The following is a 72,089-nucleotide window of genomic DNA, read 5'->3' on the forward strand; positions in this document are numbered from 1 at the left end:
ATGGCGGAACATTGAGAGCACCTTTCAAGTCGGCTAACAAAGAAAGAAAATAGGGTTTCGTCATCTTTTTTCCTCTTTCACCTGCAATTCCGAGGGGATTTGAGGCCGGTTTTCAATATCTTCCTCATTTCTATTTCCTTTCTTACTTTTTTTCACTTGTCTCTTGCCACATGGATTCCACTTCCACATTAAATTAAGAAATTAATTCCCTAAAAACACAAATTTTATTATTCCACATATCTAAACTACCTATTAATAAGCAAGTGTCCCTTTACCACGGCGGTGGAAATGGATTCGAACTCTGTCGATGACTACTCTAAAATCTAATCTAACAAAATCTATTGTTTGGGAAAGAAAAAAAAAACCACCTATTAATAAAACTCTTTGTCAACTAAAAGAGAGTAAAAAGACTATTTAGTTTTCTATCACAAAAAGGGCAATAATGTAATTTTACAAAATCAAATTTTGCTGTTTTTATTGAAACCTCACCTATGTGTGATTTTAGCTTATATTTAATATTAAAAAATGTCACTTAGTACTACGGTTTAATGGTATTCCTCTTCACTTATAAGTAAAAGGTCTTAGGCTTGAATCTCGCCAAACGCGAATTTGAACTACATTATTGCTAGCCCATTGGGAAGCTTAGCCCACTCCCCCAACCTCCTTAGTGTAGATAATATCGCTTGTTTAAAAAAAATGAAAATATAAAAATAAAAATAAAAAACCTCTTTTTTCACTTCCGCTCCACATTCTCTCCCTCTCTCTCCTCCCCATTTTAAAAACAAAATTAAAATATGTTCACACACTAAGTGTGTAGGCATATGATAGTATCCTTAGTTACAACTCTACGTCCTAGGCCCCACAACCCATCTCTTTTACTGTTTCTCAACCCTAACATCTTTTGCACTCCCTCGATGAACAGTAGAAAGGGAATTTCGAAAGTATAGCCATTTTAGAGACAACTTATTGAAGTATGGCCTACTTTTTTCAACTCTTATAAAACTAACCAAAATTGATGTTCAAAAGACTAAATTGCCCTAAGACCAAAACTTTCTCTTCTCCTCCGGTGTTTCTCCTCTCTAAACCCCTCATCTCCATTTTTATTGAATTTTACTCCTTGAGGTCTCGAATACCTCTCCTAGACTTGCATACCACTCAATGACTACTCTATTACGACTTGGGTAGCAATCATGAAACTCGTCGTGTAGTGGAGGGCATTAACTACATGGTTTGTTGTAAGAAAAAAGTGGAACTTGGTGGTGTGTTGATCTCTTGGTTTAATTAATTTTGAGTAAATATACCAAAGTAGTGTGGTGGTGCCTGAATCCTAGTGATTCAACAATGGGGATGAGGTTCAGAGTAAAAAAATCACAATGTTGGGAGGAAGAGAGAGAGTTTTAATCTAAGGGTAATTAAGTCTTCTAAACATCAATTTTGGTTAGTCTTATCAGATTTGGAAAAACTAGGCTGTGTCATCATATATGTTTTACAAAAAGGATAAGTTTGTCAAGATATAAGGGAACTTGATTCTCCTCATCAGTTTCAGAAGATATATTACAATTTGTAAGTCTTTTTTTATTTTTATTTTTTGAACCAAACGATAATATCTATACTAAAAGGGTGGGAGATTTGGCCAAGCCTTACAATGGGTTTGCCATAATAATGTGGTTCAACTTCGTCTTTGGTAAGAATCAAACCTAAAACCTCTCACTTACAAATAAAGAGGAATACCACTAGATCGTAGTACTAAGTGGCTACAATTCGTAAGTTTGTAATAGGAAATGTCAGAAAACTTAAGCCATTATTGGGCTAAACTCATGTTAATGACAGAAAGCTCCGTTAGGCCCAAATATGGATGGACCTTCATGGTCTTGGGTTTGCCAGCGAACTGCCAAGTCCCCAACAAGTGTAAATTGCACTTTAACCCTTTTGGGCTCACAATTCACGAAAGTAGAAAAATAAAGACGGAGAATAGGTGGAAAAAAACATATGAATCTCACCATCTAATTTTTCTTATAGAAGCGATTTTTTTTTTTGTTTTTATTAACAAACGATGTCATTTATGTTAAGGGAGAGATGATGGGCTTAGCTTAAAGGATAGGTGGTGAACTTAGCCCCAAATCTAAAATCCTTTTTAATATTCTCTATATAAAAAAAGCTGGGAAATAATTTATAGATGTTTTCATATAGGCCATGTGCGGGGTAACTATTTTGGGATTTTTGAGCTACATTATCTTTTCTATTTTTAAATATTTGTAGTTTAATTTCTTTTATCATACAAGATAATTTTGTCAATAAATTTGTAGTTAGGAATATCATAATAAATTAAAATTCTTAAATCTGATATAATCTTTAAAAGTCCCCATTCCTTATATGATATCATTTAATAGAATACATTTCATAATTAGAATCATTTATTCTTTTGGTCACTGTTTAAAAGTCATCTATTTTTCATTCCATTTGAAGACTATTGAGTAATCCATATCAAAAAGAAAATTATAGTACAACTACACCTATATTGTTAGATTAAGTTGGTTTAATTGTTTAGGACATGAATCTCAAAATTTTAATTAATCTAATGACAATCAACGGGAGAGGGGGAGTGAGAATCATCCTCACTTTAGGGCGTGATGAAAAATGCAATGAAAAAGGTTTATTATAAGATGCTACTAATATCATAACTAGTGATTTGTTTAACACATAAATTTTTCTTGAGATTAACTCTAGATGATAAGAAAAGCATGAATGGTTTTGATTATGGTATTTGTACGATGATATGATAGGTACATAGTTATATCACCATGATTTTTGTATTTAAAAAGCATGGAGATTAACTCAAAACATAGAGAATGCAGATAGGTACATGACTACCACACTATGCTTCATTTTTCTTTATTTATTTATTTATTTATTTTATTTTGCATTATATCAATTTACACCCAATAAAAAATAAAAAAATATAAAAGAAAATATAGCAACCAAAAGTTTAGACCATGCAAAAGCCTCTTTTTGAGGCTCACACAGGGCCTTCAAAATCTCAGGACCGGTCATGTTTAACCTTACAATGGACTAACAATAATGTAGTTTAAATTAACCTTTGACGAAAATCGAATCTAAGACATCTCACTTATAAGTGAAGAAGCATATTACTAAATCATAGTTCCTAATGATGATATTGAGGAAAGGTGAAATCAAACTATAATACTTCGTGCATGAATTGTAAATCTCCTGAAGAAATGTGGCTCTCGTCCATATTCTGACATATGATCACTTTATTTTGTTTTCTTTCTTGTTTTTTCGAGCAAAAAGGTAATTTAACTCCCAATAGACTCAATTCTGGTGGTCTTAGGACAATTTTCTTTCTCGTGGGTGAACCACCAAGGAAATTAAAGATAGATCTCACATATGGGTACTTTTTTTAATATTTTTCATTAAGTGATAATGTTAGGGAGATTGTCTATTAAATTATATTATGTAAACCATATGACGTAGTTGTTTGATGATTGTATTATTCCTTTACACTAAGGGGTGGTGGGAATAAATTTGTAGCAAACTCGTCATTTCTGATATTCGAAATTAAGACATCTCAGTTACAAGTAAAGATAAATATAACTATTGATTGTGTAAGAATGTACAATATATTGGTACAATAAGCTTTTGTACTTTGGTTTCTTTCTGTAAAATATATATGTTCTTGCAATACTCAGAGCTAGTGCTCTTTAGACAATGACTCCTCTTGTCAGCTGGCCACTAAAATAAACTTCACCCAAAACATGAATTAAGCCTAATAATCCCAAAATTAAACACCTAATAGTGATTAAGCTAATCACTCAATTATAGTAGATAGTTGATATCATTCAGTCAACAGCAGCAGGTCCGGATATACGCAGATTTATGGGTTCTGGGTTTCAGTCGAATCTGAAAAGTAACATGTGGCGGCTTGGCTCAGTATAGTGTCGGAGTGGCATGGCTCCAGCTTTAATTTCAGCAATTTTTTTTCCTTTTTTTTTTTAATTTTTTTTAATTTTTAATATTATTTTTTATACTGACTCTTTTTTTTTTTTTTTTCAAAACCGACGACAACTAAACGAGAGATCCAAACTGGAAAAAACATATAACAGAGAAGTGGAAAGACAAGAAGCGAGAAACAAACATATACCAAATCCTGAAGGATCAACTTGCTTTGATATCAAGTTGAAAATAAACGAATGAGCACACAAAATAAAATATACAATTATGTGTTGTAGGCCTCAGCTATTCTAAGGGAATAGAGAGGGGGAGGCGGGCGGCAGTGAAAGAGAGAAGAGAGAGATTTAATTGTGAAAAGTGTGTTGTATCACCCATTGTACTTTTATTTATAATAGTAGGATATATTAAATCCTTACCATTTTAGGATTACAACTCTTAATAGGAATTAAACTACTAAAGGGAATATAAAAGATATCCTTAGATACACTAAGATTTACACAATCACATTCATATTCCAAATATGATTGCAACATTATGAATATTATTTTAAAAATGAAAAACAAATAAACGAGATTACCGATACGACTACAAATTGAAGGCTACATTTTGATGACTTGTTGTCTACTGAATAACAAAGCACTTTATTTATAATAAACGAACCCTAATCCTTAATAAGCAAGAAAACGCAAAACTAATTATAACGGGTGGACCTAAAATTCAAATAATAAAATAGTTCTAAATATTAACATTTTTGGGTAAATTACAAAAAAACTACCCCAACTATTGATCGAACTGCAATCTTATATCTCAAGTTTTAAATATTCTAATGTCATACCTCAACTTATGAATTCATTGTAATATCAGATCTTCGTTAAGTTTTCTGTTAATTTTACTGTTAAGTGATGGCCTTTCATATGCGGGTCTACTCCTCACCCAACTGAAACTAAAAATTAATTAAATAATAATAAGCTAAGATTTTTTAATCAAAAAAGAAAAACATTAAAAAACCCTCCTCTCTCCTCACATCCTCCCTCTTCTTTCTCATTTCTCCCTTGTCTACTCCGCGGTCAAGGCTTGAAAGATCAACGAGGGAGCTCTGGAATGCGCCGTGTGCTTGAGCGAGTTCGACGACTTCGAAATGTTGCATTTGCTTCCCAAATCCAACCACGTCTTCCATCTAGATTGCATCTAACACCTGGCTCGCACTTTACAGGCCACTCGTTGATCCAACCCAGATTGGAGACAAAGCGATACATGTTGAGACTGCTGAAGGAGGGGAGGAGGCTATTGGTTTTGGCGGCAGCAAAAGGAACCCATGCCTGTTGGACCACCTCTGGGAGCCATACGATTTCTACAAGCCAATCCACCACCACAACCCAGCGAGGCAGCAGCAGGGCCATCCCTGAGATTTCAGGACCATGTGTGAAAGTGAATTGGAGCCTTAAGAAGTGCTAAGAATTTAATTTATTTTTTTGTCCAAAAAAATAAATTTAGTTTTCAATTGAACTTCTATAAATTCTAAAAACACAAACAAATTTAACAAATCAACAAGTGGAAAGATAACGTATTGTTTTACTTTAATTATTTAGAGGGTTAGGATTTGAATATTTATGTTATTATGTGGAATTTTTATATTATTTTGTGGAAACTTATGCATTTAATAAAAATAAAGTTAAAAAAATGATGGAGACGAGGTTCAAACCCATCATCTAGGCCAATGTAAAGAAGCAATAATACCACTTGCACTAAGGTTCAAGTTTGTAATATTCTACACATACTACTATATATACGTATATGCATGCAAAATTGAAAAATCGGAAACCCTTGCGATTTGAAAGCCCTGTACGGTGGCACCACTTGCACCCTCTCAACGCCAGCTCTGAGCAGCAGAGTTTCAATTCTTGTCGCTGTTGACGTAAAAAAAAAAAAAGGAAAAAAAGGAAAAAAAAGGGAAAAAGAAGCGGTTCCTCCATTTCCCTGGACGTTCAAAAGAAGTTGGTGAAAAACTACCCACTTTCTCACCCCATCTCCCTGTCACCCTAATTCTATAAAAGGGGGATTGACTGCAAAAGCAAGGGAAAAATCGACAAAAAGAGGACAAGGAGAAGGGAGCAAAAAGCAAATAGGAAGCAATTGTCAGGAAGCAGAGACAGACGGCAAGCAAGAGAATTGAAAGAGTCCAGAAGATAAGAATCTTCACTTAAAGTTATTTAATTCTTTCTTCGGAACTTGGCAGGTGGATATTTTATATTTCTCTTCCCCAAAATAAGAAGAGAAAAGGTTGGGCTCTGCAAATCCTTCTCGGCAACTCCTCCTTCCTCGTCAAACTTCCAAGGACTCTGCTTCCCTCTCTTTTCTCAACAAAAAATGGAGCAAGACTGAAGGAAGGCTTCCTCGCTTCTCCCATCACAACACCATCATTTGCGATTTCAAACCAAAGTATAAAGCCGTAGGCCTCTGGATGTTCGCAATTGAAGGAAGGTTGAAACCTCCCCACTTTCCCTAATCGTTGCGTCATCGGTCACAAGCAGCGGAAGACAGCCGCCGAAGACCTCTGCCCACCTTCTTTTCTACCGACAGCAGCAAAGGGATCATCACCGTCAACCACCGCAGCTACAAAGCTTCGTGGGATTCCGATGCCCACCTCTCTCTGCCCTGCAAGAGCGCCGCAGAGATTTATTGCAAACCCAATTGCCCCGTTGGTGAAGGCCTACGAGGAGTGTTTTGTGCCTATTAACATGGTATCCGACTTCTCCACCGATGAAGATATTTGCAGCACCGTCACCGACACCCAAACCGACTTCCCACCTCTTGGGTGTCCAAAGATGTTTTTGACATCTCTCTCTCTCTCTTCAGAGATGCAACGGAGAAGAAACCATCACCCTTCACATTTGAACAAGTGGAGAAGAAGAACCCACCGTGCCCAGCTATGGTCCTGAAGCTCGCCGATCGACAATACAAGGATGGTTTCGAACAATGGCAACAAGCAGCATGTCTCTGCAGCCAAGTACAGGACTGCACTAATGCGCAAAGTCCACCTGAAATGGTGCCTCTACTCTACGGAGAAGAAGAAGACCATTGGTTACTGATGAAGGAGGCGCATCTGCTTTTCGAGATATCGACGGAGAAGAAAATTAATTGTAGAAATTACGGAAGGATCCCAGGGCCGGACAAACAAACTATGAGTCGATGCTATCTCAAAAACTATTGAAGACCCAACAGGTAGCCGTGCACCAAGCCACTTCAGCACTCTCAGTCCGGCATAAATCTTGCACCAGTAACAAGAAAAGAAGGCCTCCAGTTCAGTCGACTGGTCGTGGTCGTCTTCAAAAGCCCTTGTGTTCTGTCCTCTGCGTCAAAATATGCAGATAGGTACCAAAGCATGGGGCTGCCGTGTACGGTTCTCCCGCCTAGAGGAAAATGATATGTTTGGAAAGACTTAAACAAGAGGCCAATGTTCTCAAAATCGTATTTCAATTAAGATTAAAATCCTACAAAATCCGAAGGCAACAGGAAAGGAAGAAAATAAAAGCTCCTCCAAAACTTGGAATGCCATTCACGTAGGCATTATGAACTTGGGCCCCATTAATTGAATATGGTGCATGAAACAAGCATGGCAAAATGGCAAGGGTTTCAAGACAAAGGAAAAGAAAGAAAGGGTGCTTGTCGATGCAAATTTCCGCCGTCTTCAGTCTTGACGAAAATGCACCTGCAAAACAATCAACACATTTGATCAAAGACTTAAGCCTCACGCGCCCATGAGGTGAGGGGGGTTGAGCCAATGGATCTTCGATGCCTAAGTCAGTTTCTCTGAGAAGGTAGAGTGTTTAGGGCTTTTTATGGGTAGCAAAAGTTCTGAATATTTGGTAGAATATAGGGTATTTATAGGGATAAGGACGTCCATAGTGTTAGGGTTTTACCCTACACATGGCAACATCTTATTGGCCAAGGTGTTTATGGAGAAATATTCTCAAGATATTAAATAGGAAATAATATCTTGAGATAATGGTGCAATTATCCTTAATTTATTTAAATTGGGATTACTTACTTGATTGAAGTCAATCTTCAATTGGGAATGTACTAAAAATAGGATTTGAATAATTAATCCTTATCTTTAATGCTTTGACTTTTCCTTGCCAATGGCAGGTTAGCCGTGGGCAGTTGTATTCAGTTGCTAGGACCTTCAGGGGTGTGAGCTGCACGTGGGAGCAGCTGAGAAGCCTGCCTATATATTGAGGACAATCTTGTCTTTCTTGAGAAAAAGTCCATGTGTCGCCTCTAGAATTTTTGGGATTATTTTAGGCTCCACAAATGCCCCCACACCTACTGGACTGCACGTAGGAAAAGGATAGTAGGTGTAGGAATCCCAAGCTGCTTAGGCTTGTAGAATTGTTTCCCAATTTGAACTTGATCTTCTTTCTTGATTTGGAGATAGACTTCTTCTAGGAAAAGGAAACCAATTGCCCCCAATACCTATTTAATTCTACCTTAGACAGAGGATTAAATAAATTTGGAGAGCAATCATTATTCCAACAAGGAAGGGAAGCCAGAGGAAATTTTTTCTTCCCCTTCCCCTAGCGTTAGCCTTCTCTTGCCCTTGCAAAGATTCGTCTCTCATTGTTGTTCTTCTTCTCCGTGCCACACCAAGGTAAGAAAAATTTAAATTTTCTTCTGTTTGAATTTTTTGGGAGTCTTGGGACTTGAAAAATTGGCTCGGCGAGGGTCGAGGAGGTGAAAAAAGCGTGGCAGGGATGTCACGGTGCAATTAATGGTAGGCCAGGGCGAGCCGTAAGGCTCTAGCTTATTTAGGTGACCTCGGCACGGGTCAATCATGGTGGAGCAGACTTAGGTCTGCTATGGTAGGCGAAAGAGAGGAATACTGGGCCGAGAGGCCTTAGGCCTCGTTGGGTGTAGCGGAGAGGGTGAGAGGCGTGGCCACTCATCCCTCTCTCTGTTGGACTGAGCAGTGGGCCACGAGGCCTATTGGGCATGGGCTTGTGAAATTATAAGGTAAGAGAATAGAAGAGACCGACTCGAGCCACCTATCGAGCCTTGGTGGCTTGGTTGTAAGGCATTGGCCTGTTTCTTGGGGCGCTTGGCACGCAAAAGAGAAGGGGAGAAGAGGTGTAGGCCTCCCCCCGAGTTGGGCTGAGCTGCTTGCAAGGAAATGTAAAGGCTGTGAGGCCTAGTACAAGGGGGTTGGGCTTGTGGTCTTTATATATATATATATATATATATAATTTTTTTTTATTCTTTTCTCGCGAGCTACATTCTAAATATTTTTCCTTGTGCTTTTTGCAGAGACTTTGAGATTTTTTCCTTCAACCGTAAAAGTGACGAATATCCTCTACCTTTGTACTGTCAAGGTGGTTTTTCCGGCAAAGTGGGCTATTTCAAGGCTGCGCATGTCAAGATCAATTCCAACGACTTGTTTCAGGATTTTTTTTAGGCATACAAGCATGCAATTCCGTTGGGGGTTCACGTCAAACAGGTGAAAGATGATAAGGCCATAAACCATGCGGTGAGGGCGCCACTGCTAGGAAAGGGGCCATCAAATTCCATTCTTATTACTTCGTGTTAAGATTTTCTTTTCCCATGCCGCATCTTTTCCAAGAGGTGACCTGCTCCTTGAAATACACACATGCTCAGTGTTCCCCAAATGTAGTTCATGCAATGGTAGGATGCTTAAACTTGAGTACGTTCTTTGATCTTGGCTTGACCATAAATGAGTTCTAGTACTTTTTCAAGATTGGCCACAAGGAAGGTGTAGGGCAGCTGAGGTCTCGCCATAACCTGCTTGATGGTTCTTGCAAATGTGATCATGAGTGGGCAAGAAACACCTTGGAGGTGAGCGAGGAGTGGGAGTCTGACTATTCTCCTGAGCTGCGTGTCCTGACTACCTTTATTAGTGGTAAGTGAACTACTTCATTCTTGTCCTGCTTGAATTGTTGTCGAGTTGCTCCATGACTTCAATTTATTAATCGTCTTTCTCACTTTGTGTAGATTAAGAGTTTGGCTCAACCCCAAAGACTTCGGCAAATATGAAGAAAGTGCACAATGCCTTGGGCATTTTTACTGAGTACAGTGAGTGGCGCTAACTGCTCAACCATTTTCGTCAGGAAAAAGATGGGCCGCCTCCAAAGGAAGAGATAAAACGGATAAAGGACAAGGTGTTGTTGTAGAGTTTACTGCCAATGAAGGTGGAAAGAAGAGATCTTTCTCACCTGCTTACAAGCCTTCAACCGAGAAGAAGCCAATGACTTATTATGCTACTCGTGGAAGCTCGTCTACTACTGAGAAGCTTGCCATTGATCTAACTTCCCCCAAAGGGGAGAAGAAAACTGTGGAGCCTGAGTCTGTAAAACCTGCTACTTCAAAGATGACCACATCCATTACTGAGAGGCTTACCCAGCAGAAAGGTTTGGTGGTACCCCTGGTGTCCATGTTTGTATCAAAGCGTCTGTCGGGAGCTAAGTCTGGTTTGACTTCTGAAAGGCTTGCTGTTATAAAGAATGAAAATGTGGATTCTGCTGCTAAGGTGGCACCTAAGCCTGTTTTTCTTTCTGCTGTGATTGAATCATTTACTAAGAAAGGGAAATCTGCTCGCACAGACAGTTGTGAGATATTCACCGAGTCTGGAGCCAGTGAGTTTCTTGAGGTTTGTGCACTGTTGAAGGCTGACCTGCTTGAGGACGTTGATGCATGTGCTAAGTTTGTTGACAGTGTCAGGAAAGTTGTCATCCGCTCAGATTCTATACGTGTTGATCAGGATGTTGTCAAATGTGCTAAGGATGCTGAAGTGGGGTTGATTGCTCAACTTTGCTTAGCTGTTGAAAAATTGAAAAGCTCGAATCTGAACTCGCCATTTTGAAAGGGTTTGATGTATTTGCCCCTACTTCTGTGTAGTTAGAGATCGCTCATCAAGAGGTCGTCGACTTGAAGACTAGGCTTAATACGACTCAGGTAATGCTGGAAGCTGCAGAGAATGAAGTTAGTCGTGTTTCTCCAATGGTCAATGACCTTGAGCTTGTTAATTCGGAGGTACAATCTGCTTATTTTGCCAAGGACAAGGAGCTTATCTTCATGCATACTAAAGTGTCTCATCTGAAGGAGGTTGCCAGTAAGCTTAAGTCCAAGGAAGTGGATCTGCAAGGTACGCTGTCTGCTAGCGAGAACCTGAGAAAGGAACTAGATGAGTTGCAGGGTGCTTACACTGGGCTTATTGAGGAGAATGTGCAGCTGAAGAATGAGAAAGCTGGTCACGAAGTGGCGCTTGCTTCTTGTTAGGCCGATTTCTACAAGCTTGGCTATGTAGATCATCTTCAGGTCAGGGTGTCAGATTATGATTTTTCCGAGAAGGACTTCGAGACTTTTGCCATTTCCCTAGTTGATCTGCTTGATTTCTCATCTAAGGCTGCCTTTGGTGAAGCAACTAAGGGTCAGGCAGTCCAGGTAGGGGAGCTGAGGATGAGCTGATGAAAACTTTGGTTGCTAGAAGTGGTGCAGCTGCTGAAGGCGTGGTAGTCGAGGAACCAATGGTTGCGCAGGCTACCAATGAGTAGTCTTTTTGCTTAGACTTAGGAATCTTTTTCTTTTCCCTTCTGTTCTACTTTATTTAAACTTTGTTGGCCTTGAAGCTGGTTTACCAATTTGTTAGAAGTTTAATAAACAGCTTTCCTTGTTTTGCCTCATCCTTCTGTTTCACCATGTTTTTATTTGTTTTTTTTTTTTTTTTTTGCAAAACTTTATCCTATGATAATGGGCCAGGTGAGCTACCTCAATGAAGCAACTGATCCCATGTAATCACTTACGTTTTAGCTTTGTCTTTGGGGCTTCTAAAGCTTTACCTGTAAGAGGAAAAAGTGCGAGATTTCTAACTTATAGAGTCGGCGGCCGAACTCGTTGCCTTCGTAGGAAGCAGGCGAGTTCGCATAGCTACTATAGTTATGAATCTCAACTTTGGATGGCTTCACAAGCTTTAGCCCTCCTGGGGCGTATTTCAAAATTTTTAACCTATAGGGCTGGTGGCTGGACATGAGCTTCTCGTTGAAAGCAAAGGAGTCCACGTAACCATTATGGTTGTATTTCGGCTTTGAGTGGCTTCTTAAGCCTTGGCCCTCCCAAGGCATATTGCAAAATTTTTAACCTATAGGGCTGACGGCTGGACATGTGCTTCTTGTAAAAAGCAGAGGAATCCACGTAGCCACTATGTTTGTATTTCAGCTTTGTCCCAACAAAACTTAAACCGTAGACCATCGACCGAAATTGCTGCTTTTAAGTAATCAAATGAGTTTGTATAGTCAAATCAGGTGTAAGTCTCGGCTTTCGAATTGCCTTGGGCTGCCAGCCGTCGAATCATCAGCCGCGCGTCTTACTTACAGAAGTAGATGACCTGCGTAACCAATTCAAGCGTCATCCCTGGCTTTTGGAGGCATTTTAGGCGTGACGTGTAGACAGAATCGCGCCTCAGAAGTCACATGCTTCTGAGTTGTAACTTGATTCCGCAAGTCGTTTAACTAGTATAGCAACACTTTAAAACCAAGCCACTTTCATGAAGACTTGCACGTCGAGGACGGACAAACTTGTCACACGTACTCTTCCATGAGCAAGTGTACTGCACTTAGCGTCTGTTCCGGTTAGAGACCCGGGATCATGTGAAATTGAATCCTTCAATTGGCTGAGTCTATTCTTGGGGAAGAACAATCTTAGCCAATTATGGGAATCGTCCAGCTCAGGTAGTCGCTGCATTCAGGGGAAATTGAGCAGTCGTACCAATCATCCACGTCTGGATATTCCGAATTAGTTTACCCTCTCCTTATTGGAAAGCACACGCCATGTCTGTAAGGCAAATGGCGTCTTCTGCTTGTCACAATGGTGGTCAAGGAATTAGTTTACCCTTTCGCTTTGAAGAGCTTACCCAAATGAGTGTCAGGGGAATTAGTTTACCCTACCGCGCTGAAGAGCTTACCCAAATGGGTGTCGGGAGAATTAGTTTACCTTGTCGCGTTGGAAAGCTCACACTATGTTTGTAGAGCAGAGGGCGTTTTCTGTTTATCACAGGGTTTGTCAGTTTGTTTATGCATTCGATCCATGCTTGTGAATAATTCCTTCATTGAGAATAAAGGCTTTTATTAACTTTGCTAGTAGGCAGTAATGGCATAACAGCTGATAATCCTCAGCATGCGAGGTTTTGTTCATTAAGCTGCTTGAGTCTTTGAACTTTTTTCATCCTGAAGGGGGTCCAAGGAATGGTGGAAGGTCACATGTAGTACTTCCTCAAGTTGTAGGCATTCTACTGCTTGTTGATTTCTTTGTTGCTCATGGTAGTGAAGGTATAGCTGCATTTTCCGCCTACTTGGCTGATTTTGTACGAACCTTCCCAAATGAGAGCCATCTTTTGGAGCCTTCCCGTCAGGTAGTGATGAAAGCCCTTCTGAGGACTAAGTACTGGTTTGGTAATGAGATGATTTTAAAAAATGTGGGTATAAAAAAAGCTAAGCTTAAAAAAATGTTTGGTAAACACTTAAAAATAACTTATTTTCATTGTTTTGGGTGAAAAAAAAAGCTGAAAATGTGAAGCAGCAAAAATGAGTTTATTCTCACAACACATTAGAAGCATTTTTCTTTAAAAGTATAGCAATACCAAACCAGCCATAAGTCTTCTAGCTAGAATTGCCAGATTTTCACCCTCTTGTTGTAACTGGAAAGAAACTGTTGCTGATAGGCCGCAGTGTGGGTGATAACCTTCTCGCGCTCTTCCTCTGCCAGGTCTAAGTTTATGGCCATCTCCTTTTCATTCTGCTTGAAATTCGGCAGTATAGTGCTAATGCTTGGCACTACGACATTGGGAAGAATGATCGCCTTAGAACCATATGCCAGGGAGAATGGAGTTTCGCCGATTGCTCATCTTTTGGTGGTGCGATATGCCCATAAAACACCAGGGGAGCTTGTCTGGCCACTTGCTTTTCTTGCATGAGAAGGTTTTCTTAAGGTAGTCAATGATGGTCTTGTTAGATGCCTCGGCCTGCTCGTTGCCCTGCGGGTACCGGTAGACCTAGCATTGGTGTTGTATTTCTTGTGTTCGTGTTGTTTTCATGTCATACCTGATATCTTAACGGGTCGTGTCGTGTAACACTCATTAAAATAAACGGGTAAAATAACCCAACCCGAAATCGACCCGATAATATTAACAAGTAATATGACCCGACCCATTACCCGTTAAGGAAAATATATTTTAAACCAATAAATAATCAAATGAAAGATATAATACTAAATAAGTATATACATACCATATTATCACATTGAAAATATAAAAATGCATTTGCCTTTCGAGTATTACATATTTAGATACCCAAAATAAGAGTATAATAAAAAAATAAAAAAAAACATTAGAACATTACAAAATATCAAATGTTCAAAAAATTTGCAAAATTAAGGGAGTTATGTTTCAAGGTTTGGAACCTTGCACATTTTCTTACTATCAAACTCTTCAATTTTCATCAATCATCATGAGAAACGGTATTAGAATTTTGGCTTGATATATTGTCTTCAAGAGTTATATTGATGATATTTTCAGTGAGGCTTTCTACATTAGCACTCTTTTCTCATTTATCCTATGGTTATTGTTTAAGTAAAGTCTTTAATAGTTTTTTAATTAATGTAGAAGTGTGAAAAATATAGAAAAAAATATATAAACGCTCGTGATGACAAACTTTACAACTTTCGTGTAGGGCTTAACTTTGAAATGTGCCACTATAATCATATAAATCATATATCAAAATTTAACTGTCGATTGTTGTTTACATTTATGCTTCATTTTTCTCACCAAATTTTGTTTTTTCAGATTTTGTTTTTTGAAAACATGATCTATTAGAGGATACAGGAAAAGGAACGGTTTGGATCGTTGATATTATGTTCAGAGTTTTACCGTTAGTGAAAATATTGCTTGGTATTTATAAAGTCTCTACAAACTATATAACATTTACTCATATTTCAATTAACCGTAAATATCGGGAAGTGATATCAAAGATCCAAACCGTTCATCTTCCTACATCCCCCAGAAGATCATGTTTTCAAAAAAGAAAATTTTAAAAATGAAATTCAATATAAAGATAAAGCCTAAACGATAATCGACGGTTAAATACAAATTTAAGGTTTATGGATTATAGTGTCGGATTTTGAAGTTGACCCCTTCATGAAAGTTGTAAAGTTTGTCACTATGAGTGATTGTGTGTGTGTGTGTATATATATATATTACATTTCTTACACTTCTACAGTAATTATTATTAATTTTATTACTTTTACACTCAAATAAAAAAAATACTATTCATGATGGTTTGCAGGGTTTTAAAAATCTAAACGATAATGTAAATGTAACCATTGTCTACTCGTGGAGGAATGATGAATCACGAGTGTTTATATATTCTTTCACATTTTTCGTACTTGTAGGGATGTCTTATTGCCTATACTAATACTATACTTGATTTTAATTTTGGACAACATGTTAAGTAAAATTTATCCTATTAATGATAATAAGAAACTTTCATAATAAAAATAAATAAATGAATAAAATCTTAATTTTTTTTTTACTTATATAGAATAATAATACAAAAATATATATTTAATATAGAATATACCAATATATACTATATGGCTATTGTATTTTATAATAAATTTTTTAGTAATTAAACTTTAAAATTATAATTTATTTTTCTTAATGGGTTGAAACGGGTTACCCATGTGTTACCTGCGTGTATACCCGTTAAGAACCTGTTATTAACGAGTCACTCGATAATGACACGATTAGTTATCGTATTGGCCCGAAACCCGTTATTTTCGTGTTGTGTCACCGTGTCGTGTAAGAAACTGTCGAGTCTAGGTACCGGGGCGTGGACATGTGTTGCTTGATGCCATATTTTTCGAAGAACTTCGCTAAGTCTTTGCCCACGAACTGCGGACCATTGTCAGTGATGATGGAGTGTGGGATGCCGAAGTGGCAGATGATGTTCTTCCATATGAAGCGCTCTATATTCGTCTAGGTAGTTGTAGTCATGGGTTCGGCTTCGACCCATTTTGTGAAGTAATCGGTCGCCACGATCATCATGCATATGCCTTTAGTAGTAGGCGGCATTGGTCCTACTAGTTCAATTGCCCAGTGCATGAATGGCCAAGGGCTCGTCTACGGGTAGAGTTCGCCGGCAGGTAGTGTGGGCACAGGCTTGAAGCGCTGGCAGCTGTGGTACCTTTGTACATACTCCTTGGCATCTTAATGCATGGTTGGCCAGTAATAGCCATCGTTAAGAGCTTTTTACGCCAGGGAACGGCCTTTTGAGTGGTTTCCGCATACGTCTTCGTGGATTGAGCTAAGAACCTTCAGGTCATCAGGATGCGATAGGCAACAGAGATGTAATCCTGAAAATGATCTTCAAACGAGCATGCCGTTCCACATGTAGTAGCGTGCTGTCTTCATTTGAAGCTTCCTGGACTCTAGTCTGTCTACAAGGAGTGTTCCATTAACTATGTAGTCGATGAGGGGATCTTGCCGACTCGAGGTTATGCTGATATGTGCCACCTCAACTACTGGTTCCTCATTTATGCTTGCCTTTTCCAAATACTCGACTAGGATAGAGCGCCTAGGCTGATGGTCTAGTGCGGAGCCTAGGCTTGCTAGTGCGTCTGCATGGGCATTTTCTGCTCTTGGAACATGAGTGAGTGTGTACACCTGGAACGTCGCTAGCTGCTTTCGTACCTTTTCGAGGTATCGGGGCATCCTTGGATGCTTCGCTACATACTTTCCTGAGGTTTGGTTGGTGATCAGCTGGGAATCGGAATAGATTACGAGCTTCTGCATCGCTAAGTCTTTTGCCAATTGGAGACCTGCTAGTAGGGCTTCACACTTTGCCTCATTGTTTGAAGCCTTGAAGCTCAAAATGATTGCCTGCTCGAACATCGAACCGTCTAGGGCTGTAAGAACTAGGCTTGCCTTCGATCCTTGGTAATTGGACTATCCATCGACGTGCAAACACCATAAATCTCCTGCAGGTAGGGCTAGTGCGGCTACGGAGTGCTTAGCTGCCTCCGGGCAGCCTTCAGGCTGAGTTGCTACATTCTTCAAGCTTGGGGTGAATTCTGGTACGAAGTCTGCCAATGTATGGGCCTTTATTGTCGTTTGGGGTTGGTATGTTAGGTCGTATTGGTCGAGTTCCAATACCACTTCATCATTCGTTAAGAAGCGTCTGGACTATGCAAAACCGATCGCAGTGGGTACTGGGTCATGACGATGACCGAATACCCTTGAAAGTAATGTCTAAGCTTCTGAGCTAAAACAACTAGCGCCAAAATTAGTTTTTCAATCTTCGGATATCTGGTTTTCGCATCAAGGATAGCATTGGATGTATAAAATACAGGCTTTTGGACCCCCAGCTACTTCTAATATGAGAGCAGAGCTTACTGCTACTTCTGATACCATTAGATAGATGTATAGGTTCTCCACTGCTTCCGGCTTGGATAGTAATGGAGGTGATGTTAGGTACTACTTCAGGTCCTAAAATGTTTTATCGCACTCATCGTCCTATTTGTCCTTGTGCACTTTTTTGATTGCCTTGAAATAGGCCTTGCATTGGTCGGTAGATCACGAGCGGAAACGAGTGGTGATCCGACTTCACGGCGGTGGGGCTTTTCCTGCCGTACCATTGAGCCTTGAGGACCGTCATCGTGGGGCTACGCCCTCATCTCCACTCTGTGGTCCAAATCCTTGTACGTATAGGTTCCGTTCGTCGTAGTTTCTGAATTTCCTACCATTGTATCCTTTCTCCAGGAATTGATCAAGAAAATTTTCTAAGAAAAATTAATTGATACGACGTGTGAGAAATTCAACGTAATAGAAAATTCACAAAACAAATGCAAGAGGCTTTTTCAAGTATTTGAATCAATTCTTAATGAAAGCACCAATTTGTTGATGCAAATTTCTGCCGTCTTCAGTCTTGATGAAAATGCATTTGCAAAACAATCAACACATTTGATCAAAGACCTAAGCCTCACGCGCCCACGAGGTTGCCACCTGGGGGGGGGGGGTTAGGCCAATAAATCTCCGATGCCTAAGTCAATTTTTCTGAGATAGTAGAGTCTTTAAGGCTTTTTAGGGGTAGCAAAAGTTCTGAAAATTTGGTGGAATATGGGGTATTTATAGGGATAGGGCCAACCATAGTGTTAGGGTTTTACCCTACACATGCTGGCATCCTATTGGCCAAGGTATTTATGAAGAAATATTCTCAAGATGTTAAATAGGAAATAATATCTTGAGATAATGGTGTAATTATCCTTAATTGATTTAAATTGGGATTACTTACTTGATTGGAGTCAATCTTCAATTGCAAATGTATTAAAGATAGGATTTGGGTAATTAATCCTTATCTTTAATGCTTTGACTTTTCCTTGCCAAGGGCAGGTGAGCCGTAAGCAGTCGTATTCAGCTGATGAGACCTTTAAGGGTGTGAGCTACGCGTGGGAACATTTGAGAAGTCTGCCTATTTATTGAGGGCAATCTTGTCTTTCTTGAGAAAAAAATCCATGTATCGCCTCTAGGATTTTTGGGATTATTTTAGGCTCCACATTGCTCATCATGCGGGATTCTAAATCCCATAGAAAGCTATCCAAGAAACACTCGAGGCTCTTGCCGGCTCTCGCCTCTGTCGAGGATTGTCTCTATCACAGATGCAAGTAACAAGTAGCATCAAGACTATGGCTTTTATATCAATCTCACTTGTAGCAAAAAACCAGCAGGCATTATTCTCATGGATAAAATTAACATGAGAGCTGCTTCTTAAGAGTTCCACCAAAAGCCTTTTATGCTAGGACTTTGACACCATGTGAAGTCTTATCTGGACTTGGAAAATTCAAGTCTACAAGGGGAAAAAATGAGAAGTTTGCTGTAAACAGAGTTCTCAAATTAATTAGGATATCGCTCGAGTGGGACCCTTAAAGAAAATGCATCATAAGAAGTTGTGTAGATCAACCTTTTCCAAACTGTGTGAGATGAGTCTCATCACATGAAACATGCTTGAAACTTGCCCGTCACTAAATCAACAAGCATGATCACTCACTTGTGCCCAATTACAAGTATACCAGAGGAAGGAAGGTGTAGACAAAAAAGTATGGTGAATTAAATCCAACCATGGAAAACGGCTCAACAAAAAGAGAGGCTTAATGCACTAATCCAAATTCACTCTTCAAGTTTGATTGGTTATTTATCAAAAATACCCACCATATTTTATTTAATGGCACGAAGCCACGTCAAGATTCAAAAGGTATGAAGCTGTATCAAAAATCAATGGCATGAAGCCGCGTCAAATTTCAAATGGCACGAAGCCACTCCAAATGGCACAAAGCTGCTACAAATGGCATGAAGCCACAACAAATCCCAATGGCACGAAGCCGTATCAAATATTAAATGGCACAAGGCTGTAATAAGTCTCAAATGGCACAAAGCCACATTTTGCTCCAATGACTCAAAGTCCTCACCCACATGAGCTAAAACTGTACAAGGCATCAAATTCTCCTTGCATGCACGAGCTGAAATTGCACAAGACATCAAACCCCAACAAATACATAAAGAATTAAGAGTGAATTGATCCCTCAACGAGGGTACGTAGGCAATCCAGGGCTCGACCTAGGTGCAGTCGCAAATATCAAACACAAATCCCCAAGTTACGATTTATTCATATTGGAATTAAAGGGTTTTTCCTTTTAATGAAGGATTGTGATTAACAGATGCATAGTCTAGAATGGGTCGAACTCAAATTAATAAAACCCTTTTTGGAAAAATGAACGAGGGTGAAATTCTATCAAGTGAATTATTTGTTTACATAGTGATTTCGTGAAATTCTATCAGGTGAAATTCTATCAAGTGAAATTCTATCAAGTACATAATTTTTACTTAACAGTTGTTAGGCTTGAACACAAGATTCTCGAGTTGCACAGGTACAAACTCGCAGGAAATTAGAAACAAGAGACACCCAATTGGGCAACTGCGAAACCAATGGAAAAATGAAACAAATTGGTGATGGTTGAAACGGGGGGAGGTTGGATTGGTGATGGCTGAAATGGAGGGAGGCTGCAAAATCAAGACACCCAAGATCTAATGTATACATGTTCCTCCAAACTGAACTTGCAAATCATTGTGAATTTGGGAATGTTGCTACAAAATCAAGGATAGTTTTTTTTTTATTCCAATTATTTTAATTTTTTCTGACCAAAAAAATAAATCCTTAATTTTTTTATTTTTTCAGACCAAAGTCAATGGAGTAGACGAGGGAGGGACAAGGGAGAGATGAACAAGAGAAGAGGGAAAGTGAAGTGAGGAGAGAGGATGGTTTTTAATAAATTTTAGTATTTTGAGATTATAAAATATTAATTTATTAATATTTAATTAATTTTTAAATTCAGTTGGATGAAGAGTGGACTCCACACCTGCTGCGTCATCACTTAAAAATAAAGTTGAAAATTTAATAGAGATCTAACACTTCAACGGATTCATAAGTTGAGGCATGACATTGCAATGTTTAAAACATGAGGTACGTGATCAATGCAAGAGGACATAAAGATGTATACGGAAATCTATTCACCAAATAAACAAGAAGAATTTCGACAAAAAAAAAAAAAAAATCAAATAAAATAAAATAAACAAGAAGGATAAGATGAAAAAGCATATCACATGGAATTGGATATGCTCCAGACCTTAGTGTACGGAGCTTAAGGATCAACTAATCTGGACTGCACAAATTGAATTCAACGGTCTCCATTATTCATTTTCCTAACCCATCACACACAAACCAACAACTCTGATTTCTTTTACACACCAATAAGTGGCCCAAATAAATATATCCTTAGGTTCTGAACTCTAAGGTCTGAAGCGGATCCAATTTCATATCACATTTGGGTTTAAGTTCAACTGCAAGTCTCAATGTGCCCCCATTCGATGTAGGCTTGTCCTCTACCCAACCCAACTTATTATCATTGCATCCCATCATTCCATCAGTATACCTTTGTACTTTAATTGGGATAATTAAACAACTGCCTTTTGAAATCTCATCATATAGCTAATTAGGGATTATGATCCTCTTCAAATTCTCTTTATGAAGATCCTAAGGATTCTTATATTTTATTCGTTCATCATACATTGTGTGATTAAAAATTAAGGAAAACTAACCAAAAGAGCTTCAAAATTTTGAATTTTAACCAAAAACCATATACAAACTTTATTTAATGATAAGGACAAAAAATAAAAAATAATCCAACCCAACAGCACGTAAGCACGCGCCAACCAATTCAAATATCAAATCAAGTTGTAACTGTGAGCAGATAGAACTGATAAGAAGACTAACATGCAGTGCAAAATAAGTAGTGGGAGTAGTACAATGAATGATGAGATGGAATGGATGGATGAAATAAATTATTTTTAAAACACTTCATTGGGAAGGAAAACGTGAGAGTGAAGCTGCAATGACTCTTTTTTTCTTTTAGAGAGGGAGATAGAGAAATCTGTTTACGTACAGAAAGAAGGAAAAGAAAAGCAGTAATTTTCAACAGAAAATCAACGGTGCAAAAGCAGCACCCAAATTACTTTTTAAATATTTCATCAGGAAGGAAGGGAGAAAGTGTGTAAGGAAAAGAGATTGTGAGGGTAGAGCCAACCAAATCCTTTCAAACTGACATCAACAAACTCCAAAAAATTTTAAAAAGAGAGAGAAATTTGAGATTAAAAAATACATTGCTGACATCAATACATGACGGTAATTTGTAAGGAAATAGTTTATAAATAGTGATAGTGCTAGTGTTCGATTTTAAGAAATAGTCAGTATTTAGTTTACGAAATAGTTAGCTTTTTGTTTAAGAAATAGTCAGTGCTTAGTTTACGAAATAGTGACAGTACTAGTTTACAAAATAGTGATAATACTAGTGTTTGGCTTGAAAAATAGTCAGTGCTTAGTTTACGAAAATAGTGATAGTACTATTACTTGGTTTTAAAATATATAGTCTATTTTATTCGGCTTAAGAAATAGTCAGTGTTTAGTTTACGTATGACATCCCATATCGCCCAGGGGAGTGATCCTTATATGTATATTCCTATCTCTACCTAGCACGAGGCCTTTTGGGAGCTCACTGGCTTCGGGTTCCATGGGAACTTCGAAGTTAAGCGAGTAGCACGCAAGAGCATTCCTAGGATGGGTGACCCACCGGGAAGTTCTCGTGTGAGTTCCCAGAAACAAAACCATGAGGGCGTGGTCGGGGCCCAAAACGGACAATATCGTGCTATGGTGGTGGAATGAGCCCGGGAAATGATCCGCCCCGGGCCGGGATGTGACAATTTGCTCTGATACCAAATTGTCACATCCCGATCCAAGCGGGACCACTTAATGGGTCCGACTCCACTACCGTAGCACGATATTGTCTGCTTTGGGCTTACCATTCCCTCACGGTTTTATTTTTAGGAACTCACGAGTAACTTCCCAGTGGGTCACCCATCATAGGATTGCTCTAGCCCCCTTCTCGCTTAACTTCGGAGTTCCAACGGAACCCGAAGCTAGTGAGCTCCCAAAAAGCCTTGTGCTAGGTAGGGATGAGAATATACATTTAAGGATCACTCCCCTGGGCGATGTGGGATGTCACAATCCACCCCCCTTAAGGGCCCGACGTCCTCATTGGCACACCACGACTAGGGTTAGGCTTTGATACCAAATGTCACATCCCGGCCTGGGGCGGATCACTTCCTCGACCCGCTCCACCACCATAGCACGATATTGTCCGCTTTGGGCCCCGACCACGCCCTCATGGTTTTGTTTTTGGGAACTCACGAGCAATTTCCCAGTGGGTCACCCATCATGGGATTGCTCTAGCCCCTTTCTCGCTTAACTTCGGAGTTCCTAGGATGAAAATATACATATAAGGATCACTCCCCTAGGCGATGTGGGATGTCACACAATCCACCCATCTTAGGAATGCTCTCGCGCGCTACTCACTTAACTTCAAAGTCCCCATGGAACCCGAAGCCAGTGAGCTCCCAAAAGGCCTCGTGCTAGGTAGAGATTGGAATATACATATAAGGATCACTCCCCTGGGCGATGTGGGATGTCACATTATGAAATAGTAATAGTACTAGCGTTTAGTTTAAGAAATAGTCAGTATTCAGTTTACGAAATAGTCAGTGTTTAGTTTAAGAAGTAATGATAGTATTAGTGTTCCGTTTAAGATATAGTTAGTGTTTAGTTTAAGAAATACTATTCAGTTTAAGAAGTAGTCAATATTTAGTTTACAAAATAATGTTTGGTTTAAGAAGTAGTCAATATTCAGTTTAAGAAATAATGTTCAGTTTAAGAAGTAGTCAATGTTCTGTTTAAGAAATAGTCACAGTATTAATGTTCATAAAACAAAATAATGAAAATTTTCTTTATTTTTGATTTTGTAATATTATTACTTAGTTTGTTCTAAAACAATTGAAAGAATAATCAAATAAACAAATAATAAAATAAAAATAAAATGTTTATGGAGAGAGGTGAAAGGAGAGATAAGAGTGGGGAGAGGTGAAAAAAAAGAAAAAACAAAAAAAAAAAAAGGAGAAAAAATTGATGTGGATGGGTGAGGTGAAAGGAGAGAAAAAAAATGCGTGAACACACGAAAGAGGGAGAGAGAGAAAGAGGTTGCACAGTTAAGTGAGGAAGAGAGTGTGATCGCGCGTTAGTACATATATATATATATATATTTTTTTTTTTTCCTGTTTTGTTGTTATGTAAAACTTTTGTCATTTTTATTAAAATTTGAGTCATTTTTATTAAAGTTTAAGCCTTTTTTATTAAATAAAGTTAGTATATGGTTTTTGGTTAATTAAAAGTTTTGAGAAGCCATTTTCATTAAAGTTCTCTAAAAATTAAACACAAACAGTACCTAATGAAAGCTAACAGCACGATATACGATGAACGGATAAAATGTAAGGATCCGAAAAGAATCCTCATTTGCTAATTAGCTCATTCATTTCTAATCTAGCTTTTTTGGTGTTGAGTTTTTCCTTTGAAGATCAATGCATGACATTCCGTCAAGTTACGTTAAAGAACACACACGAAGGTTAAAACAAAAATAAAAAATATATTTTTTTTTCATTAAAAGGGGATCAGCTGATGGTTTTGTCAAGGCAGTCCACTTTTTCGGAGATCAAGAAGACTCACATAAGTATTTCAATCTTTTCCTGACCACCATTGTGTGATACGAGCCTGAAATTCGTCTTAATTAAAATAGTTGAACACGGTAAAAATAGTGATTAAAAGGGTAAACAAATCCAACTAAGGTTACAACAAATGTAGGAAAAAAATGTCAAGTCATGTTTGCTTCCTTCAACACCAATTCAACGAAACTTGTTAAGTAACTAACAAAAACAGACTCATGTACCAAATTGGTATAACACCTGTACCAAAAGAAGAGATTGATCATTTCCTCGTAGATTTAAATGACACAAATTAACAAGTGGTTATTTATTACAGTGGTGGAAATGTATTGAGTCATTGCATGACAGCATGGGTTAAAATCTAGTTAGTAGTTAATCTAACATCTAATCCAACAAATTTATGACAAAAAGAAATAAAAAAGCACAAATTATTTCTTATTTCCATTGTCTAAAAATCAGGTATAGATATCCTAATTCAGACACTGACCACAAAAAAAAGAAGAAAAAGACCATTTTCACACCCCATTACCTTTTGAGAAACCAAAAAAAGCAATAGAAGGAATACGTAAAAGTCAAACCAAATCCTATTGGGTACTCCCCAATTTTTTTAAAGGGTAAATTACTTCCAAAATTATTATTATAATTTAAAACGACTCCTTGAATAATTTATTTGAAAATAAATTTCTTGAACTATTTGAAATCAGGTAATTAATTCCTCACCATTATATTTGATGAAATTTTATTCATTTTGTGGTCAAATGCTGGCAGGACTTTACCTTTAAGAGTGAATAATGTGTTGATCATGTGCTAGTAAGCAAAGTGGATGAAATCTCATCAAATCTAATGGTGAAGGGTTAATAGACTAATTTCAAAATATGCGAGGGATTAGTTTACCAAAAAAACAGCTGATGATCAATTTCAAAATGGAAAAAAATAATTCAAAGAGTCAAATGACAGTTTACTCATTTTCAAAATAAATAAACAACTTACCCGACACACCCAAAATACAGCGTATTTCATATACAATGATATTTTACATAGTTAAAACAAGTTAAGTGACATAATGCGTTCTAAATTGGTGTTAAACTCGTAGTTCACAGAGCCGGACACAAACCGACAGAAATGTTTTCAATAGGAGTAGATCGCATCACGTGGATCTAAAAAACTCTTGTGACGATTGGCACGTGGCCACATATATACCAAACCAAACTTTGACACACTCGTAAAAACATTCAAACATCTTTGGTGCGCTGCCTTCATCTTTTTGCTGCTCTGCTTTGAGTCTGCTGCAAGATCCATGATTTGGCTCAATGGAGACTCCGATCCACTCCCTCCCCAGAAATCATTGGGGTTTAACCTGTAAGTTAATGACTCTTTAAACCCAGAATTTTAGTGTTATTAAATATTAATTCAGTCCTCTCTGAATCGCTTTTTTATTTTTTTTGTTAATTTCCAACTATTCAATCCTACACACCAGAGAAAAGTCAATTTCAGATTTCAATTGGATTGCTAGAACCCTGATTTTGTTTTTCTTGATTTTATTGGCCGTTATTAATTTTGTTTCAGATGGTAAATGGTAGTAAATTTCAGAATTTTGAAGTTTTTCAGTGGCTGAATGCTGTGGTTCTTCAATTTTACTGAATTTTGTCGGCTGAAGAAAATTTGGGGAAGTGGGTTTTTGATTGGATAGAGTGAGGTTGATTTGGAGGGTTTTAGGGTGTGGTTTAGATGGCGAGTTCTCCATTTGAGGTGGAGGATACAGACGAGGATTTCTTTGACAGATTGGTTAATGATGACATTGACTTTACTGAATCTGTGCATAAACCGGTAGAGAAGAAAGAGTTTGTCGATGACAAAGCTTTTTCGAAATTGAGTATTTCAGAAGCAGGTCCCGTGGGAGTAGTAGACACGGGCGGCAATGCTAGTCTTGGGGTTAATGGTGAATTGGGTCATGAAGATGGGGCTGTGGTGGAACAGTTAGGTGTCAGTCAGGTCCCTGCAGTTGTTAAAGAAAGTGAGTCGATGAAACCTGATTCTAGAAATGAGGCCAGTGCATTGGATAATATAGCCGATAATAGAAAGGGGGTTAGTCTATTGGATGATAGAGTCGACATTAGAAATGCAGCTGGTGCATGGGATGATATGGCTGATAATAGAAATGAGGCTAGTGCATTGGAGGATAAAGCGGGTAATACAAATGAGGCTGAGGCATTGGAAGATAAAGGGAAGGTAGGTTCAGTGACTGGGACGGTGAATACAAGTTTGGCATCAGTGGGATCAGGAGTGAAAGTAGCTCAATGGAGTTCGTTTAACTTGGATTTGAATCCTTCTGGTGAATTTGGAGATGTTTCAGGGGACCCATTTGCAAATTTGGGTGATCCAGACAAACTGTGGGCCGAGTCTAATGTCACTGACAGTGCTTTGGAGAACTCAGTTCCTGATTTAGGTGTTTCTAGTTACGGGCAGCACCAAGAAGGTCAGCGCTATGGGGTTGTTGAGGGACAAAATTTAGATGGGCAGGACTTGAATACGAGCTTGGCATCAGGTGTGAAAGAAGTTCAATGGACTTCATTTAACTCAGGTTTCGATCCTTCTGGTGACTTTGGAGATTTCTCCGGAGACCCATTTGCAAATTTGGGTAATACAGATCAATCCTGGGCCACGTCTAATGTCACTGATGGTGCCTTGGAGAGCTCAGTTGCTGGTGTTTCTAGTTATGGGCAGCAACAAGGAGGTCAACACTATGGGGCTGTTAAGGAACAAAGTACAGATGGGCAGGAGTTAAATAGTAGCCAGAATTGGGATAACCTTTATCCGGGATGGAGATATGATCCAAATACTAGGCAATGGTATCAGTTGGAGGGCTATGATGTGAATGCAAATACAAGTGCAGATTTGAACATTAATGCAAATGTTCAGGAAAAGGTAAATGTGAATTCTCAAACTGCAGACAATGTTTTTTCAGACCAGAAAGCAGATGTTTATTATTTACAGCAACAAGCGCAGTCTGTTTCTCAAAGTGCGGCTCTGGGATCTGAAACTAGCGCTGTTTCTGGCTGGAACCAACATTCTAACGGGAGCACAGTCTACCCTGCACATATGATTTTTGATCCACAATACCCCGGGTGGTACTATGACACAATAACCCAAGAATGGAAGCAGTTGGAGTCTTCAACTCCAGCTTTTGACCAGTCAACAAGTGTGGAGTATAATCAGCAATATCACAATTTAAACGTGGAGAATCATGGTTCAGATGTTGCAAACTCGGATGGCTCTATGAACACCTACAATCAGCAAAATGCGAGCATGTGGGATAATCAGAAAGTTTCTGCAAGTGACACTATTAGTGTTACTGAGACACAGCAGTACGCGACCCAGTATTTCTCAACTGGGCATGTAACCAATTCTGTGAATCAACAAATAGCGTTCAATCCTTCTGGATCCGTTGCTCTTAATCAACCGGCAAGTCATGGCTACGATTTAAGTAGTGGGGTTCAAGGGTTTGAAAGCTTTAATCCTGCTGGAAACTTATCTCATCATCATCATCAAGCTAAGGAGCCAAACCAAGTGACACGCTTCTCACCTGCTAACTTTGATAGTCACAAGCCAGTACAATTTTTACAGCAACCAATCGAAAGGGAAGCTCAGTTTTCTCATGAAGCAAGTGCAGGGAGGTCATCTGCAGGACATCCTCCACATGCTTTAGTTACATTTGGATTTGGTGGGAAACTTATAACCATGAAAGATAATAGCAATATATATGGAAGCCAGGTCAAGCCTTACCTTCTGATTTCAATTTCCCGTGACACATACCTACTTATATATACATACATGTTTCTACTCAAATGTCTGGTGTTGGCATAGGCCTTAATTTCGTTTTCTTTTCTATTTGTTATTTGAAGGACTCTGTAGGAGGTTTGATTAATGTTCTCAATCTGATGGAAGTTGTTGTCGTGGACAAAACTGATGTTGCAAGCTTTGGAAATGATGGTTGTGCTTATTTCCATGCATTGTGCCAACAGTCATACCCTGGCCCTTTGGTTGGGGGGAGTGTTGGAAGTAGGGAAGTAAACAAATGGATAGACGACAATATTGCAAACTGTGTAACTGCTTCTATGGATGTCAGAAAAAGGGACCATTCGAGGTTGCTTTTCTCTTTACTAAAAATAGGATGCCAATATTATGGAAAACTTCGATCTCCCTTTGGCACTGATGTAGCATTGAAGGTACTTTAATTTGTGGTTCGTAAATGACTGTTTATATATGACCTGTTTGGATGTTTCATCACATTTTATTTGCGTGATTATCATTCTCAATTTGAGTCATAAATATTGGAAATTTGGCAAATTTGTGAATTTCTAGTTTTTATTCTATGATATTAATTATGCTGGTTATACATCTTCCTTGATGGGGCATGCTCAATTGATGGATTTTCTCATTAGAAGTGTTGTATTTAGTGATAATTGTCACTTAAGTTTCATGCGACAACATTAATAGTATGCCAATTATGGTTAAATAATCATAGGAGAGTACAAGAGCGTCTGCAATGGGAGCCCGTGTAGGGACTCCACCACCAACTTCAAGGACTCATTTAGGGATTTTAAGGGAATATTTGGGTCATAAAGGAATATTGTCTGCAATGAGAGGTCCTTATAGTATAATCCCTAAATGTAGGGACTAAATTATAAGAAAATCATTCTTCTTTTTGTTGGAGTATTGTGGCCATTGATAAAACCAAAAAGCTCTCTACCGTTGGAAAAGAAAAACCAAAGAGATGGCTTGCGTGTATACTGACAGCTTGCTTGTATATTTGGTTGTTATCTTGCTGTATTACCCTCTCCATCCTAACATTAGTGAAATTGGTGATTTACGATTTATTTTGCTTTTTCTTTTGGGGTGTGAGCTTTCTGTAGAACAAACTGTATCTATTTCAACCCTAAATCCTCTGCATTTCAATGATTCTTTTGAAGATTGAAAATGAAGAACTTTTTTTATTTGTTCAAGAGGGTTCACCAGTTCTCATGTGATATGATTATTAACCACTTCTGTAAAAATATAATTAGGAATCTGATAGTCCGGAGTCTGCCGTTGCCAAGCTTTTTGCCTCTGCTAAGGGAAGCAATGAGTATGGTGCTCTTATGTTACAGAACTTGCCTTCTGAAGCACAAAGTCAAGTATGTCATACTCTAACTCTCTCTTTCTCTCTCTACACATAAATTTTCAATGCCTTCCATAATGAATGTGTTTTTTCTTTAGGCGACTGCTCTTGAGGTACAAAATCTTCTTGTCTCTGGTAGGAAGAAAGAAGCTTTACAATGTTCACAGAATGGTCAATTGTGGGGTCCAGCACTTGTCATTGCATCACAGCTTGGTGAACAGGTTCTTGCAATCAAATCATCTCTCAGTTTTATTTATATTGGGCGATCCCTTTTATATAATAAAAACATACTAAGAAAGCTTGTCCGATCTAATTTAGAATTTGTTTTTTATAGTAATGTTAACTGGTTTTGTTTCGATGTTGCATGCAGTTTTATAGCGATACTGTGAAACTTATGGCACTAAACCAGTTAGCAGCAGGATCACCATTGCGGACTTTGTGCTTATTAATTGCTAGGCAGCCTGCAGACGTGTTTTCCAATGCCACTACAGATAGCAGCCTACATAATTCTATGAATGTATCCCAAGATTCACAACAGCGCACACAGGTGATTTACAGTTATTTGGTGCAGACAAAATGGGTTATTCATGTAGGCATAGACCTGGGTTTTTGTTGTAAACTCTGACCTGTGTGTTTTCTATCTTCGTTTAAATTCATTTATTTTTTTGTTATGCAACTGAATAGGAAACTGAAGTGAAAACCTTGCCTTTGTGTTGAATAGTCATGACCATTGAAGTTCCTTGTGTGCTTTTGCCTAAATTTTGACTATTCCTTACCACAGATTGGAGCCAATTCCATGTTGGATGAATGGGAAGAGAATTTAGCCATCTTAACTGCTAACAGAACAAAAGATGATGAGCTTGTTATCATCCATCTTGGAGATTGCCTATGGAAAGAAAGGGGACAGGTATATGTTGTGTGTTTCTTGGATCGAGTTCCTTCTTATTTTTATACATACGAAACTTGTTATATTATTTGGTTTTGTCCTGACTGAAAGCATTCTGCAGAACACTCCTGCACACATATGTTATTTGGTTGCAGAAGCCAATTTTGAGGCATATTCAGACAGTGCTAGACTGTGTCTTATTGGTGCAGATCACTTGAAATATCCACGAACATACGCCAGTCCTGAGGCTATCCAGGTGATCCACATTATTTTTATTTTTATTTTTTGTTATATGTTTTTGTATTGAACTTTGAATTAAATTAGGAGCTTTGTAGACTTAATGATGCAGAAACCAATTGTCAATCTATGCAGGAATTTCTTGCACTTGTAATTGACATGTAATGAGTTTATATTATACTGATTTCTGGATCCCCTAAAATTTTTGCTCTTTAAATTGTATATGGAGCATGTATCACCGTTGAAAGAAGAAAATAACTGTATTTCGTCATTGTTATTATTATTATTATTATTGTTTTTGTCGTTGCTGCTGTTATTTTTATTGTTGCTTTTATTATTTTTATTATTATTAATTTTTGTTTTACTACTTTAGCCGAGTTTAACTGAGCCAAACTTTATATTGACAGAGGACAGAATTATACGAATACTCAAGGGTTCTTGGAAATTCTCAGTTTCTCCTGCTACCTTTTCAGCCGTATAAGCTTGTTTATGCCCACATGTTGGCAGAAGTTGGAAAAGTTGCAGATGCTTTGAAGTAAGTATAACTGTTGTTCATCTAGACCCTTTTTATTCTTAAGGGTGAAATTTGAAAGTGGTCGCTTTTTTAAAAAAAAATTATTTGCCTCTAGCTTATTACACAATATGTTTGGTCAGATACTGTCAAGCAATTTTAAAGTCTTTGAAATATGGTCGAGCACCTGAAGTGGACACATGGAGACAGTTAGTGTCATCGCTAGAGGAACGGATAAGAGCCCATCAGCAGGTTTTTCTCCAAAATCCAGTTTTTTTCCTCTTTTTTTTTTTTTTTTTTTTCTTTTTTTTTTTTCTATATGTTTTCTTACATAAAACATTTTGTACAGGGTGGTTACAGTACAAATTCAGCTCCGACCAAACTGATGGGTAAATTGCTCACATTATTTGATAATACTGCTCATCGTGTTGTTGGCGGCCTGCCTCCACCTGCACCCTCAACATCACAAGTCATTGCCCAATGTAATGAGCATGCTCAACAACCAGGAGGCTCAAGTCTATCCAATAATCAATCAACAATGGCTATGCCTTCGTTTATGCCAGGCCCAAGTCCACCCAATAGTCAATCAACAATGGCTGTGTCTTCGTTTACGCCAGGCCCAAGTGTGCCCAACAGTCAATCAACAATGGCCGTGTCTTCGTTTGTACCAGGGCCAAGTGTACTTAATAGTCAATCAACAATGGCCGTGTCTTCGTTTATACCAGAACCAAGTGTACCCAATACTCAATCAACAATGGCTATGTCTCCGTTAATGCCTTCAGCATCGATGGAGCCAATAAGCGAATGGACTGCCAAGAACAATCAACTAAATGTGCCCAATAGAAGCATATCGGAACCAGACTTTGGGAGAAGCCCAAGTAAGGTACGTGTTTATTTTTTCTGGCACTAGTCTTATTTTATTAGACCTTGTTTCTCATTATATAAATCACTTGAGTTTGTCAAGAATTCACAAGTAAATGGGAGGTTTCGATGTGCAAGCAAAAAGGAAAATGAATAATCCACTGAACTTCACAGTGTACAATGTGTGCTACAGTATTGGAGAAGTGATAGAGTAAACCACTGTTATATTAATGTATTCCATATTTTGAAAATGTTCACGGTAAAATTCACATCAAAGCAACAACTTGTAGATCGTGCAAATTGTTCATATTCGTTATAGTTCATGTGTAGCAAGTTCCAATCTTCCCAATTTGGTAACATTTCACCTCAATACTAACAAACACTTGATTTCCGTAGTTGAACTGTGTTGTACTGGTGGAAATAAATTTTACAGCCATTATTTTGTGTTCAATCAGGTTGATTCATCCAAGAAAGTGGAATCTTCTAAACCGCAAGAAAATGCATCAACATCTACCGGGTCATCTCGTTTTGGTTTTGGCATATTTCAGAAGACTCTGGGATTTGTGAAAAGATCCCGACAGGTACTTAAACATTCCTTTTACTATGTTTGAATGATGGGATTTTCTTGGAGATATATTCTCAGTTTAACCTCACAAGTTGTCCTGTTTTTTGTTGCTCTGAAGGCTAAATTGGGTGAAAAGAATAAATTTTACTATGATGAGAAACTTAAGCAATGGGTTGAAGAAGGTGTTGAACCTCCAGCCAAGGAAGCAGCCTTGCCACCTCCACCACCGATTGCAGCCTTCCCGAATAGAATGCAAGATTACAATATAAATGATGCACTGGAAACCAAAAGTTTCCCTGCAGTTAATGGGTCACAAATCCCAAGCCTGATGTCCCCTGAACCGAGTTCTGGAATACCACTCATTCCACCCAGTTCCAACCAGTTCTCTGCACGTGGACGTACGGGCGTTCGCTCAAGGTAGACTCCTGGATTCTCTTTCTGTCTTTCCCCATTGCTCTTCTTTGTACTTATTTTTTAAGTGCAGATTAGTCACTTAATCTAAGTTGTGTTCAAATTTCCTTAGGTATGTTGATACATTCAACAAAGGCGGCGGGACGCCAGCAAACCTATTTCAGTCACCATCTCTTCCATCTGCTAAACCTTGGGGTGGTCCCAAACCCAAGATTTTCGTCCCTGCTCCAGTAACTTCCTATGAAGAGACAGTTCAAACAAAGGGAGAAAGCACACATGAACCTACGGTGACCAACAACAATCCCCCAAAATCATTTGAGAGTGCATTTTCCACTCCACAAACGTCAACATCGTCTTCAATGACTATGCAGCGGTTTCCCAGTATGGATAACATTGTACAAAAGAGAGCCGGAGATATGGGAAATGGTAATAGCTATGAGCCCCATGAATCCCGCCGTGTAGCATCGTGGAGTGGAAGCCTTAATCATGCTAGCAATCCTTCTACGAGGAATGAAATAAAACCTCTAGGACAATCTCTTGGTCTTTCTCCACCATCACGCATACACAGCGGTGCACCACCACCGATGCAGTTTCCAAGTAGTGGTGGCAGTTTTGGAGACGACCTTCAAGAAGTTGCACTCTGAGGTGTAGGGAATAGTTGTAAATCTATAGAGCGTTGCGTTATAGTGGGGGGCGTTGCCACCGGATCCTTGTGCAAGTTTGGTGATGACGCAGACGGGAGTTCAGGTTTTTGGTGAAGTCCCTTTGCCCCCATTAGAGGAAGTTACACATATACCTGAAACCAGCAATCAGTTTGCGTTGAGGAAACACAAAGCAAGCAGCCGTTGTACCAATTTTCGAAGGGAATGTCTCGTAGCGTAACGTAATTGCATATATTAGATATACCATTACTCCCCTTGATGGATGTTATTCAGAATTTTGCCAAATCAATAATCTTTGCAGGTGAGAACCTACATTGTTAATTTTTATTTTTTATTTTCGTTCAAAAAAAAAGTCGTATTTGTGGATGCAAATTTCTTCCTCTTTGATCTTGGACAAAATTGCACCTACAAAACAAATAACACCTTAGGTCAAGACCAACAGCCTTACGCGCTCACGATGAATTTTTTTTTTGGGGGGAGGGGGGGGGGGTGGCGGCTTACCTCCAATGCAAAAGTTAGAATTTAGAGAGAAAAGTGTTTTGAGAGTTTTGGAGAATTTTAGCGAGTGTGGAATCTTCTTTTGGTGAAAATGGAAGCCTATTTATAGGGATAGGCCGGTCCTCTTTGGAGAAAGAGTGGCCAGCCATTAGGTGAGTTTTTGGGTTTAATTTTGGTTTAATTAGCCAATTTTAATAGGTATTAATTGGATAATTAAACATAAGGGGAATTTTTGGTGGTTATAGAATATTTAGAATAAATAGATAATTAGGTTATGTAATAATTAGCTAATTGATTTAGCTAAAAAAGAGAAATGAGGTAAAAGATATATGGGGTGAAATAAATTTTAGGGATTACCTTGTACAAGGATTTGATGAGATGAATTTTTGAATTGTTACATTTTTTGGGCATTTCTGACTTGGTTGAGGATGATTGTCTGCTACTCGCCCATAGAAACCCTGATATGCTTCAACGGTATTTTTGTCTTCTTAATCCAAAAATCCATGTGCCGCTTTATGAATATTTTGGCTCCACAAATGCCCCTACACCTGTTGGGCTACTCGTAGGAAAAGGGCAACAGGTGTAAAGACCTTCTTGCTTTAGGAAACGTAGGATTGTTTCCTATTTTGATGTTGATTCTGTCTTTAATAGGAAGTTAGATCCTTCTAGGAAAGGGAAATAAATTTCTCTCAAAGCCTATTTAAGTCCACCTTAAGTGGGTTATTAAATCAACTTTGGAGAGTGATTTATTCTACCCTACAAAAGAGAGAGAGAGAGAGAGAGAGAGAGAGAGAGAGAGCTTAGAGGATATTTGTTCCCCTTCCTCTAGCAATCTTCTATATCTTGCCCGTGCAAAGGATCGTCTTTCATTGCTTTCTTGTTTTCTCCACGCCGCACCGAGGTAAGAAAAAATTAATTTTCCTTGTCTTCTCTTTGGATAGTGTTGTCGCGGGGCAACCGTTGGGGTGGTGCGGCACGTCGGCTGGCAGGGACCAGGAGTTGGCTTGGCATGGGCTGAGAAGGTGTTGTGGTAGGGATAACTGCTTGGGCTGCTCGGCTTGGCTAGAGCCAAGGGCAGCTTGCGCGGCTGTGGTCGCGGATTAAGGCGCTAAGGTGTAATGTTAAGCGAGTCGCAGGGCTCATGTCTTCTGGCTTCTTGGACCTGACGGGGGCCAGGCCTACGATTGAAAGAGATGAGGAGGTCGAGGGCCTCATGGGCTGCTGGAACACTGGGCATGCAGGTCTTCTGCTTGTTGGTCTGAGAGAAAAAATGATACTTAGTTCTTTTCGCAAGGAGAAATGTGGGTTGCTCTCTCGAGAGAAGGTAAAAAAGATAGAGGCGGAAGAGATATTCCCCGTCTGCTCAAGAGATGCTGGTTAAGAAAAAACCGAAAACTTCCTCACCTGCTCGTGAGGGTCCACCTGTTGTCGAGAAGCCTGTGATTGACATGACTTCTTCCAATAGGAAGAAAAATGAGGCTGTTAAATCTGAGCCTGTGGCGCCTGCTATGTCTAGAATGGCTAATTCGATTGTTGATAATATTGCTCAGTGTGGATGTCTTGTTATGCTTTCAGTGCTGAAGTCTATGCCAAGACGTCCATTGGGAGTTAAGTCCGGTTCTTATTCGGAAAGGCTTGTTATTATGAAGAACGATAAGGTGGACTTTGCTGCTAAAGTGGCGCTAAGGCCCACTCCCTCTGCTGTTGAAACTGATTCACCTGTTAGGAAAGAGACTGCTCGTGTGGGCAGCTATGAGAAATCCACTAAGCCTGCTTCTAGGGAAACTGTTGAGATCTGTGTGCTCTTGAAACCAGATCTGCTTGAAGACATGGACGCTTGTACCAAGTTTGTTAATGGCGTTAGAAAGGTTTGTTTGCCCAAGTTCCTTTGTGAAGCATACGACCCAATATAGAAGGACTACTTTGCTTGCTATGATGCATATATATGCATATATAGCAAGGCTCAGATTCAAGATCTTGAGTTTACAGTTTCTGAGCTTCATTTCACTGCTTATGCAAAGGATGAAGGGTTGATTGTTGCTTATCATCAAGTGATCCACTTTAAGAGAATCATCGATATGCTTGAACCCTAAGTGTTGGAACTTCGAGGTGTACTAAAGATCAACGAAAGTTTGAAGAAGGAAGTGGATGAGCTACAACGCATCCGTGTTGGTCTGCTCAAGGAGAATGAGCAGCTGAAGGGTGAGAATGGTGGGTTCGAGCTTTCGAGACCTTCTTTATTTCTTTGGAAGACTTGCTTGTTTTTACTTTCGAGGCTTCCATTGGTGAAGTAGTTGAAGAAGTTGGTGCCCAGGCTAGGGCAGCCGAGGGTGAAGCACTGAATGATGCCGCTGCTAAGGGCGTCACTACTACTGAAGGTGTGGTGACCGAGTAGTCGTGGAATGTCCAAGCTGCTGGAGTGTAGTCTTCTAGGTAGCCTTTAGGATTTTCTTTGTTTTTCCTTGTAGTTCTTGTTTTTCTTGAACTCCTTTGGCCTTTTTCAAGTTGTTTATAAACATTCTTCCTTCGCTTTCTTCATCTTTGCTTCTTTTGTTCATGCCCTAACCTTTAGACTTTATAGACCAATGGCAGGTGTGCTACTTTTCTATAAGCAGACAAGCTCATGTAGTCTATGCAACCGTAGGTGTTGGTATAGAACTTTGCAAAGTTGTTAGCCATAGAGTTGGCAGCCGGATGCCTTACTTACAGAAGCAGGCAAATTCGCGTAACCACTAGGTTATTAACCTTGCCTTTCTCCAATTCCGTAGGTTGCGTAGCAAGTATCATAACACTTTAGGACTTGGTGTAAGTTGTTCCGCACTTGGCAGAGGTGAAGCTTATCGACTACGTAGCATGTCAGCAGTGGATAAACCTTCATATATGCATGCTAGCTTGTTTAACCTTTCATAAGAATGTACGGTTGTATAAGTCTAGCATGGCTTTACTGCTCAAAGGGCAAGCCGTAGGCAGTCTTTTGGAAACCATAGGCTACCTTAGTGCACTCGGTAGCAGCTTTAGGGTTCCAGGGCAGCTGTTCATCGGATGTACTGCGTAATGTGCCCTCTCCATCTCTAGGGCCCAATTCCCTACAGATTAGGCCAAGAGACCCAAAATCCTTCAGTTAGCTAAGCCTTGAAAAAGATCGTTGTGGCTACTTCTAGGAATCCCGGCGCAAGCCATCATGCATCTAGTTATACTAGGGCAGCCAAGCTCATCCACATCTGGATATTTGAAGTGTAGAGTTTATCCTCCTGTCTTGGAGAGCTAACCCATGTGGGTGTTGGGGAATTGGTTTACCCTCTCGCACTAGAGAGCATAGTTGGTCCCTCGAGGGGTGCAATTCCTGCAATGAGTCCCTAAGAAGGGCGCGGTTTTCTTTTGAAGTGCAAAAGTGACCAATTGTTGTAAGCATGCAGCCGAGCCAAGTTATGATTACTTCTGAATTCCTCATTAAAAAACGAGTGAAATGAACGAGAACTTAGTTGTAAGGTAGGAACTGCATAACAACTGGATAGTCCTCGGCTTGTGAAGTGGTCCCCATCGAGCTGCTTGAGTCTTCGGGTTTTGATGTAGTGGGAGGTCACACATGGTATTTCCTCAAATTGTAAGTGTTCCACTACTTTTAGATCTTTTTGTCGTTTCATGGTGGCGATGGTGTAATTATTCTTGCCGTCTACTCTGCTGATCTTGTACGGACCTTCCTAGATGAGATCCATCTTTTTGGAGCCTTCTCTATGGGCAATGATGAAGGATTTTCTTAGGACTAAATCATTGGGCTGGAACTGCCGGATCTTCGCCTTTTTGTTGTAGCTGGAGAGGAGCTACTGCTGGTAGGTTGCGATGCGAGTAATGGTCTGCTCACGCTTCTCCTCTGCCAGATCTAAACTTATGGCCATCTCCTTACTGTTTTGCTTAATTCTTAGTAGTAGAGCGGTGATACTTAACTTGATGATATTGGGATGAATGATTGCTTCTGAGCCAAATTCCAAAGAGAAAGAAGTCTTACCGATTGCTCATTTTTTTATGGTGCGTTATGCTTGTAGACATCCAGGGAGTTTGTCTAGCCATTTTCCCTTCTTGTTGGTAAGGGATTTCTTGAGGCAGTAGAGGATCATCTTGTTAGATGCTTCGGCCCATCTATTTCCTTGAGGATATCTCAGCATAGACATATGTTGCTTAATGCCATACTTTTGGAAGAACTTCACCATACCTTTGCCTATGAATTACGGGCCATTGTCAGTTACGATGGACTATGGGATGCCAAATCAACAAATGATGTTCCTCCATATGAAGTGCTCTATGTCCGTTTGAGTCGTGGTCGTCTTGGGCTCTGCTTTTACCCATTTGGTTTGAGTCGTGGTCGTCTTGGGCTCTGCTTTTACCCATTTGGTGAAGTAGTTGGTTGCCACAATCATCATGCATCTGCCCTCAGTAGCAGGCGACATAAGTCCTACCAGGTCGATTGCCCACTGTATGAATGACCAAGGACTCGTATGCGGGTGTAGCTTGCTGGCAGGCAGTGCTGGTATCGGCTTGTAGCGCTGGCAGTGGTCATACTTTTGTACTAACTCATTTCCATTCGTGGAGCTGGGGCTATGTCACACGTAGCAGGAGATGCTCAAATGCCGGTATCAGACCATTCTAGAGCTAAATTATGGAGCAAGGGTTAGCTAGGGCTGTGTGACACGCATCAAGAGGTAGTGCTCAACTGCCGGTACATGTTGCTCCTTTGTAGAATCTTTTAGGGCGACGAGGACAAAACTTGCTTCCGAGTGTGTTATTCCAGTGTTCATCTGCCCTTGGCGTGTCTTTTGGGCCGAGTTGTTGTGTTAATCAGAAAACTTTGCATCCGCCAGGGTCTACGCCTTTATCGTCGCGCATTTGGATTGAGCGGAATAATGCGTCATGAGGATGACTGCGTGCGTTTGAAGGTAAAACTTAAGCTTTTGGGTTGCAACAACTATCACCAAAGTTAGCTTTTGCATTTCTGTTAGCATCAAGGAGAGCTTTTGAATTATGAAATACAGGTTGTCGGGCCCCCAGCTCTTCTCGTATGATGGTAGAGTTTATTGCTGCTTCAGATACCATCAAACATGTGAATCAGTCATTTTCTGCTTCCGGTTTGGATAGTAGGAAAGTGATGTTAAGTATTTCTTCAAGTCCTTGAATGTGCATTGGCAAGCATCGTCCCAAAGTGCATGCTTCTTTGCTAGAGTGAAGAAGTTTGCCAGAGTTAAATCTTCTTTCATGATTAATTTTCCAAATAGTGGATAGTCTGCCAGAAGTCTTTTTTGGAAAGCTGCTTTAGCTATCGAGTCGTTGCATCCGACTATCCTTCCCTTTTCTGCTTTGAACCTCTTCATATATCACAAAGCGACTCTTTTGGGTTCTTCTTGACGTTAAATAAATGGTCAGACTTCTTTTTGATCGAGCGATATGATGAATATTCTTTGGTGAAAACTAAAGAAAGTTCGTAAAAACTATGGATGGATTGTGGCGGCAGGGTGTAGAACCAATCTTGTGCCTCGCCTTGTAGAGTGATGGCGAATATCTTGCACATGAGATTGTAGTTGTTTCGATAGAAGATCATTGCGCTTCGGTAGTTCTTTAAATGTTCCTCCAGGTCTTCATCCCCTTTGAAAGATGTGAAATATGGCATGCTGAACTCGCGTGGAGGCTCTGCCTGCTCGATCTCTTCTGTGAAGGGTGACCTACTTATGTTAGTCACGTTCCGTTGTAGTGACTCGTCGGTGACCTCTTTGCGTTGGAAATCACACAATCGCTTAGTCAAGAGTCTCTCTACTTCTTCCTGGATTTGTCTTTGTTTGGGTAGTGGAGCTTTCGGCTGCCCCTAGCCATGACTTGCTAATCTAGGCTGCTCTCTCATGTGTTTAGCTCGTTTATGTCGCGGATGCAATGAATGTGGTACGTTCCTAGTAGGCGAGGGGTTTCATAGGCTGCTGGTTGAACTTGAGCCGGATTGAGCGACTGCTTCTCTCCGTCTGTCATGCTGCCTACTCCGATGTGATGTGGATGATGCTCTTACGGGCCTAGCCGTGAATGAACAATTCGCTTAGAAGGTTGCTCATGTTGATTATCAGAATGTGGCCCCAACCGTGAGTGTATGCTTGTCCGTAGGCCTAGTCGAGAGTGCACGCTCTTCCACGCGTTAAGACAAGAGTATACGTTATCTCGGGAGCCCAATCGGGAGTGTACTCTGCCCGAACGCTCGGTTTGTGGCTGGTCGAGTGGCTGCTTGCAGAGACGCTACTGAAGAGGTTCTTCGTTTGCCCTTGTCTTACTTTGGGACACCTGGTCTGAGGCACGTTGTATCTCAGTGCACTGCAAGAACTGGTTCACCAAGGTCATCTGTTGTGCGAGGGCGTTTGTCAACTCTATGACTTGTCGAGACAAGTGTTGTTTTCCATTTGGGTTGGGAGAGTTTGGAAGGAATGTATCTCCTTGAGCAGTGGAAGTGTGGTAGACTTCGGGCACGAGATTTCAGTTGGGAAATGTCAAATCCGTAGAAAAATATGGTGAACATGCTCCCGGTTCGATCATCAGTTCGGAAATTTGGAGCCGTGATGGTTGAACTAATCTTGGACCGATTTGGGCTGCTAGGAAGGCCATGAGAGCATGATGGGCCACAAAAGTGGGCTGCTCAGCGGGAACAGGTTGTGCCACGAAAGCAGGCTGTGCCACGAGAGTGGGCTGCTCGGTGGGAGCAAGCTAGGCCGCGAGAGTGGGCTGCTCGGCAGGAGCAGGCTGGGCCACTTTATATTCCTTCTCCTTTTCCTTCTCATAAATTAGTATCAAAATATGCTTCCATTTTGTCAAAAGGAGAAGGAAAAGGTGTGAACTACATTTTATACCCTCCACATTTTGGGTAATTTTTAAAATAGGTCATGGAGTTTCAATTTTCTCATAATGCACCACAAGATTTGGAGATTATATCATTTATGCCTTCCATCTATTTGGTCGTATGATACTTAATGGCTTTTTATCCAAAATGGTCTCTGAGAAATGCATAACTCCTCATTTTGATCCCTGATATTTAAAATTGATAGAATTGGTCCCATAGTTTGTCCACCATCAATCATTTTGGTCATTATGTGAAAATTCTCCATCAAATAAGGATAAATGAAAAAAATACTCTCAATTTTTATCAAATCATTTTGGCCTATTGTTTATTAAATTGAGGTGGTTTTGTCTTTAACATAACTATTTACGAAAGGACAAAAATGATCGATGGTGGACAATCTCAAAGACCACTTGTATTGATTTCAAATCTCAGGGACCAAAGTGAGGAGTTATGCAAATCTCAGGAACCATTTTGGCTAAAAAGCCTACTTTAATATATTGTTGATTATGGCAAATCTGAGATTGTTTCTAGGTTGATTAGAAGCTTCACCATTAGGACCAAACGTTGTGATTAGTTATTATTTTGGATTAGAAATGAATCATTGAGGGAATTTGAATCTCCATGATGACTAATTTTTGTCCATGTGAGGAAAGTGTAGCTTTCATGTCAACTCAGAAATGAGTCCTACATTTTTCAAATCATCAATTAAATGAAGGACCAAATAGCCAAACTAGAAGAAAACATAATAAATTTATACAATTTCAAAACTTCAAAGGTGTTATATGAGAAATTGAAACATGGGGGCATATTTTTAAAATCACTCAAAACCTAATGGTGTAAAATGTAGTTAGCTCAAAGAAAAAAAGCCGTTAGTACAAAAATATAAATCGTACTTAAGTATTCCTCTTTGTTTGTGGGTAAAGGTGGCAAATCAACCTATTAGGTTGTTAATGAGTACCCATTAATACTCATTAATTTGATATCACCATAATATGGAGGTGAGATTGGTAGTGATGATGGTGTAAGATGAAATCAAACTAAATGGATCTTAATGAGTATCTAGGTTGATATGCCACCTTTACTTGTGGATAGAAGGTCACAAATTCGATTACTAAACAACGAATTTGGTATCTACTTACAAGATTTCATTTTGTGGAGCCTAACTTCCCTTCTTCAATATTATTATTCTTCTTTGCTTATAGGTGAGATGTCTTATATTTGGCTATATAAGGCCATCTCCAAGGGAGACGGCTAAAAGGCTATATGCAAAAACAATAGCTAGTTATGGTAAAAAAACTCATCTTCAATGGAGGGTTGGTCCAAAAATGCATGGAACCTACCAGGCCAAAAGGTTAACAGGCTGGTTACTTCTAGCCACCCTCCAAACCTGATTGTCACACCCCAACCCAGAATGTCTATCTGGACTCCGAATCGAGTTGTGCTGGCCGATACCTATAAGGTGATGAAACCATAAAGTGTGTTGATGTGGAAAAATATGAATAAACTTAAACCTAAAATGACTAAATGCAAGAGTGCGCATGTGAGTAGTATTGAACCTCATTCACACGTGATGTTAGAGCATAAATAAAGTACAGTAAATGTAGGATAAGAATTATACCATCGAAGGTAATCTCCAAAAGCAACATTTGCTAGGAATCCTCGTTGACACAAAAGTTATGCCATTAAAACTTGGAGGGGCGTAAAATAAGGGTGAATGGGCCTAAAAATAAAGTTTTGTAAAAACCATTCCGAAAAGGTAATAACCCCTCGCGGTAAAACAAGTATAGTTTTCAAACATAGCATACTACGTATAGTATGAAAATATGTACCGTAAACAGTAATATCTCGAAAATGCAATACTTCACCATATTTCGTAAATAAACCATAACATCCGGCAACCACAATATCTCACAAAAACGAATGTATCAAGTACTCATGACATATGCTGACACACGAGTTCAGAGGTATTCTAACATGAACAAGACTGGGTGTAAAGAAATAATTTATGCTCTAGTACTACAATCACGTGAAGACTGGTGCTATGCACATTACATACGAGTCCTGATTGCCTATAACAATCTAGGATAGGACTGGCACCTACAATGGATCCAAAGTGAACGTATGGTGCGATGTGAACAAACGCATAAAGACTAGCCCTGGCCTCGGTGAGTACAAACACCAGTGTAGCACACGATGAACAGATAACGTAAATATGGTCATGCCATAGTAGTTCGATAATTCTAGTCAACATAATACTATTCATAGCCGTAAGTCTAATTCTCCCTTATTGTACGCTTACATGTGCATCCCATAAGATTATTTTATAATTTCCTAACAATACGACATTTCTTATAAATGTTAATTTAATTATGGCATCCCATAGAAAATGCTTATTAATATTTATAGAAACTGAATATATACATAAAAGAAAAGACCCACTCACAAATACTTGCGAGGTCGCAGCTGTTCAGACTAGGGAAGCTGGAGTCTTCGATAGTAATTGCACCTAAACATAATATTGGGATCCGTTAGTAAAACTCAACTAAAATGATTAAATTTGGGGAAATGGAGTACGGATTTGAAATCAGGGCGTCGAAATACGCTAAGAAGGGTCTTGGGAAAATTTTGTAAAAAGTCAATGGTCAACCAACCAAGCTGCCGAGCTGGTCAACTACATTAAAACTTTAGAATTTCACTAAATAGATGCCAAAAACATACTTGGGGCATTGAAATTAGCTTGAGAGGGTTTCTGAGAAAATTTCGAAAAAGTTAACTAACGGTCAACATTTAACTTTAACAAAATATTCTATCCTCAGACGAAATATTCTGTTAAAGTTGACCGGAAGTTAACTCCTTTCAAATTCTAAAATAGATCCGAGTCGGATGTGGATTAGGGTTAACGGGTCACGGGTTTGGGGTGGTTCATGGATCCATTTTTGGTTCATAGGTTCGGTTGACCCGTTTTCAGGTTGTGGGTGGAATTTAGGCAACAATCCCAGGGCTCGGTTCAAGCTCGAAATACAACCCAATTCAGCAAATTATACATGGATTTGAAGCTCAAAGAGAGGAGAATGATCTTATACCAAAATCAAATTGAGTTGTTTTTGGGATTGGTCCGAAAAAAGGCCTGTAACTTGCGACGTCATTGCTAGAAAAATTGGGGAAGCTTCCCGAGTTAATTTCTACACCAAATTGTCGCTAAAACACGTGTATAAGGAGCCAACGATCGTTAAAATGTTATGGGGAAAGCAAAACAATTGGTCTAAACCCTTTCCTTGGTTAGATTCGTTAGACTCTCGCCGGAATCCTCTCGGATTTCAAATGAAGCTCGGCTTCCTAGCCGTGAGCAAAGAGAGTGTGAAAGAGATGGACTAACAAGAGGGAGAAAGAGAGGATTCAGGTGTTGGTTTGGTGGAGCTCATCGGAGAAAATGGCAAGTTGGTGGACGTTGACCTCGGCGCCGGTGGTTGCAAAGGGATTAAAGTGAGAGATCCAGAGAGAGTGCGAAAGACTCCTTAAGGAAGGGGGAGAAGGACACATGGCAAGAGAGGAGGGAGACTTTGGTGTGGATATGGGCCTCAGTGTGGGTATGGGCCCCATGGGCCAGAAAATTATTAAAAAATTAAAAATATCAACCTTAAATTATTAAAATAATCAAGGACCAAAATTCTAAAATGCAAAATTAGTAGAGTACCCTCATGTTTATAGTTCCGTAAAATTTTGTCCGTAACTCCAATTTTGATTCCGCTTGTGCCCACGCATTTTAGTAACGAGTACTACACGAATATAGTAAAATGGTAGCTCGTACGCGTCACAAAATGACAATCAACAAAAGTCAACAATCTTGCATCAAGGGGCATTTTGGTCAAGTCACTCTTTTAAAATTAATAAAGCAGTAAAATTAGGGACATGTTGTTACACCAATTTCTTGGGGCCCATCTGTCATCCTCCAGCTCGTTGACATTAGCAAGCAATGGCTAGTCGACGTCAACTGACGTATTTAGGCATTGATTTTATTTAATTTTTTTTTCCCAGATGGAATCCAAAAAATTTTTAAAAAAATTCTAATTTTTTTTCTATAAAAGTACCAATGGCATTTCTACACAATTTCTCACATTCTTTTAGCGATAAGTAACACTCAAGATATGTCTGGATGACCTTATTTTAATATGATAATTTAATTTAATTGACCAATAAAATTAAATAACAAAATTAAAAATAATAAATTATTGAAGAGCTATTTTTTATTTCTTTCAGTTGGAAATATTATATAAATAATTTGACGCTATTCATTTAACAATATTTTTTTATAAGATCATAATTCTGGACGAACTTATATTTAGCCAATCTGATTAAAAATGGCCTGAATAAATAGTTTGGTAGCCGAGTTAGGTTAGCCAATTCTGTGAATTATCCCAAATTCCCTGTAAATAGAAAAAAGAAAGAAAAAAAGGATGATGACATAAGCCTTCCCCAAAATAAAACACAAATCCCCTGCGCAGAGAAATTAGGTAATAGAATAGAAGCTCTCCTATGCATGTAGACTGTAGAGAGCACAGAGATCTCTCTCTTAGCACAAGAAAATACAGAAACACCGTCACCATGGATTACTCTTACACACAGACCCACCAAGAAGACCAACAACAACAACACCAGCAGCAGCAATCATTCGATCCCTCAAGAATCCAATCCTACGACCAATCCTACCAGGCCTATTATCCCTATAATCACCCCCAACAATCCGACCACCAACAACAATACCAACAATACTACAATCCCACCACCACCACCCAGGATTACGCCACCTCCCACGACGCCACGGCCCACCACCACCAATACCATCAAGAAACCATTTCGATTCATCCTCCCGGGGTCCCAATTCCGCCCCAACAACCACAAACGGCGGATCCTGACCCGACCCATTTGCAGAATGCGTATTACCCACATGGGGTTGCGGAGGATCAGAAGCAGCAGGTGGATTCGAGCTCGGGCTATGGTGGGTTGAATCCAGCGGCCGTGGCAGCGCTTTCGCAGCTCTCGCAGCTTACTGGGAACATCGAGGCGGCGCAGCGGGCTGCTGAACCCCCGGTAAGTGGTTGGTTTTCTTAATTCTGGTTTCAATTTAACATTTTTTGTTATTAGGCAGTGGGAATTCTTGTTCTTATAATAATATGATGCCTTTTCTCTTTATCTGGCCAGTTCGGGGCATGTTTTCGCATTTAGTTTGATTTGTAGAGTGTGAACATTGTTTTAAAACATGTTATATATTTTCTCGAATGTCTTCTTTCATTTGGTGAAATTCGGGTGGGGGTGAATTTATGGAACTTTTGGCTTTCGATATGAAGGTTATATCTTGACAAAATTCGTGCTATTTAGTTTTGACTGTAACTAGATAAGCAAAAGGAGTGGAACTTGAGTCGCAGAAACTGATTGCCAAAAAATGCATTCTACATCAATTGATAGCATGCCATTTCCTCAAAGACATTTATGTTTTCATCATCAAGATTATTGTATTTTTCTTTTTGTTTTTTGGCATGGTGGGCGCGCATGTCCTCCATGCCAAAGCAATAAACAAGTCTATAAGAGGCTGTATTGACATGTATCAGGATCTCTTTTTGAGTATATTAGTGTTTTCTTTTCTGCTTTCAAATTGCATCGCAGGTTGCTTTTCAGAAAACCAGTAGCCTTGGTGCTACTTTGGTCTTCAAAATTTTGCTTTTAAAAAAGGATCTGCAATTGGATATCTCCATAATTACAACTGATCTTAGACTATCGGATCTTCACACAACGGTTTCATCCTTATTGGGGAATATTAAGTTCAATCTTGGATACATTTACCTGAAATTGGTATAACCTTAGATGATCATCGTTTGATGTGGGATTCCCTTTGCTAATCTATCGTACTGTTTACAGTATGTTCGCACATGTTACATTACGATGGATGTAACTTGTACCCGGTGTGCACATGAGGATAATTTTTTTGAAGATGATTGTTGTTATTATTTGGCCTGATGAAGACTTGTTTTCATTCTTTTTCCAATTTGGGAAAAGTATGTAGCGGTCCTTACCTGTTCTGATTCTAATTCAGTATATCCGACTTTGTTTTTAATTTAGTAACTGATGCAAAAATCTAAATTCTTTAATGAATCGAGACATCTGGTTTGTAGGTTCTCTATTCAGGTTCCATTGGTTAACATGGTTTGCGTTTTTGAATTGAATCCTTATTCATGTTCTGCCTACCCCTTATCAGAAATTACTTAAAAACATTTTCTGTCAGATTTATTGTTTCTTTCGTATGTGTTTTTGAATGTATCAGTATAAGAATTCTTATTGTCATTGTCGATTGTTATCTATATTTGTGCTTGTTTTGTGCATTTTATTTCAAAGTTGTTGTTTCTTTTGCTTTTTCTGTTCATGGAAGCATTAGTAATAAACATTACATGGATTGCTTTATCCTTAAATGCTATTCTGCAGATTGGGCAAACTATATATAGAGGTGGAGGTAGGAGGGGCAATAGGCCCTTCCGGGGAGGTGGTCGGGGCCATTTTGGTTACCATGGTTCTAGACCAGATGGCTCAGCACCCCCATTCCGTGGTAGGGGACGTGGCCAGGGTGGTGGTAGGCACTTTCAACAGTATGGTGCTGCATCAACCAATCCAAATTCAATACCTGTACCTGCTGAAGGTGTAGCTGCTTTAACACAGCCGCCTTCAGCATTGGTTCCTGGGCAGGCACCATTACCTGTACCAACACAAGTGTCTTCTGCTTCATTCTGGCGACCTCCTCGTATGGTTTGGTGTGAACTTTGTAGGGTTGACTGCAACACTCCTGAAATCCTTGAGCAGCATAAAAATGGAAAGCGACACAAAAAAAATATGCTGGTACATGAGGAGTTGCAGAAACGCAACAAAGTCAATACTGGACAACAGAATGCTCAAATGCCTAACACTGAATTAAAAACAGAAGTCCCTGTGAGAGTTGAGGGATTTGAGGAAAAACAACCCTTACAAGAAAATATAACAACTGGAGTAGTTACTGATGATAGTAGAAATGAAACAGATCAGAAGGATACCGGCGCAAATGCTGAAGCTTCTGCAGAACCTGGGAACAACTCCAGCGATCAGTTTGCAGGCCGAGGACGAGGTTCTAAGCGTAGGATGCGAGGGGGTCGAGGGGGTAAGTATGTGAGGACTAATGACGGATCCAGAAGACCAGTTGAGCCTCCCAAACCAAAACAAGTTCCTTTTATATGTGAATTGTGCAATGTGAAGTGTGAGTCACAGGTGGTTTATGATAGTCATGTAAATGGTAAAAAGCATCTAGCCACCCTCAAGCGGTTTCATGGCCACCGTGCTTTGTATGGAGATGCGGGGCTTCAAGCACTTAACCCACCCAATGTAAATGCTGCATCAACTTCAGCTGCCCCCCCCGGTCCATCAAGTTGTCAATGATCCTCAGGCCCTCCTGGCGCAACTGTTGATGAATTATGTGCTATCTCAAACCCAAGCACAAGGGACAGCACCACCTCCAGGAGCAGCATCAGCTGCGGCACCAGATCAAGGAACAAGCACGGGGACCCAGAATCAACTGGATTCACTGATTCATGGAGCACAAGCGATGTGTCAAGATGGAAGCCAAAACGTGGTTATAGAGCAAATCAAGGGTCTGCTGCAATCTGTCCAGGCATACTCTGCAACCCCAGCGGCCGGGAATGCAGTCGTGAACACTGGGAATGAAACTTCAGAGTTTGAAGCGAAGGTGGCAAGTGGTCTTATAAACACTACAGCTGCGGCGTCAACAAATCCAGGCACAAGCGAGCAAGTTTCTGGAACACCATCGAGCAAGGAATGCGAAGTTGCTGCCTCCTCAGATTCATTTGTTCAGCCACAACCCGAAGGCCAAATGTAGGAGCCAAAGTTCGACAACGAAAAGTAAGAGCCAAGCCAACGGAATAGATACAGTTTGACATGTTTATGACCGAATAAGACGCACTAATTTAAGCCCTAGTAAAGTTTTACGTGACATTGAACTCCGTGGTTATTTACTTTTTGATGTGGGATGTTGAGGATTAGCCATGTCTTCTGGAAATATATATATATATATATATATTAACAAACAATATTATTTACACTAAGGAGGAGGGGGTGGTTAAGAAGTTGGGTGTTTACAATATTACTGGTTAATTTAGTTAAACTACCGTGGCATGTTTTCAAATCTAATCGTTGAATTTGAATCAATTATTGCAACTGAGAAGTTGGGTCTTAAGAAATGGGCTAGCCTGATTTCCCTTTGGCCAAATAATAGCCAAGTCAACGGTTGGAGATGAGTTTTTGTGCAAATCAGGTCATTTTTTTATTTTCTGACGTTTAGCACTCTCCATCAAAGATAGCCTAAAGGAGTGAGGAAGTGGGCTAAGAGTTGGTTTGGTATTGCTGTGCTTTTAATAAAAACCGCTTCTGCTCATTTCTGCTGCTTCAAGTTTTCAGCTTTTTGTCATCCAAAACTGTGAACTACGAAAATAAGTTGTTTTTAAGTTAAACCAGACACTTTTTTGAACTCATTTTTTTTATACCCACTTTTTATAAAAGCACATCAGTACCAAACCAGTACTAAGTCTCACATTGAGCTAGCCAGAATAATGTTGTTCAACTTTACCTTTGACAAGAATTGAACCTAAGACATCTCAACTTACAAGTGAAGAAAAACAACGCTAGAACCTCTTTTCTACAATTTTAAATCTACAAAAATAATTTCCCGTGCTACAAACCACTGTAAAAAGATATTAAAAAAATGAATTCCAAAAATCTTCCATCTTACCCTCCCGTAAACCCACCCCTTGATTTTGTTGTCCAAAAGAAACCCACCCGCCGTAAAGCGCGAAGCACAGCGCCGCCACCCCACTCCCCTCCTCCCCTCCTCTCTCTCCACCGCCATGCCCACCGGAGTCCATAACAGAACTCAAACTCGTTGATTCATTATCCTCACTTAATTCATAATCTCCCTCCCTCCGCCTCAAAAATGTTTTGTCATCGACTAGCAGCTCCGCCGTCACAAACCGAACTCCTTCCGCTCCAGAGACGCACCGTTCCTAAAGTCCAAAATGTCCCTGCGTCCCTTCATCTCTCTCTCACCCAAAACCGTAAAAAGGGTCCTCGTATAAGGGCGGTCTCCATAGATGAAATTCCACCAAATGCTCTCCGCCGGAAGCGAGACCCGCAATGGAGAGGCGGGTTTAGCGTAGGGGTAGATTTGGGACTGTCACGCACCGGCCTTGCCGTCAGCAAAGGCTTCACCGTCCGTCCTCTCACCGTAATTATCCCCCAACAACAAAATTTATTTTATTTCTTTAATTTAATTTAATTTCGTTCTTAATTGTGTAGGTATTGAATTTGAGAGGGCAGAAGCTTGAGGATCAGCTGCTTGAGATTGCAAAGAAGCAGGTATAAAATTGATGTTATATTTTAAACTATTTTTCAATATTATTTGTTCCTTGAGAAAGTTGGAGTATTTGTCCTTCTATTTTCGTCTAATTGTAAATTTAGTATTGTAAAAGATAAATTGTCATAAAATAGAGTAATGGTTCTTTTTGGTTAATACCGTTAGAACTTACGTCCGAAATGAAGTGTTCGGGCAGATAAAGTTTGAAAGTTCTAACGGGGTTATCCAAAAATCCACAATTTGACGACTATAGGACCAATTCTCCAATTTTTCGTTTTGTTTTTATAAATGGATTAATTAATCAATAAGAAAAAGAAAAAAGTGTAGGAGGCAGATGAGTTCATAGTTGGGCTTCCGAAATCGAGTGATGGGAAAGAGACGCCTCAGTCTAACAAAGTTCGTAGCGTTGTTGGAAGGCTTGCTGTTAGTGCCGCTGAGAGGTGTTAACTCAATACTAATGTTACTGATTTGTTTACTTGTTAATCAATTTTTGCTTTCAAAATAAAATTTGCAATGTCTTCTCATAAATGGCACGAAGGATTTATAAAATCAAAGATTTGTTGGGTCGATGCTGGTTTTTGCTATTTGTGATTTGTTGTGTTTGGTCTTACAAATTCGTTGTGTCGTTAATTTTGGTTTGTTCTAAACAACGAGCATCGTGATTATATCTTGTAGTGGGGAAGTGTAAACTGAAACTTCGAATTTCAGGGGTTGGAGAGTGTACCTGCAAGATGAAAATGGGACGTCAATGGAAGCCATGGATCGGATGATTAACATGTAATCCTTTCTACTTTTACCAAATCACCTTTTTCCCAATGATTGAATACTTCTTTGCATTGTTTAAAGATGGCTGTTGACTGTCATAATGTGTGCTTTCTTTCTCGAGCATCGTATAATTTTTGGTTTTGAACACTAAATGGCACGTTATAGTGGGAATTGGACTTCTATAGTTCTTTATGAGACTTGAGTTATAGATTAATCTTTAGGTCCGAAAAGCTGCAGTATGCATACTGAAGAAGTAATGTCAGTAGTCGTATGCTTCATCTTATCACTAGGAAACTCTAGGGTGTTTTGTCATTTCTCACATGATATGAAGTCTGTTTTCAGGGGACTCGACAAGTCTGATCGACAAAGCCAAATCGATGCCTATGCTGCTGTGGTACGCAATACATTCTTAGTTAAGTGCTATAAGCTTTATGAATTTGCTCATCTTTGGCGCATGTATTCAAGAAGCGAGCACTGTAGAATATAATTAGAGGTATGTTTTTTTCATTTTCTGGATGCAGATGGTGCTGGAGAGATATTTTTCCATGTCAGGTGAGGGCACGGAGCTCGTACTGCCCAGGAATCTGGATCTTCAAGACAAACTTCGAAGAGGCCCGCCTAAAGATACCGATTTTTTTGATGAAGATTACGAGGATTGACGATTCAATGTCAACCGTGAAACTCAGTACGTATGCCCAAAAGTATGTATGTGAATGTTCAAAGTTGTAATTGCAGTATTACAATGGGATGGGATAACAAAACGGAAGGGGAAAACAGAAAAATGTGACTCGTACATGCTCCGGTTGCAAGAAATCAGTACAAATGCTCTAAGCATATAGCCAAATTTTCTTCTTCTAGCTTGGATATGCATTACTACCAGTTACTTTTCTTTGTATTGCATCATAATCACCATTCTAAAAATTCCCACCTAGCACCGTCTAAGCTCCGTGTAGGCTAGGCAGCTGGTCACCATACCGGTTAGTCCTGTGGCGTTTGAAAATTAAAGAAAGTGCACCTAGACCCACTTAGGCGTCCGCCTAGCCCGCTTAGATGCCCACCTAAGCACCTGTCCAGGTTGCAACTCTCATTTAGATAGAATATTAATAACTTCTATTGCGCATTTTATTTTGTCAATAAAATGTAATATAATTGTTAAATACTTGGATGAACTCATTATATGCTTGTTACCATGTTTGTAATATGTGTTAATGCTTTATAATCCGTAGGCATTATATTTTGCAATTGATATATCACAATACAATTATGTGTCTTTTTTAAGTATAATAAAGCACTTATTCATACAATATATAAAATTTACTTAGAGCATGTCTACCAGGGACTTTTAGATCGGCACCCAACCAATCCCCTCTAGCCCAGTGGATAGGACGACACCCAGCCTAAGCTGGTCTCCAGGCCAGCCCAAAATGGATTGAGCTATGGGACGGCCCGCTTGACGTCAAGTTGATGCCAGCGTGACGTTGCAGGGCAGTTTAAATTTTTTTTTTTTTTTGCACCAGGTGCGTGCATCCCGACAAGAAAACATAGGGGTGGCCTACCAGCGCAAGTGCACTTAGGGATCTGATAGGGAGGCCACGTGTTTGTTTCTAGGTTGTTGGATTTCCAACGGCTAGTTTTTTTTATCATTGTATTTCCAACAGTCAAAAAATTTTGAATTTGACATCCAGCAGCTAGTGATGTGGCTTGATCTGAACTGTTCGATCCAGAGATTAACGGTCCATGTTTTCCCCCCCAAAAAAGTAAAAAAAAAAAGCACAACGGTCAGAATTATGACCGTTGGCCATGTGTCAACGTAGAGGCTATTGGATTTGAATCTTTTTCAAATTCAACGATCCAGATTAATTAACTAAATTAAAATTAATTAAAAACTATTAAAAATTGTTAAAAAATACAGAAAAAATTTAAATATTTTATTTTAATTTTTCTATATATATCTAACTCTCATCTTCCACCTTACACCACATTTCAATATTTTCAACACTTTCTACCAAAGTTTTCATATAATTTTTTAGAGGAAAAAAATGACTGCGTGGAAGCTCATCGAAGATGTTATGTTGTGTGAATGTTGGGTTCACACTACTCATGACCCGATTACGGGTAATGAGATGGATAAACGAGAAATGTGGAGTAAAATTACTAAAGCGTTTTGCGATGTACATGGGAAAGACGCTAGAAGTAGTCAAGGTCTTCAAGGTTGTTGGAAAAAAACTCAACGCATCCTTTACTTGTTGGAAAAACGGTATTTATCATGCTTCCGTTAATTTATGTAGTGGGACAAGTTTAGCGGATCAAGTGACAATATTATTATTTATTTATATGTATTCCACCCACATCAATATTTTAATTTATTTATTTGTGTTACACTCGCATTTTATAATATTGTCTTATCCCACATTTATAGACACTACAAGCACAAGCATTCTACAATGCGAAGAACCACAACAAATCATTCAACAAATGGGAATGTTGGCAAATTGTCAAAGATTGACCCATATATAGAATTGTGGCACCTAGTCCAAAAGTTGTCATGCAGGGCATGGGTCTACCCAGTTCGCCAAAAACAGACACGGCCGAACAAGAAGAAGACACGACCGCACAGGAAGAAGACACATTTGAAGAAGTGCTAGAAGGGACGCCTAAAAAAGTGTCAGAGACCTAGGCCACTTGTCAGTCCCTAAGGCCTAAAGGTAAGAAGGTAGCAAAGAAAAAAAGGAGTTCTTCCAAAAAAAGACTAAGAGACGTGATGCAGGAAGCGGTTAGAGATGAGGAAAAAGTTGCTGCTATGGCAGCAATATTAGCAGCTACTGAGAGATAAAAAGAAATAGTTAATCGAGAAAACGAGATTATTAGAGAAGCACTTAATCGAGAAAACGAGATGCTTAGAGAAGAAAGGATGGCTCAAGCAGATCGTGACACTATGAACAAGCCTCTAGTAGGATTGTCTCCAAATTCAAAATATTTTTGGACATCGAAAAAAAAGAGATGTGGTGCAAGAGACGCGGAAACAAGTTGAGGGAATTCTAGCTACACAAATTCTAGCAACGAAGATCCTAGCACCACATATCCTAGCTCCACAGACTTTGTATAATTTCGTATTTATTTTTAGCACTTTATTTAATTTCGTCTTAATTTTTAGTACTTTATGCAACTTCATATTTATTTAATCCTATCCGAAATTAAAACTATTTTTTATTTATTATTTTATAAACAATTTAATAATATTTTAAATGGGCAGTGCATTTTGTAAGGGTGGAGATCGTTTGTGTCAACGCATTTTTTAGGGGTGGAGTAAGGCTGATCCGAATACTGTTACCTCAGAAGTCCAGTTATGGACTCACTAGCTCCGGACGAAGCTATATCAAACGAAGCAGGGTGCCACCGTCACTCTACTCCAAGGCAATAGGCAGAGTCCTAAAAGCTCCGATGGATAACCATGCTTGTTCCGCAAGACACGCGATCTGATCTAGATATGGACACAATCAAATCCTATAAGCCTTAAAGTCCCAACAATCTAAGGATAGGCGTGTGTTGTCACAACTCCTAACAGGATGCAATATCTACTTACTAGATATCCTCTAGGATTCTCCCGACTTAGAACGATGATTTTATCCAAAAAAGGTCTATATCTCCCACAGCATAAATACACCATTCTAAGTTTCATCTATGTTAACGTAATCTATGCACTTGAATTTTCTTGCCCACTGCTTGAATCTCAAACCATTCACTAACTTGATCGTCGTAAAGCTTTCCACCAGCACACCCTCCGGCTTAAGGTTTGCTTATGATCGTTTCCCTGTTTTGTTGGTTGCTCATGATTACAAGGATTTATGCTCAACCGCTGCTCACGGAGGTACACAAATTTGGTACCAACAATTGGTGCTTTCATTGAAAAAGTACCCATATTCCTCTTGACCAGACCATTTCGCTTTCTGACATGTCAAAAGGCTCAGTCAACAACAAAAGCCTAACCATCTCCCCAGAAGACGCCTACTAAGGGCACAATGGTGTCACTTCCATTGATGAGATGTCGGAAGATGTCATGAATATTTCTCTATCCTTGGAGGTGGTCACAATCCATTGGCTAAAGGCTCGACTCGTTGATATAAGGGCCCACATCAAAAATCTCCAAGAAGCAGTTTCTAGCTTTGAGAAATTGGCTACTTAAAGGAAGGAGGTGATCGATTTGACGTTTAGAGAGTCATCCTGACTGTCCACTAGCCTCACAACGATGCCCTCGTCACTAAGGTCCAAATCTCGAACGCCCTAGTCAGTCGCGTATTAGTTGATAATGTTTCAGGATTTAGCGTCCTCTTCAAAGATGCCGCTGAAAAGATGGGGATTCTCGATAGCATCAATAAAGGGAAGATAACCCCTCATATCTTTAATGAGGCACCAATGCGGTTCCTATGAACCATGAAGTTCGTCGGCCAGGTCGAACCCTATAACCACCTAGTAACCTTCCACGTGATGGATTATTCAACCCCTCATAATGCCATCCTCGGCAGAAATTGGTTACACAAGCTGAAGATTGTCCCTTCCAGTTACCACTAATTACTAAACTACCCAGCACCCGATGAAGTAAAAGAAATAACAAGAGACCAGTTGGCTGCACATTGTTGCGCCATTAAAAGTATAAACATGATAAGGAAAAGAGAACGAAGTTCTAGCACAGGCGTCGACGAGTCAACATAACAATCATAGTCAAGGGGTCAACAAACAAGCTACAAAGAATTTGACCTGGATCTTGACCCCCAAAACGATATCACCCTAAAGTCTAAAGCTAACAAAGGTGTCGTCTACATCAGCCTCGACCCCAACAAACCAGAACGAAAAGCCCAGATAGACTCGAAGTTGACCGACCGAGAAAAAAAAAACTATTTACCAACTTCAATCATGTTCGTATGGTCAGCATAAGGCATGCCTGGGATCGACCCTTCAGTAATCTATCATCATCTCCACCTAGACCCAACTGCCAGACCAATTATCCAGCACAAAATGAACCATGGAACATAACGTAGTGAGATCATAGAGGCAAAAATAGACAAACTCAAGGATGCCCAATTGATCGTTGAAGTACACCATCTAGATTAGCCGGCGAATGTTGTGTTAGTATAAAAAAGAATTGGAAATGGAGAATTTGTGGACTTTACATACTTAAACAAAACTTGTCCATCCACACCTTCTTCCACAAATCAACCTAGCAGTACACTTAATGGTAAGACATAAACTCCTAAAGCTTCATAGACGTCTACTCTGATACACTCAAGTATGGAAGCAACATCCTTCGTCATCGATCGATAAACATACTACTACAAGGTTATGCCTTTCGGATTAAAAAACGCAAGGGCAACATACCCACAACTCGTCAACCGAATCTTCAAAGGAAAATTGGGGACATAATGGAAGTTTATGTTGATCATATGGTTTTCAAGAGTAAAGAAAAGAAAGGCCATATAACACACCTCCAAGAATCGTTTGACCTACTCCAAAAATATAGCATGAAGCTTAATTTGGAGAAATGCACCTTCAGAGTAGTGTTGGGAAAATTCCTCGGGTACATGGTGACTAAGCGAAGAATCGAAGCCAACCAAGATCAGATCAAGGCCATCATAGAAATGAGGTCTCCCCAAACCATGAAGGAAATACAAAGTCTGGCCGGATGAGCAGCAGCCCTTAGCAGATTCCTATCAAGATCCATTAACAAGTGCAAACTGTTCATGACGACAATAAAGAAAAGCAAAGGTTTCCTATGGACAAACAAATAAATGAGGCTTTCATGAATCTCAATGAGTACCCCTCTAAGCCTCAACTGCTATCCAAACTCATTGATAGAGAGGATCTATACCTCTATCTAGCCGTATTAGACAACGCAGTAAGTGCAGCTCTGATCTGAGATGACTCGAGGACCAGAAACCGGTATATATATCAAAAACTCTTCTCAAATTAGAGACAAGATATCAAAAGATGGAAAAAACTAATCTTAGCACTATTAACTACATCTAGGAAACGTTGGCCATATTTTCAGTCATTTAGAGTGGTCTACATGACGGAATACCCTCTAAGATTTATCCTACACAGCCCTAATGCTTCATCCAGAGTTACAAAGTAGGCTATCTAACTAGGGCAACATGAAATAGTCTACTATCCCAGAACATCAATCAAAGGCCAAGTCTTGGTAGATTTCATAGCAGGGTTCACCCATGTAGAGCAAAGTGTGAAGGAGGTAATCAGTTCTCAAAACCCCCTAGAAAACCCTTGTCTCTAGAGGCTTTACGTAGATGAATCATCCAACACACACGGAGTCGGTGCAGGAATTGTACTACTAACACCAAATGGCTCCGTACTTGAACAAGCCCTTAAGCTAGGATTCAAAGCAAGCAACAACGAGGCCGAGTGTGAAGCCCTATTAGCAGGACTTATAATAATACCACCACTACCATGGAGATTTTAGATTGTCATAGGGTATATGCTCCTATGGAAGAATAACTTCTTTTTTTTTAGACATGTTTGGGAGGATTCACCCCTAGTGGCTGAACCCACTAGGCTTGCCTTTTTCAGACAATTTTCTAAGTATTTGGAATAATTTGTTTGGTTTTTTTCTTTTGAATTATCAATAATTATTTTATGGATATTATTTCTTGAATAATTGAATGAATGGAATTATATTTAAGCATGTGGCCGATTCAATTAATTTATTTCTAGATATGTCTTGTGGGGAAGTTTATCTGGCTGATAGTGCAATTACGCACACCATCTTGGTAAGCGACACTATTTTACTAACTTCGTACCTAAAAATGCACATCTGACAATCCTCTTAGGTTCATCCAACCTAATTGATGGATACAGAAAGGCTCATATAATGTTGTCTAATGGTATTGAATTAACCATTAAGGAGACCCTCTATTGTCCCCATTCCTAAAGAATGTTGTTGAGCTTTAGAGATATTTGAGATAATAAATAACACATTGAAACCACTAAAGAGAATGGTTATGAATTTCTTTGTATAACTTCTTACGAATATGGCCAGAAACATATTCACGAAGAGCTGGAACATATCCCAAGATGGGTTGTACATAACAACCATTTGAGCCATTGAGACCCATCACGTGGCTGAACTTGTGCCCAGGTTCCAGAGCACTTCGTTGCTTTACCAGGATCGTTTAGGACATCCAAGATGAGATATGATGCACTGTATCCTCAAAGTATCACATGGGTATCCTTTAACTTGAAGTTTAACCTCTTATCCTGGATACTTGTCTTACAAAGCATGCTCCTAGGGGAAGTTTTTTTCTTAACCCTTGGCTACAAAGATTATTCACAACCTCCTTAAGTTTCTTCAAATGATTCAAGGGGATATTTGTGGACCTATCCAACCAACATGCTGACCATTAAGATACTTTATGGTGTTGGTTGATGTATGGACACGTTGTTCGCATGTCTACTTACTGTCCACACACAATGATACATTTACAAAGCTCTTAGCTCAAATCATTAAGCTTAGGGCTGATCACCCTGAGTATCTGATTAAGTCGATTCGACTGGATAATGCTGGAGAGTTTATCTCACAGACTTTTGACAATTATTGCATGTATGTTGGAATTGAAGTTAAACATCCAGTATCCCATGTTCATACCCAAAACGGCATGGGAGAAGCTTTCATAAAGCATCTTCAATTGATAACTCAGACCTTGATTATGTGAACCAAGATGTTGGTATCTGCCTCGACTATAGAATATTGCGTACAGCCATGTTGATCCATCTAAGGCCTTCTGATGAGTGGATATTATACTATATATTTCACCCTAATCTTAGTTATAATTTATTGGTTATTTTGATAGAACTTTGATACTTTGTTATGTATTTTCAATGTAGGACATTCGACTTCCTCTGGAGAAAAACGTGATCAAACAGATGAATTTTAGAGTGATTCCAATTAGAGGATGTTCATGAGTGTTTCAAGATGATTGTGTCAAAATTCCAGATTTTTCTACCATGCCATTTAATCGTGGTAATGAAATAAAGGAGCAGCATGCATTGCTGTCAAAGTGATGTTTAGGGCTTATTTGGGTTTTTTGGCATCCAAGATGGTGTCTTTCTTTGGGTTCGAGACCTTCTACAATTATGTTCGGGACATCTCAAGCTTTAATTCTAGCCATTTTTATTAGAATTATGTTTTGGAGCCCTGAATGTCCAAAAACGTGGCTGATTTGTGGATGGGCAGATTTCCCATATTTGATTAGGATTATGTTACCTAGTTTCTCTTAAGTTATTATGTTTCCTAGTTTTTAGAAGACCTTTTCTAGTAAAGATTTTAATTGTGTAGTAGTATAAAAAAAGGCTTTTTAGCCATTAGGGTTTTTTGAATAAAAAAATTAAAAATAAAAAAGAAAGGGAGAGAGAGAGCACACTACTTTGGAGAACTCAGTTTAGAGAGCTTTTGAATTCAAGTTTATTTTCAAGGTGTTTTCTATCCATGTTCTTAATAATATTTTTGTTTTATGATTGTTCGTCACTAATTTCCATTTGCTAGGGCAAGGTTATGAGTCTTAGCAAGAATATGTTGTCTCTTTTAAATTTACTTATGATATTATGAATGTAGGTTTTGAATTATTAATCACTGTATTCAAACTATCTAATTGTCTTAATGATTGGCCACCATTATGATATTTAGAAAAATAATTTGATACAATTTTGGTGACGGTTGTCCCTGAAATTGACTAAGGCTTCATGTGGTTAATATGTGTAACTTCTTAGGATGGACGACACGTCTTACGGGTTATATGGTTTTTCAAAAGGTTTTTATCCCTACTTTTGCAGGTGGCCCAACCTCATTCACCCTTACAATTGGTTACTAGATACGAGTCTGACGTCTCGCATTTACATATGTTTCAGTGGGCTATCTATGTGCCAATAGCGCCACCACTATGTACCAAAATGGGTCCTTAAAGAAGAATGAGAATGTATGTCGGTTATGATTTAGCATCAAATATTCGCTACTTAAAGCCCTTGCCAGACAATCTTTACCGCATGTTTTGTGGATTATCAATTCGATGAGACAGTCTTCCCATCATTGAAGGGAGATAAAAACACTAACATTCGTATAAAACGCTGTAAATTGTCGTGGATTACCCCAACTATGTCTAGAATGGAAGCTATTGCTACGGAGATACGTTTATGATCCATCAAATGTGATTCATCCCCATCCGTTGGAGATTAACCCAGGCTTGATGAGGTTCCAATGACGATTCTTGATTGGAAAGAAAAAGCTCTCATAAACAAAATCGTTCGACTGGTGAAAGTCTTATGGAGAAACCACTTAATTGAGGAAGCTACCTGGGAGACGGAAGAACACATGTGAGATCTTTATCCATGTTTGTTCTTTAACTATAATCCTTAGTAGTGTAGTAATCTCGGGGACAAAATTTTCTTAAGAAGGGTAGTTGTGACAACCCGTCCTTAATTTTCCATGTAAATTCCTTCCCGAGTGTGTAAATTGACGAATATGTCCTTTTTGGCAAAGTGAAATCCGATGTGGACGTTTGTTGCTAGGCATTTAATTTGTTTTTCCTATTATTGTAATTTAATTAGTAATCGTTATTATGAACGCGTGAGTGCAAATTAGACCCAAATTGATTTGTAATGAAGAATTTACGCTTATTTAAAGTACGTTAACAACGGGTAAAAGTGTACATGTGTGTACAAATTATCTAGTGTCGGTGGACACTATTTTAGTTAAGTTAGATATTTTGCACTTTTTAATTGTACAATTTTGGGCTCTTTTATCCTTAAAAACCGGTTCCCCACTTACCTCACCAACCAATCAAACTTTTCCCTATTTTCTCTTATCCAATCAGAGTCTCTCCCTCTTGTTCGATCACAATCACTCTTTCTCTCTCTCTCTCTCTCTCTCTCTCTTCTTCTTCTTCTTCTTCTTCTTCTTCTCCTCTCTCAACTTGTTTCCCTCTTCTTCTCTGCAACACAAAACTACATCATCAGACGTCACAGATTGAACCCCAAACCACCACTGTCGTACTCCTCTCATTACCACAAGTCCATCCGTATGAGCCGATTAAAAAACAACTGAGTTTCAAGTTCCCAACTCGGAGCTCTGACTCGGATCGAGTTTCTCTGACCACTTCGAGTTGCAATGTTTTAGAAGTGTTAATAGCCACTACACAACTCCCCGAGGTCCTTAGTCCAAGATTAAAGCCAAACCAACATGAAAATACACAACTTCGAGACGTTAGAAATAGGGCCAAGGATTTTGAGCCATTTTCAGTCCACTTCCGTCCACTTTTTGGACTCCCAAAAGGTATAAACTTATTCTTCCCCTCCCAAGCTTCATTTTCATATAAAGAACGTCGAAAATGGTTAAGAAATGAGAAAGTTAAGAAGTTTTAAAGTTTTTAAGAAAATCCGGCCAACTTTTCCAATTTCCGGCGAACTAGATAATGGTGGCAGCGGTGAACAGCGGCGACAGCGACCGCAGAATTGAGGAAGAAGGAGAATATTTTGTTAAAAGTTAACGGAATATTCTCACGCCATTAAGGTATTTTCCATTAAAGTTAACAGAATATTCCGTCAAACTGACGGAATATTCTTTAGGCTTTTGCTGGCGCGTGAGAGCGCGTGTGGCCGCATGTTGGGGATGTGTGAGGGTGCGTGCTGCTTCATGGCGGCGTGTGGTTGACATATTTGGGTATGTGACATCGCGTAGAATGTTTTCGTATATTTAAACCCTCCGTTTAAGCAAACTATGGGGGAATTTCCTAGCCTTTTTGTAAATGTTTTAATTCAATAATTATTATAAGAGAGAATTATCCCAAGGAGCTTCGAGGTCAAGCAAGGCTAGGAGGCTACGATCAGACTACGTATCAGTGAGTGGGCATTTGTTTTCAATATATATATATATATATAAAGTTTTATGGTTTCCACAAATGCATTTGAATTTAATATTATGCCTATCATGCCATATTTTATTTCACATTAAAAGTGCTATTATATTGTTGAGATTTATAAATCATCATGGCATGTTCATATACATTTTATCTGCTCATCATGCATGCTTGCACTAGTGTAGTACTCGCCCTAAACCAGCCATGCTTCACGTGCATGTTCACATCGCACCGACATGCTCACCTTGGATCCATTGTAGGTGCTAGTCCTGTCCTAGATTGCAATAGGCAACTAGGACTCGTATGTGATGCGCCTAACGCTAGTCTTCACGTGATTGTAGTACTAGAGCGTATATTATGATTGCGCCTAGTCTTATTCATGTCAAAACTTCTCTACATGAACTCGGTTGTTAGTATACACTGATGTGCACCTGATTTTCATACGCCATGGTTGAGATATTATGATTGTTGTGTTTCTTGAGTTACTGATGAATTATATTTGATTTCATACTTACACGTAGTATGATTTTCTGGAAACTATACTTGTTTTACGGCGAGGGTTAGTATGTTATGAAAATAAACGTGTTTCTCAAACTTTTGTTTTTGCCCACTCACACTTTCTTCAAGACTTAGTTAGCTTAATCTTCTGTGACGAATGAGGGATCTCTAGCGATTTTGACATCCACCCCAGTAAATGTAGGAGTTTATTTCCTGTTGTGTAATAACTATCTTAATTAGGTTCAACTACTCTACTTATGTCGTACTGTCATCTATGCTTTAGCTACTTCTGTAATATGGATTCTTCCCACTACTGTGCACTCTCCTTATTAGCTTAAATAAATTTTACTTTCGGCTTAAATTTATCCATATATTCCACCTCACCTACCTTTTGGCTACATCATCTCCTAGTGTCAGCCAGCATGTCTCGATTCTGATCAGGATGTGTCATCAACCCACCCTCCTCCTTTAGTGTAAATAATAATTTTTGCTCAAAAAAAAAAAAAAAACCACGTACGAATTTAGGAAATTGGAATCGGCTTCTAGAATTTGCCCAGCTAGGTCAGTTGTAATGGTCAAGGCTCCGGGATGATTTAAAAAAAATTAAAGGTTTTGGTGAAGTAATTGATTAAGTCTAGGTCACCCATGGAACGAAGTTTCAACTGACGATAACATTTTAACACATTTTTCCGTGTCATTCATGATTTCAAAAGTGACAGCAGATCAATTCCTAATATTTAAATTCATCAAACAAATAATCCTAGAAAAATAAAAATTCCTCGAGTCTTCAACCGCTTTTGGTTCGCGGAATGAGAGCTTCTTGAAATGAACTCTGATGCTCATTTTTAGGAAATAAGAATGAAAGAGTATCATTCCAGTGTTTGGAACGGTCCTCCCAAACCCCTATTTCAGAGATAACCTGGAATGATAAAAAATAATAATAATAATCTTTGATGTCTGATGGTATATATATATATATATGTTCATGCATAACACAATTATAAATTTGTTATGTGGAATTTGTGAAACAAAGAATTGAAAGAAAATAGAAGCAATTAGGATTTTATCAAAACCTAAAAATTTCAGAAAAAATTAGGGTTTTGTGGCTAAGCCACAGCTATGAGCCACGCCAAGCCACGTTGGCTAGGTTGCAGCCAAGCCGTGTTGTGCAATGCTCTGGGCAACATTGTTTGATGTCTGGACCAATAGCAGTAGCCCTCTAGGCTTGCTGCACGTGAAGACAACCATGCCTCTGCATAGGTTTTGTTTCCATAGGGCCTGCACCCCCAACCTGCCTCCAGCAAACTTGCAGCTTTGTTGGGCCTTGTCTCCCGCGCCCTGGCCCACTTCCAGCAAGCCTAATGCTTGTTAAGCTCGTCTCCGCGTCTCGGCCCGCCTTCAGCAGCCTCCTGCGCTGCTCAACTTCATCCTTCACCTCAACCCGCTGCTCTGTTGCTGTTGGGTTGTACCCTACCCCAAGAGCCCAAAGTGTTGGCGGGCCGTGTCCACTGCAGCCAACAATCACATACTAGCCTGCGTCCTTTTTTCGATCCAATGTCATATTTTGGCTAGGGGTAGGCAAACGGGTACAGGAACCACAAGTCGAGGCAGGTAAGGGCCGGTTCCTATTTTGTAAAAACAGAAACGGGGCGGGCCTTTGAAATTTTCGGTTCGGGCCGATTCCCAAAGTATAGGAACCACGGGTACTCGGACCAGCCCTTTTGTAGTTAGAATGGATGGATAAGATTAAAGAGATCATCTCTCCATCCAATCTGAATCGTTGGTTTTAGGTTTGCTCGTCCTCAAACCTATCAAACTCAACTGTTACTCTCACTCTGTCGATCGAGTCTCTCTTGCCATCTTCAGTGCGTCGTCCATTTCCCTCAACCACCCCGACAACACAACGGCCTAAGTGACCACCATCTTCTCAATTTGTTACCTTTCTCTCATCTCTCTCTCGCCATCTCGATTTGACATCCCAATGACCCAGACTTACAGAACCCAACCACCTCACCACCATCTTCTCGATTTGTCACCTCTCCTTCGCCATTTCAAGTGTCGTCCCTCCCCCTCATCGAGGAGGACGGGATTCAGATCCTGCAGGTTTACTCCAAGGAGATCAACAAGCGCATGCTCAACGCCATCAAGTCTAGGAATGTCATTGCTTCTGTTGTTCAAAACGGTGCCACGAAGTCCGAGACTGCGAGCTCTGCAGTGGAATCTACCATTGCTGCTGCCATTGAGGATGCTAAGGCCAAAGAGTACAGATCTTTCCATATGTGTTAGGTCACTTTTAGCTTCATATTAGGGCTTTCATATCGAGATCTGTTCGTATTTATCATGGATTTGTTGTGATGCCTATATACTTAATGACCTGCTAAATATTTAAACTTTGTTAATTTCACTATGCGCTTCAATTTTTTGTGGATTATATTATCTGGGTTTCTGTTGTGAGTATTGATCTACTAAGTCTTGATCTGCTTTCTTAGGAGATGTTTATGCTCAAGATTTTATAAGGAAGTGGGTGCATTTGGAATTGGAAATTTTTCGAAATCTTTCCTCTTGCATTATCTGGGTTTCCTATTGCATAATCTGATGCAATGGTGAATCTGTGCAATCTGTGCAAATTCCAGTTTTTTTTTTCAAAAAAAAAAAAAAACCAAGGACCCGTGGACCCGGCCCGAACTGGCCCATTTCAACCGGGCCAGGTAAGGTCTGGGTCCGGTTCGGTCCCTTCAAATTTGGGCTTATTAACCAAATAAAGTGAGTTAGTTAAAAACTGAATCAGGTAGAATCAAGTGGGAGTTATCTTCAATACAGTTAGAGTTTGTTGGAATTAGTTGAAAGGGTAAAAGTGTAAAACTGTACATCTTAGTCTCTATATGAGAAAGGTCTTAGAGACTCAGACAATCATGATGTAATTGTAGACATCGAAATTTCGGTGATATGAATGTTAACCAATAATTAAAATTTCAACGCTTACGTGTCACATAAATTTTACATGTAGCGTGTGACTCAACGAAAAATCGAAATAAATTGGAAAGGTCATCAAATAGGACACGTGTCAATATCTGGCAGAAATGATTTATTTCATTTGATTATTTAAATCCAAAAATCAAGTTTTGGAATTCTATAAATAGGAGGCCAAGGCATTCATTTCGGAAAAAAGAGGAAAGAAAGAAAAAAAAAAGAAAGAAAGAAAGGAATTTACATCACACCAAAACCTTGAAGCCTCGAAACTCTAAAGCTCTCAAGCAAATCCCGAAGGATCAAGAAAATACTCTTCATTCTTCGTAAAATCCTCTTTCAAGGCCAAGCCCCAACGGCCCTTGAAGAACTCCAACTGACTCAAGATCAAGCCCCGACGGCCCCTTGAAGAAAGTGTTCATCACCCGTTCGTCCTAAGATCAAGCCCCAACGGCCCTTTGGATCAACAACCTCAACAAATCCACACATCCATCAGTCTTCAAGATTAGGCCCAAAAGCCCTTGAAGATCCGCTCATCCCAGTCTTCAAGATTAGGCCCAAAAGCCCTTGAAGATCCGCTCATCCATCAGTCTTCAAGATTAGGCCCAAAAGCCCTCGAAGATCCGTTCATCAACTGTTCATCCCTAGATCAAGCCCCGACGGCCCTTTGGATCAACAGCTCATCCACAAACCTACACCCTACGAAGATAGAATCAGAGGAACAAATTACAAAGAGATTGTAACCCCAAAATCATAAACACCAAAAAATATATTTTGTACACGTTATTCTTGTCTCTTGTTTTCAGGAACTTTTCGTGTTTACAAATTTGGCACGCCCAGTGGGACAATCTCTACCTCTCATCTCTATCCTCCAATCATCGAAAAACGCAAATGGCATCAAGAAAGGATCAAGCTGTTCCTGCAATCAAAGCAAAGAACAAGAACATCATCGCCGCAAGTGGTGATATTTCGGGCATCGTAACCCGAAGTAAGGCAAGAGCTCTTTTTGCCGCGGCTTCCGCCCCTGCATTGACTCTGTCAAAGGAACAAGAGCACCTGAGGTACGAGCCTGTGATCACCCTAGCCTCGCTAAAGGCATCAAGGGGGGAAGGCCCGAGGAAATACTCAGAGTCCCTACTCTCCGACACTGATTCGAGCGGCAGTACAACCATGCAAGTTATGACCACTGGAGCAACTTCAATCGAGGAGCAGCTAGCTCAGATGAATGAAGCAATCGCAAAGCTCACACGGACTGTGGAGGAGAAGGACTTGCAGATTGCCGCACTTGTCAACCAACTAGATGCGCTGCCCGACGTGAAAGTCGACCCAAATATTGGCCTATTAAAGAAAGAAGACGACGAAGAAGAGGAGCCACCAGTGGAGAAAGTTGAAGAGAAGCCAAAGCTAGACCAAGAAACGGCATTCATGGGATCTCTCTCTATCCAGCAGCTACAGGAGATGATCGCAAGCACTGTCAAGACACAGTACGAAGGAAGCTCGCATGACTCCGTACTGTACTCAAAGCCTTACTCCAAGAAGATTGACGCTTTGAAGATGCCAAGGGGTTATCAGCCCCCAAAATTCATGCAGTTCGATGGAAAAGGCAACCCAAAGCAACATGTCGCCCATTTCATTGAAACTTGCAACAATGCTGGGACAGAGGGAGACTACCTCGTCAAACAGTTCGTGCGTTCGCTGAAAAGTAACGCTTTTGACTGGTACACTGACCTCGAACCTGAGTCTATCAACAGTTGGGACCAGCTAGAAAGGGAATTCCTCAACCGTTTCTACAGCACTCGTCGTACTGTAAGCATGCTAGAGCTAACCAGTACGAAACAGTGGAGAGATGAACCTGTCGTCAACTACATAAATAGATGGCGCTCCTTAAGTCTGGATTGCAAAGATCGGCTTTCTGAAACCTCTGCCATTGAGATGTGCGTTCAAGGCATGCACTGGGGGTTACATTACATCCTCCAAGGCATAAAACCAAGAACATTCGAAGAGCTAGCAACTCGTTCCCACGACATGGAGCTGAGTATCGCTAATCATGGGAAAAAGGAGCCAATTACTAACTTCAATAAGGAGAAAGTATTCGCCCCAAATGTAGACAAGACCGGGAAGAAGCCCGTTAAGGAAGCTTTCATCGTCAACACTACCCCCATCAAGACCTCTTCAGCGCCCATCAAGACCTCCTCAGCGCCCATCAAGACCTCCTCAGCGCCCATCAAGATCTCCTCCAAGAAGAAAGCGAAGGAGATAAAGACAAGTGAGCCTTCTCGCACCCAAGACAGATACAAGAGCACCTTGAGAGAGTTGGAACAGAAAACGTACCCTTTTCCTGACTCTGACATGGCTGCCATGTTAGATGACTTGCTGGAAAAAAAGGTGATTGAGCTACCCGAATGCAAGCGTCCTGAAGAAATGAATCGCACAAACGATCCTAGGTACTGCAAGTATCATCGTATTGTGAGCCATCCTGTTGGCAAGTGCTTCGTTCTCAAAGAACTCATCATGAAGCTAGCACAACAAGGGCAAATTGAGCTCGACCTTGAGGACACGGCCGCAACGCATACCACTACAATTGCGTTTGGATCGTTTAATCCTGTGCCTCTCCAAATGACACCTGACCGTTCTCGTGAATGCTTAAGTTGCACGGCACCTCCTACACAACCATCACTGGAGAGAAGCGACCAAGATACACATGCTGATGATGAAGAAGGATGGATATTGGTAACCTACAAAAAGACAAGGAAACCAAGACCACAAGTCATACAGCCAAAGGTGGAACAAAGAAGAAATCACCACGGCCGCAACAATGCGAAGCCTAAAAGAAACATAAAGCATAATAAAACAACATATGCTAGGGAACCTATGGAGCAGGAGCCACGCATTCCCGTTTCCTTGCGTGAGTACTTCCCGAATGACTTTTTCCAACAGTGCACTACCGTGGCCTGTCACATGGTTGAAGTAGAAATAGAAGAGCCCTCAAAAGGCAAAGCTATTGCCACTGAGGTAGAAAAGACCATTACACCTGGAGAAGGTCTGCCAACACACTTTAGCATCGAGGAAGCGCTACCATTGCCAAAAAAGATGCGAAGAGCACTAGCAGCAGTCTTGGCAGGTCCCGACGACCACGAAGTGCAAGAAAGTAACGACGAAGGCTCGAAGCTTCAGCCACATGAATGTGCCACATGTTGTGCCACCCATGACGTAATTAACTTCACTGACGAAGACCTACTGTTGGGATCAAAGCCTCACAACCGTCCTCTCTTCGTCTCCGGGTACATAAAGGAATACAAAGTCAACCGCATGCTTGTGGATGGTGGGTCAGCCATAAACATCATGCCAAAATCAACAATGACCATAATCGGCATCAAGGTGAATGAACTATCCCTGAGCCGTCTGCTGATCCAGGGTTTTAACCAAGGAGGACAAAGGGCGATAGGTATGATCCGAGTAGAGATGACCATGGGAGAGCTCAAATCAAGCACGATATTCCACGTGATTGATGCAAGAACTTCCTATAGCTTGCTCTTAGGAAGACCTTGGATCCACGCAAATGGGGTAGTGCCGTCCACCCTTCACCAATGCCTAAAATTTTACCGAGAAGGAGTAAAGGTGATCCAAGGTGATACCAAGCCATTCACCGAAGCCGAATCACACTTTGCAGATGCCAAGTTCTACATGGATGAAGAGACGGTACCCGAAGCCCTTCCGGAAGAGATCAAATCCACGGGCAGAGCAGCACCTAAAAAGCAGGAGTGGCAAGCCATGCCTAAAAAACAAAAAGAGCAGGCTGGGCCATCTTCAAGCAAAGATGATGACGAGTTTGCTAAACCTGCAACAACCAAAGGGAGTAGGATGCCGTCAGAAGGACCGAACGCACCCATATTCCGGTATATCCCGATGTCAAGAAGAAAGAATGGTCAATCTCCATTCGAAACTAGAAAAGCCGACACACAGTGGCACACGGATAACGTGAAGTTGCTCAAGACGAATGCAGTTTTGCCTCTGACACAGCTAGGGGGTGCTAAGGCCGCAAGACTACCACAAGGCTTCATAAAAGCTCTACCAAAGAAGGTGGAATCAAGCTTTCTTCCAACCAAGAGGACCAAGGAAGGTTTTGACCCTAACGCCTACAAACTCATGTCAAAAGCCGGGTACGACTTCGCTTCTTCTGCGGTGGCTGGAAAGAAAGTTTCAAACACTGTCAATGACGAAGAACGTAACCTCACCAAAACTCAAAAGAAGTTGAAGGAGCATGGTTACGGAGTTGACAACAACAAAGCCGGACTTGGTTTCACACCAAATGCACCTGTGATGATTTCAAGCCAAGCGAAAAACACTAGCACTCAATATGTCAGCATGAGCATTGAACAAGACCAAGAAGAGCCTAAACCCTCCCCTCGGACGTCGGTCTTCGATAGGATGAGCCAGTCAAGCTCCAGAACTTCAGTGCTTAATCGCATTGGTGGTCAAGACCGAACCTCTGTCTTCAAGAGGCTTAACGCGCCGACATCCCAAAGCTCTGTTTTTGAAAGGTTGTTAAAGCCTAAGAAACAAAGCAACACAGTTATCTCTCCTCTGCGACGATCAGCTTCAGAAAGGTTTGAAGATAATGGGAAGCCTTTTGGAAAAAGGAAGACAACACTAAAGGAAGAAAAGCTCAATGGGTTAGGAGAAAAGGACGACGTTCGAAGCTTGATTCCTTCAAGGATGAAGCGCCAAGCAATCCTAGAGGTTGACACAAAAGGACCACTAAAGGTAAGGAGGCGCATCATCGTCCACACTGGCAAATCTTCATGCCAACAAACCCAAGAGAACGGCACTGAAGATGAAATCCCTAAGAAAGATGTCACTTCTGGCTCTTTCGACTCAAAGTCTTCACCTCAACCGCTGGGGGCATGTTCCAAAACCATGTCAGTCAAGTCAAGTGAAGATGAAGGATGGATTCAGGTCACTCCGAAGAAGCTGCACGAGAAACATATGTCTTGTCCACAAGTTCACCAATCGGAAAGGGGGCAAAGCAGCTACCGTCAACCTTCAAAGCTACATGAAAATGTTGAGGATGATGAAATTACAACACAAAGATCGTTCATGCGGGATCTTTTCTTCCTCGAAGATGTCTTCAATTTCTCGATCAAGGCTCCTTGTTATGAAGATTGTGAGGAATGCATTTCGAAGATCGCTTCGAAGAAATTGGACAAGCAGCAACCATCTTGTCCACAAGTTTATCAGTCGAAAAGGGGGCAAAACAGCTCCTGTCAACCTCCAGAACAATGTGAAAGTATTGGAGATAATGAAATTTCGACACAAAGATCGTCCATCCCCATCACAATGTGCGACCTCTTCCCAGAAGACTTCTTCAATTACCCGGTCAAGGCTCCTTCCTATGAAGATTGCGAGGAACGCCTCTCCCAGAACACCAGACAATCCTTATGCCGACAAGCCCGAGAAGACAACACCGAAGAGGAGATCCAAGATGTTTTCCACGTCACGGTTCAAGAAGGTAAAGAAGACGAAATCCCCGAGGAAGATGTCACTGCTGCACCACCACAGCTCGAAGATGGGGGACAAGCCACAATTGATGATCTCAAGGAACTCAACTTAGGTACAAGCAAGGAACCAAAGCCTATCTTCGTAAGTGCATTATTAAGTACAGACGAGATAGAGGAGTATTATCAGCTGTTGTTAGAGTACAAAGACGTCTTTGCCTGGACCTACAAAGAAATGCCCGGCCTGGACCCTATCATCGCTGTTCATCATCTTGCGGTCAGGCCTGGAACACGGCCGATAAAGCAAACTCAAAGACGCTATCGATCTGAGCTTATCCCACAAATCGAGGTCGAGATCGACAAGCTAATCGAAGCAGGCTTTATTCGAGAAGTGCAATACCCCAAGTGGATCTCCAACATCGTCATTGTCCTTAAAAAATCAGGACAAATACGTGTTTGCGTAGACTTCCGGGACCTCAACGATGCTTGCCCAAAGGATGACTTCCCCTTGCCAATCATTGAAATCATGGTGGATGCAACCACTGGCCATGAGGCATTATCATTCATGGATGGCTCTTCTGGGTACAATCAAATTCGCATGGCCCTCGAAGACGAGGAACTAACAGCCTTTCGTACTCCAAAAGGTATCTACTGCTACAAGGTAATGCCCTTTGGTCTAAAGAACGCTGGAGCTACGTATCAACGCGCAATGCAGAAAATCTTCAATGACATGCTACACAAAAACGTAGAATGTTACGTAGATGATGTGGTGGTTAAGACGAAGAAAAGATCAGAACACTTGAAGGATCTGCGAATAGTGTTCGAAAGGCTGCGAAAATACAACCTCAAGATGAACCCGTTAAAGTGTGCGTTTGGCGTCACCTCTGGAAAATTCCTCGGCTTCATCGTCAAGCACCGTGGTATTGAAGTAGACCAATCAAAGATCAAGGCCATTCAAAGCATGCCCGAGCCAAGAAACCTGCACGAGCTGAAAAGTCTACAAGGACGGCTAGCCTTCATCAGACGCTTCATCTCCAACCTCGCAGGGCGTTGTCAACCGTTTAGTCGCCTTATGAAGAAAGATGTTCCATTCGTGTGGGACAAAGCATGCCATAATGCTTTTGAAAGCATAAAGAAATATTTGTCAAGTCCACCTGTCCTGGGGGCACCTGTGCCCGGG

The 72,089-nt window shown here is 40.0% G+C and overlaps 2 protein-coding genes and 1 non-coding gene across 9 annotated transcripts; all 3 read left to right on the forward strand.

The window, feature by feature from the left end:
- The first annotated feature begins 25,403 nt into the window (after positions 1–25,403).
- LOC137734665 (protein transport protein SEC16B homolog) lies at positions 25,404–33,844 on the forward strand. Its single transcript, XM_068473924.2, has 14 exons — positions 25,404–25,540; positions 25,748–27,952; positions 28,084–28,407; positions 29,245–29,355; positions 29,438–29,560; positions 29,710–29,886; positions 30,121–30,246; positions 30,347–30,481; positions 30,870–30,997; positions 31,117–31,225; positions 31,323–31,856; positions 32,290–32,415; positions 32,518–32,816; positions 32,923–33,844. Exons 2-14 carry the CDS (start codon positions 25,910–25,912, stop codon positions 33,452–33,454), a joined length of 4,767 nt encoding a protein of 1,588 aa, XP_068330025.2. The 5' UTR covers positions 25,404–25,540; positions 25,748–25,909; the 3' UTR covers positions 33,455–33,844.
- An 11,445-nt stretch (positions 33,845–45,289) lies between these two features.
- On the forward strand, positions 45,290–48,908 carry LOC137734601 (uncharacterized). Its single transcript, XR_015964893.1, has 2 exons — positions 45,290–45,920; positions 47,307–48,908. It is a non-coding gene; the product is annotated as an uncharacterized LOC137734601 (transcript).
- Positions 48,909–49,648: 740 nt separating this feature from the next.
- LOC137734970 (Polynucleotidyl transferase, ribonuclease H-like superfamily protein) lies at positions 49,649–51,893 on the forward strand. Of its 7 annotated transcripts, none has more exons than XM_088696243.1 (6): positions 49,649–50,127; positions 50,214–50,273; positions 50,599–50,711; positions 50,980–51,048; positions 51,379–51,430; positions 51,558–51,893. In XM_088696243.1, the coding sequence occupies exons 1-6, from the start codon at positions 49,852–49,854 to the stop codon at positions 51,693–51,695; spliced, it is 708 nt and encodes a 235-aa protein (XP_088552369.1). In that variant the 5' UTR covers positions 49,649–49,851; the 3' UTR covers positions 51,696–51,893. The 7 variants fall into 7 exon arrangements, with proteins under 7 accessions (XP_088552369.1, XP_068330414.2, XP_068330412.2 ...); XM_068474313.2 differs by having other exon boundaries at positions 49,665–50,142; XM_068474311.2 differs by having other exon boundaries at positions 49,678–50,142; positions 51,379–51,448.
- Positions 51,894–72,089: the final 20,196 nt, after the last annotated feature.

Source organism: Pyrus communis, chromosome 7, assembly GCF_041283825.1.
Source record: "Pyrus communis isolate YQ-2024b chromosome 7, ASM4128382v1, whole genome shotgun sequence".
In the NCBI taxonomy this organism is placed as follows: Eukaryota; Viridiplantae; Streptophyta; class Magnoliopsida; order Rosales; family Rosaceae; genus Pyrus; species Pyrus communis.

Coding starts and splice junctions, on each gene's coding strand:
- LOC137734665 (XM_068473924.2), top strand. CDS start 25,910: ATGGCGAGTTCTCCATTTGAGGTGGAGGATACAGACGAGGATTTCTTT. Junction 30,998..31,116: donor AAAGTTGCAGATGCTTTGAA/GTAAGTATAACT, acceptor ATGTTTGGTCAG/ATACTGTCAAGCAATTTTAA. Junction 31,226..31,322: donor GGATAAGAGCCCATCAGCAG/GTTTTTCTCCAA, acceptor CATTTTGTACAG/GGTGGTTACAGTACAAATTC.
- LOC137734970 (XM_068474311.2), top strand. CDS start 49,852: ATGTTTTGTCATCGACTAGCAGCTCCGCCGTCACAAACCGAACTCCTT. Junction 50,143..50,213: donor TCACCGTCCGTCCTCTCACC/GTAATTATCCCC, acceptor TTAATTGTGTAG/GTATTGAATTTGAGAGGGCA. Junction 50,712..50,979: donor GCTGTTAGTGCCGCTGAGAG/GTGTTAACTCAA, acceptor TTCGAATTTCAG/GGGTTGGAGAGTGTACCTGC.